This window comes from Agelaius tricolor, unplaced genomic scaffold (genome assembly GCF_023055355.1).
Source record: "Agelaius tricolor isolate 1412-34295 unplaced genomic scaffold, bAgeTri1.0.p SCAF_23, whole genome shotgun sequence".
Classification (NCBI taxonomy): Eukaryota; Metazoa; Chordata; class Aves; order Passeriformes; family Icteridae; genus Agelaius; species Agelaius tricolor.
In genome coordinates this window covers 10,463,034-10,533,600 of record NW_027269283.1, presented here as the reverse complement: position 1 = coordinate 10,533,600, position 70,567 = coordinate 10,463,034, and the positions used below count along the sequence as shown (strand labels likewise).

General features: G+C 45.0%; 2 protein-coding genes and 1 long non-coding RNA gene across 7 annotated transcripts in view; 2 read left to right on the top strand and 1 right to left on the bottom strand.

Annotated features, from left to right (window-relative positions):
* Window positions 1-31,526: 31,526 nt before the first annotated feature.
* Window positions 31,527-41,930, top strand: STX16 (syntaxin 16). 2 transcript variants are annotated; one of them, XM_071447035.1, is made up of 9 exons: window positions 31,527-31,844; window positions 34,168-34,179; window positions 35,162-35,269; window positions 36,183-36,323; window positions 36,863-37,025; window positions 37,886-37,977; window positions 38,127-38,270; window positions 38,774-38,854; window positions 39,829-41,930. In XM_071447035.1, the coding sequence occupies exons 1-9, from the start codon at window positions 31,764-31,766 to the stop codon at window positions 39,931-39,933; spliced, it is 927 nt and encodes a 308-aa protein (XP_071303136.1). In that variant the 5' UTR covers window positions 31,527-31,763; the 3' UTR covers window positions 39,934-41,930. The 2 variants fall into 2 exon arrangements, with proteins under 2 accessions (XP_071303136.1, XP_071303137.1); XM_071447036.1 differs by lacking the exon at window positions 34,168-34,179 and having other exon boundaries at window positions 31,528-31,844.
* Window positions 41,931-44,193: 2,263 nt separating this feature from the next.
* NPEPL1 (aminopeptidase like 1) lies at window positions 44,194-57,042 on the top strand. The gene is made up of 12 exons (XM_071447034.1): window positions 44,194-44,393; window positions 45,257-45,442; window positions 46,576-46,746; window positions 49,328-49,417; window positions 50,081-50,162; window positions 50,339-50,481; window positions 51,027-51,104; window positions 53,560-53,660; window positions 54,280-54,403; window positions 54,754-54,930; window positions 55,191-55,301; window positions 56,155-57,042. Exons 1-12 carry the CDS (start codon window positions 44,244-44,246, stop codon window positions 56,311-56,313), a joined length of 1,572 nt encoding a protein of 523 aa, XP_071303135.1. The 5' UTR covers window positions 44,194-44,243; the 3' UTR covers window positions 56,314-57,042.
* Window positions 57,043-62,968: 5,926 nt separating this feature from the next.
* LOC139599497 (uncharacterized) overlaps window positions 62,969-70,567 on the bottom strand; it is a 10,831-nt gene continuing 3,232 nt past the window's right edge. For all 4 annotated transcript variants that reach the window (XR_011682248.1, XR_011682247.1, XR_011682249.1 and 1 more), the window contains one exon: window positions 62,969-63,271. This is a non-coding gene — a long non-coding RNA (uncharacterized lncRNA). The remainder of the gene's footprint in view (window positions 63,272-70,567) is intronic.

The following is a 70,567-nucleotide window of genomic DNA, read 5'->3' as shown; positions in this document are numbered from 1 at the left end:
AACATTTTAGTTAGAAACTGTAGAAGTTACAAGGCAACGATTTATGTGCTGTGGGGCAAATAAATATTCAGTTCCCATTAATGTTAATGGGAGTTAAGTGGCTAATTCCCCACACATTATGCTGAAGATTTACTTCTTTATGTTTTATGGAATAAATGAATTTATAGTCTTCCTGGAGGTTAGACCTGAGGAAAACAAAGAGCTCAGAGTTTACTCCATTTTTATGAGGTCATTTTTTTTAAAGCAGGTTTATTCCCTGAACAGAAGGAAAGGTTAGAAGAGCACCAAGTTAAAGCAATCCCCTCCACGGGATGCCAGGGAGATTTGTGGCAGGCATTTAGTCCAAACTCACAGACGGAGAGACACGCAAGGATCCATATAAAATGTCTTAATAACAGAAGCCGGAAATTTGTAACAATAATAAAGGCTGACATTTATACAGAGCCTTTCATCCACACATCTCCAGCCTGGATTTTGCATTCAAAGGCACTCACAAAATTCTGCTGCAAACCACATGTGATTTCACACTAAGAGGGCAAAACTCATCAAACAGGCTGACTTTGACACTGGTGACACAGGCGACATTGGGGTGGCTGTTTAATGCCCCAGGAAGGTACTTCAGCATGTTTCCATTTTGAAGCTTAGAGTATTCTCATTAAATTAAATTGATTTTTTCATGTGGTATAGACAGAAATGAGCACTCGTACCTTGATGAACTCATACCTACACCAGCACTGTACAGTCACCCCCTGCATCTCCTTGAAAAAATCCCACAGCATTTGTTCTCTTTGTCTAATGCTCCAGTCTCTATGACCCCATACATTTTCATTTCTGGCTAAAACCCATTTAAAGGCAGTGTTGTGAGCAAGTTAAAAGTCACAAGGATCCATTGCCCAAGATGTGAACAGTATGTCACAGAGTCTGTGCTCAGAGACAACCAAACATTCATTCCAAACAAGCACATTTTTCTCTTCCTCTGTTAAGGGCTGCTACACATTTGTGCCGAAACTGAGATTAGAGATTATGTATGAGACAATTACACATTTGTTTCCCTTTTGCCTGATCTGAAAAAGAACAGCTTCAGAAAGAGGGAGAGAAAAATTCAGGGCAGTGTTTTCAATAGGGCACAGTAATCTGCCACAGATAAGCAGCAGTCTTTTTTCCTTATTCAAATGTTAAGCTTTCCCAGGAAAATAATATTTTCCCCTGACTGGTCATTCACTCATCTATAACTCCATGCAAACAATTTCTTTTCATTAGCAGGGTCACTCTCACAGCTTCATTTGGGTCAGACATTGATTTTTTATTGTGTATACTGGTTTGGGTTTTTCCCTTTTGGCAGCCTCTCTCAAGACCTTTGACAGTGAGTTCACACACTCAGCTTTCATTAGGACCAAGCTCTCTCAGATCACTTGGTGTTTGTCAGGCCAAGGGCTGAGGAGGTAGAGCAGGATCACAGGGGCTGGGCACCAACTCCAGGCTCTCTGTCCCATTTTCTGTGAGAGCACAGAGGACAGCAGCAGCACGAGGGACTGGATGCTCCCTGCCCTACCCAGGACACTGCTGCTCCTTGGGTGCTTTTCAGGGCTCAGTGGCTGATGAGGCTGATGGGAAACCCAAGTCAGCCTCTCTCTTCCCATCTCCTCTGAAAGCCTAAATTCCATCTCATGTGGAAAGGACTTCCCACAGCAAGAACAGATCCTGGAGGGAAAGAAGGGCAGCAGAGACAAAGCAGGGCTGGAATGTGATTTCCTTGCATATTTGAAATGTTATTTACTATCTAGTAAAGCTGTTTTATAGCACCCTGCATTTTATTTTCAAACACTTCTATCGGCACTCACTGTATATCAGTCACTATCTGATTAGAGAAGTTTTCACAATGGTTTCCGGGCAGCTTTAAAAAGCTGCCAAAGAATTCAGTGCAGCAGAGGTTTGAACTTAATTTCTGTTTTCCACCAAAAAAAAAAGGCTGAAGAACAAACAATAAAGATGGAAAAAATGGACTTCAGTGACCTTTGTGAATGCAGTAATGCCCAAACCATGAAAAAAAATGACATTTTCAGGGTTGTAGAGTTCAGACAACCTGCTCACAATTCTCTGCCAGGGAATCATGAGAGCTATAGTCCCTCTGGCTTCTTTATTAATTCTTGATGAAGAGCAATAAATAAATGTCCTGTCATTACCAAAAAAGCACGTATGAGGCACAGAACAAATATTAATTGTACTCAGAGTAGTCCAGTCAGATGGTACATGTGCATCCTAGAGAGATGATGGACAAGTAAAGAACAAAATATCTTCATTTAAAGGAGACAACTGACTCAGCCCATTTGTTTTTGCTGGCCACACGAGAATAGCATTGTGCCTGTACAGATTACTTTTACATTCTCTGCTTCTCCTCAGGGACAATACCTTGTCTTTTTAAGCCATTTAGTTGTGTTGATAATTTTTATTCTTTACACTAGGCTGTTAGCCAAGGCAAATGTTTATGTTGTTTTAAAAACTTGAAGTGTATCACTGTGGGAAACTTAAAATATACAGATAACTTCAGAAAGCATTTTTGAAAAAAATTGTGATAATATCCCATGTTATTTCACTTTCCTTCTGTTAGCTTTACTTGTAGCAGTGTTCAGTGCCTTCACTGCCTGTTTTTCTGTCCTACTCCCTTCCCATTCCAAATATATGAAAATACTGATATGGTGATAATTGAACCAAACCATCAACATTTCTGTAGTGACAAAAGTCACAGAAAAAATCAAAACCATGAAACCAAATGTTATTTTTGTCTTTGAAAGAATGTGTGAGATATGCAGCTGAAATAAATAAAACATTAGAAATGCGTGTTTATCCAACGTTAGGGCCAAACAGTGCTCAAAACAGTAATGGAAGGGCAGGAAAAACTGAATTGTAAAGGACAAAATTAAATAAGACACAGACTCTGAGTTCACATAGAGAACATTGGTCTTAGTCAAATGCTACCAGTGCTCTGCTGGGGCTGCTGAGCACACAGGGGCTGAAATTGGAAAGATTACAATTTTGTCCTGTGAAGGCTGCTCAGACTGAATAAAACAAAATTAGATGGACGAAAAGACTCAAGGACTGCTCAGCACCCACTGAGAAACCTGGGGGAAGAAGCAGAGTGAGGAGGATGGTGTCAGGGATGAAAGCAGAGGAGGATCTTCTACCCTGGGGTAATTCTTGCTGCCTGCTCTGTCCTGGAAGCGGATCCTGGAAGGACCCTCCAGCCAGCAGGACACAGCTCACTGTGGAGGCAGATGTTGATTAAGGGTGAACCTGACTGCAGGGCCTGGGGGCAGATCTGAACCAGCCTCACCCTGAGCTCCAGCATGAGGAGCCACTCAGGCACCCCCTGCCAGACCTGGAGGACTGCACCAGAGCATGTGGCCCCAGGCTGAGCAAAGGCAGGTTTAGATGAGTTATTAGGAAAAATATCTGCACTGGAAGGGAGGTCAGGCACTGGGACCAGCTGCCCAGGGCAGTGGTACACTCACCATCCCTGGAAATGTTGGATGTGGCACTTGGGACTGTGGTTTAGTGGTGAACACGATGCTGCTGGCTTAGCAGTTGGACTCAGTGCTCCTAGAGGTGTTTTCCAAGCTATTGATTCTCTGACTATGCTTCTGCCTCAGTTTTCATGCTGAGGGCATTGTTGTGTGTTTAGACAAGCCAGGGGCTGTCCTGTCACACGAAAGAACTACTCAGTGTGTGTTAATCAGGTGGTGATCAAGCCCCCAGGGTCCTCGAGCTAATGGTGGTCCTGTGTGGACCCAAATCTCCCCACCAGCTTGTCCTCACAAGTCACCATAACCTCAGCCCTAGCTCCCTTTTCCAAGACACACACGGAGGCACAAGTCCCCACAGGTTTGTTGTTTTAGGGATGGATGACATTGAAGTGGGATGGAGTTGAGTAATGCAGCTTTACTAAGCATGTGCTTTCTATTTGTCACTGCTTAAGCTGTGCTTTCATACACCCAGCCCAGGAGTCCTGCTGAAATCTGCAAAACATTTCCAGCAGTGCAGATGAAGGTCCCGAACCCTCTGCAGTCCAGGAGAGCATCTGGCTGGGGAGGCTGTGCTGGGAAGAAGTCATTTTGATGGAATTAAAGGAAATAGTAATCAGGGTTGTAGTGAGAGCTCTCTTCCTCCTGTGAATGTATTTGGTGGAACAAAGCACAGGAAGCTCGAACAGAAAGCTCCTCTGTGCTCCAGAGGCTCACGGCGCCCGGCGTCCCTCGGCTTAGCACAAATCCCCTTTGATTGGGGGCAAAGCAGAGATCCTCCCTCAGCAGCACACAATCCTGGCCATGCCCCATCCCATCCCCCTTTGCCCACTCCAGGGATGCTTTTCCTCTTCCGTACACCTCCTTGAACAGATGATCTGTTGGTGGAATAAAAAGAGAAATGTCAGCTTTACCTCCTTTTCAGTGAATTCCATTGCTCCAGCTCTCCTGCTGTCTCTAAGGGTGCTTGGAGTGTCTGTTTTTCAGCAAGAAGCATTCCCTAGCCAAGGTCACACACAGTCTAAGTGCCAGCAACCAGAAACTTTAAATTTCTTGCTGAACTAACTGTAAAAATATCTTTTTTACAATCATCTGCTTGTTGTCTTTCATGTGTTTGCTAATGAGCTTTACCTCCTGTGGAAACTCAATGGGCTCTAGCTGCACAATTTTCCAGGATTTGAAAAATGTATCAGTTTTGCTGGAAGGGGAGCTGGTGTTTGTTTTTCTGTGGTGAATTTTGTTTTTATTGCTCTAACTGCAGCTTCACAAAATGAAATGTCTGTCAAAACAAATCAAGAGTAGGAATGCTCCAGACTTACATTTTTGGCACCGTACTGCAACATCAAGTGTTCATTGTCTCAACTCTTAAATGCTGAACATGGTTAAAATGAACTTCAAGACTGAGTAGATGTCCCATTAATTATATTTCAATGTGCAGCAAGCTTCCAAAGTGGAACCCGGGGCCATACGGAGCCTTTCTGATGCCAAAGCCTGAGGGCTTCTCCAGCTCTGCTCTTGCTGCTTTACTCACTCTCCACACATTCCATCTCCACAGCTCCCTAAGAGCAGAGGGGGCTGGAGGAATCCCAGTTTTGCAAACATGTGCCACATTAATCATATTCTCAGTGCCAGTGCTCACAGCACTTACACTGGGAAGGAAAGCACTCATTACCATGGGGGTTTAGGTGCGCAGTGCGAGCGTGAGGAACATTTGCAGGTCCCAACAAATGCTCTCAAAGCACCACAGTGCAGTGAACTGAAGTATCTTGGATTATGAGCTGATAATAAAAGCAGGGAAGTGAAAACAGAAAGTGTTTTGTCTTTGAAAATGAAGTTATGTCAACTTTTAATTGAGCACAGGCAATTGGTGTGCATAGGAGTTGGTCTGGTACACGTGTCCTTGAATGCATCCTCCTCAGCCCAGCTCGTGATTTGGGGCTAGAGCCTGCATTGGACATGCTCTCTGTGGTAATGCCAAATATTCTGAGTGTAGAAAGTCTTCAGGTAATTAGTAAAGAAATGCTGAAATGAGTGAAAGCTTTAAGATGAATAGCATTGGCATGATATTGGGCTTCAATGCAGATAATGCTGAAAGCTGGTCATATTTATGATGTTACTTATTAATAATTAATTTCCTAGTGAATAATAATAATGATGATGATGATGATGATGATGATGATGATGATGATGATGATATCAAATATCAACCATGAGCTACTAGTTGTGCAAAGCCATGTGTGTCTAGTCTTGTGTGCCTCAGGACAGCCCATACAAATTTTAATGTGCAATTTCTGTGGCCACAGCTGAACAGGTGCCTTCAGAGGAATGTTGGTAAATACTTTCCTAAACAAAAAATAAATAAAAGAAAGCACAGGTGGGCTGCCTTGTTTAATGTCTTCCACATGCAGTATCCCAAAGTGCAGAGATTAATAAGGGGAAAATTATTCTATGTCAACACTACTGCAAATTTTAAAAGCCAAAATCTTCTTGAGTCTGAGCACAGCAATGAGAATATTCCCTCCATGGAGAGCCACAGTTCCCTGGTAATGAAATAATAGGGAGGATGGTGCCCAGGGCTGCATGGGGAGTGGAAAATGAGGACAGTGGTTGCATCTACAGAAAAACAAACTCCAGGCTGGGCTCCAGGCCAGCTCTGCTACTCACCTGCATCTGCAAGCAAGCACAAGCATTTTCTAAGAAACATTTTATTGCAGCATGAAGAATTGAAATGTGAAGATTCCAGAATATCTCTTTTTTTTGTAATTTTAATTCATTCCCCCCTGTGCACCCACATCTGATGCACTTTTATCAGTACATCTTGCTTTTTCTCCATGCATTCCACATGTCAATGTGGTGGTAGCTTATCCTTTTTACCCTGGTGCATTGCTGGCTGACACTGTGAGCCATCTCTGGGAGGAGCCCCCCAGCAGCTCCAGGGGCACACTTTGAACCACAGCTGCAGTGAATTTGGGGCCATGCTGGGATTTAGGGGATATCCCAGACCACACAGGTAAATTCTGAGGTGGCCACAGGCACCACTCCTGACTAGATCTGTAGGATGGCTCGTGGTGGCTGCTCTGGCCAGCTCCTGCCCTCCAGCAGCACCAGGAACAATCTGTTAACACAAAGGTTTGCACATCACCATTCCCAAGCACCACCCAGGCAGCTTGGCTGGGACACGTGGAAGGAAAAGGGCGGCCAAGAGAGGCTCTGCTGGCCATGCTTCACCTCTGGCCACCATCCCTGAGAGTGCTCAGTCCCACAAACAGTCATCCTGAAAAATCAAGAGTAGCTATTTACTGCTCCCTCCCCTCTCTGCACTGTGCTGAGCAAGTGTTTGGGCTGAGAGAATATGCTTAACCTTAGGAAGAGAAATATCTTTATTAGTTTGTGGCAACATTTTTCTTTCAACTTGCATTCACCAGATTTTGTGTGCCTTTAGATGGTGTTTTATTATGATTTTTAGATGTTAATATAAATCCTGTTGATTAGCATTATAGCTTCACTGATCTTATTTCATTAATTCTTATCTTTGCTCCTGTGGATTTTATTAATTTCTATCAGTATATAATTAGATTTTTAAGAGCCATCATAAAATTTCTAGCATTTGAAATAGTCCTCAGAGAGTTGCCCTGTAAATGTGACTGTCTTCAAGCACTTTTTCCCCTTAATAAGGAGTGCTGTAAGATCTTTTGTTTTATTCATGAAATGTCACATTGTCTAATATCACAGCACTACATCACATAACACATCCAGCTCTGTAGTAGTAAATCCCTTTATGTTTCTACATTGGATTGCAATTTGCAATATTAATGCTGCAAGTAATGTATAGTGACAACTGAAACTTTCAAAAGAACATACAATTTCCATTCCAGACACCCACTATCATTCCCAGTAATGGGAATCCAGTCTGAATGTATGTCTCCAGCAGATTTAACAGCACGACTGTCAAAGCACCAGTGGTACTTGTGAAACCACAGCTATGCAGGTAATCTGTGAATAGTGAAACATTTCCAGGAACTTTGACTTTTCCATTCCAAATCTTAATTTCTTGTTATTCTTCCAAAGTACACAATAATAACAACAATCATGATTATAGTAACAGTAATGGTCAGTGGCAGAGTAACTGTGAAGTGTCTTGCAGTAATGCAGCAGTGCCCAACTACATTTCTGTGCGTGGCACAGCAACTCCTCCTGTCTAAAATTACCAAAGATTTGATGACTAAACCATGGATGACATCAAAAAGCAATTTTGATTTTAGCTCTTGAATGTCCCAGAGGTTTTCCCACTTCTTTCTGTGTTACCATTTGCTGCCTTCCCACCAAGTAACCCATCCACTGTACCCTTGATAGAAATCCCTGCCTTCAAGGTTTCAAATCAGGTTTAGCTCAGGCATCTGCATATAAGCTGCCTCAGCAGAGAAACAAACCTACTACCTGGCCCAAAGTCCAAGGATTTAGCCCATAAATCTCAAGGCTTTGATTAATTCCTTTCCTTTGATTCTTTTTTTCCTTTGCAGATGTTAACATTTTCCAAGCAGTTACATGTTACCTTGGTGAAGTGCTAAGAAAATAGAAACCATGTCTGCAATGACACAAAGGATAAAGTAGAATAGCAGACATTGGTTTAATGCAGCAGTCAAGATTAGATAAGGAGCATATGCCCAAGGCTGGATCTGAGAAATTAGCAGGAATGCAAAAGACATCTTTAGCACGTGTTTCTGATATAAAGTCACTTTCACTCAGAGGGGAAATCTGTTGTGCGCTAATACCGATATTTTCTCCTCTGATCCATCAGGTGAAAACATATTGGAAGAGGCAGGATAATGGCATTTCACCAGCAGCACAGTTCTCTTCTTGCTAGAAATAGATTTATTGTGCCTTCTCAGTCAAAACTGATAGCACCCAGCATCCTCCCATTTACCTCTCGCTGCTCCTGTCATCTGGCATTTTTCTATAAACAGACAATGATTTAAGATTTCAGCAGAAATTAAATCATTTTGCCTGGTAGAGATGGTAAGCTCTGAGGCTGTGCAATCTTGATTATACAGATTTAACATGAAAATACACATTTGTTTCCTTATTCTCCCAAGATTTAGCAATTCAGGAACACAATTGTTTTCATCATCCATTATCACAATAATGGTGATCAGGAAAAGACATATTAGCCATGCTTAAATCATTTATTTGGAAAAGTACGTTTTCATATGGAAGTCCTATAATCAAATTTGGGAAGACATAAATAAAGGTTTTCATGTTACACTCTGTAGCTGATGTGTGGCAATACAGATGGACCCACCAGTTCAGAGAAATCTGGGATTTTTATTGAGACCAGCAATCCCAGTCCCAGCTGCACTCAAATAAACAGTTTCCACTGGGAGTCTTATGGCTTTGCCAGTGGAAATGAGATAAGGTTTATTTCCATTTTTGAGGGCTGTACAGAAGGGATGGGGGTTGTTCAGAACACGCTGTGGGTGCTGTGGATCCAACAGGCAGGCACTGCTCTGTCCTCCTGACTCAGCCTGTGCAGGAGCCCCAGCCTCCCTCCGTGGGAGTCTGGCAAGATGAGCTGTCTATTTTAGGGACCCAAATTAAAGCTAAACAGGAGAGAATACTCCTACAGACACAGAAATCTCTTGCAAAAGAGCGGCTGAACAACTGGACCATTTCTGCAATTATTTCTGTGTATTTTTCAGACAGATCTTGTAGAGCCTCAGTGGTTTTACAGTGTGGTTAAACAAATACACGAGGCATCCATCCCACCTGAGCACTGCTCTCAGACCACTCCTATCTCTAAATTCCCAGGTCTATGTCTATATTATTCTTTTATGCAAGAATCAAATTCCATAGCACACTGATTTCCACAAGGCAGTCATTAACCCCAAATATCTGCTGCTCACCTGATGCTGCTTCCAACATTATCAAAATCCCAGGGCTGGAATTCTCCCCTCTCCATTCTCCCTTCCCACTAAAGGGCATCACAATCCATTTTTTATAAGTTTGTACACTCCCACACAGCCAGGGCAAACGTGCTGCTGCTGTGGTGTGTGTGTATCTCATAAAAGAAATTCTTTTGCCAAAGAAGCCCCACAAATTATAGCCTGAGGCATAAAAAAGAGAGATCTAGATCCCAACTCAGATTTAGATGTGAACACACTGTGATCAAAGATCTTGGAACTAAAGATAATTACAGCCTACTGCAAACATCATTGCTGCTTTAAAAATAAATCAGGCTGGTTAGAATCTTTTCACTGAAAGCATTTCCAAAACCAAAGTGGGAGTTGGATCCAATTCAATTTTGGGAAAATGCTGGGTTTCTAATATTGAAAAAAGATATTAGAAATCTGCAGATTTTTGTATTAATTGCATTTTAACTTGAAGCAGAGATAATGATGACATTTGGTTACCTTTAGAAATCACCCACCCAACATTTCAAGTGAAAAAAATGTAAGCAGAAATGGTTCAGTTAAAAATTTTAGAAGGAAAAGAACACAGCCTAAAAAAAAAAAAAAAAGGAAAAAAGGAGCATGATTGGAGAAAAATAAGCTTCTAAATCAATAATTATAGGATCACCTTTTATTTATAAAGCACAGGTTTTAAATAGGCATCAGCTTTTAAATGTGGGAGCCCATCATGTTGTCACCTGTGCCACTGTAGCTCCATCACTGGTGACACTGTCTGGTGACACACTGGGGTTCTCAAGTGGGAATGTCTCACGGCACCAGTTAAGGAAATTATTCCTGTCATGCACAATACCTGCATTTTATAAATTACATGGATGAAAATTGAAAATCCTGATTGCTCTAAGCACAAAATTACTGGGATAAATTTAGCAGCTCTTCAGATTTTCAGGGTTCCTACGCCATCAATCCCTCTCTTTCCTCCAGTTATTACCACATTACCACATTAAGTTAATAAGACCATAGCCAGGAGAACTATCACAAACAGAGTCAGCTGGTAACTAATACAAATAATTTATTTCAGTTCTGAGAATAATCAATATATGACCTAATTTTTTCTAGCTGTATTTTCCTCTATGTGCAGAAACTGCAGAGAATCTCAATGGCCACTTCAAAATCCTATTTAAAAATTGAACACTAGAGATCATATTTTCCAAACCTGCCCAGTCTGTCTCTCCTAATTAATGATGTGGTGCACAAAAATAGAGTATTCTGTGTATTCTGCAGAGTGTTGCTTGAAGTTTGACTTGTATGAGTGCCATTGGCTTTCACAGCTGTTGCCATGAAAACCCCAAATCGTTGTAAAAAAAACCAAAAAACAGATGCCTGTGCAGCAGAATAAAGGCAGAAGTAGCACACTGAGAAATGAATCTGCCTAAGCAAGTGTGCCATCACTGCTGTGCACCAAAGGCTGCTCCTCCAAACTGGGCTCCAGCCAACAGGAGAAGTGACAGTGATGAGGTTGCTGTGCCATTGAATCCTCAGCCCTGAGCCCAGCAGCAGAGTTAGCACCAGCACCTTTCAAATCAATTCAGCAGAAGGACAGTGATGAGTCATTTTGCAGAGAAGTCAAAAACCGATCCTCTGGGAACACTTGTGATCACAGCCCCCTCTACAGCCACCTCAGTGTCCCCACAAGGAGGCCAGTGGCCCACAGGATCTGGCAGCTTCCCCAAGAGCAACTTGTGACCATCGATTCTTTTTCTGGTGGATCTTTTCATAACTGAGTTCTGTTTAAAACCATCCAGCTGCAGAATCTTGGCAAGGGGGCTGCTCCAGAGCACAGGCACTAACTCAGCTGTCACTCTGGACCCAGGGCTTTTGCACAGTGTGACATTTGCACTGATGGATGATGCACCCAAACACTGTGAACATGTAATAAATGCATATGAATGAGTAAGCACATTTCATTCCCAAACAAAAATCATGCCTAGGAGGAGGAGAAATCAACAAGAGCATTGGGGGAGAGAGGTCAGGGGAGGGAGCTTTTCTCATTAACCCTTTAACTCCTGAGAAGCTGAAAAGAGCAGTCCATTAGTCAATGCACAGAGAACTAAAGATCTGCATTGCCTCTTTCCCTCCCATCCATACCAGCACCTAACAATGCTGATCCTGCAAAACGTGTTGTGACTTGGTGTAGGCAAGAATCACTGCACTTGTGCCCACAGATTCTGGCATATTCTGGCCTGTTGGTCACAGTTTTGGCTCCTGCCCCTGAGCCATACTATGCCACAGAGCTGTGGCAGCATTGCACCTCTATCAGTCCATGTGTGATTTCATTCAGCTGATGCCTTGAGTAATGGTGAAACCTTGCCCACACATGACACAGTCAGCAGATCCTCCAGATCCCTTGGGGTTTGTTCCACCAACACAGTTCATCCACCTGTGTGCCACAGCTTAGTCACTACTATTCCATTTCAATGGCTTTTTAGGGAGAGGAAAATTCTCACCCTTCTCTCCATCAGCACATTGTCTTCCTCTTCCCCATCCCACTGGCTGAGGCAAGAAGGGAGCAAGAGCCAAGTGAGCCCTGAGGCATGTCTGGCACGGCAGCAGCCCTTTCTGCTGTGTGCTGTGCCCAGAAAGCTCTCTCTGGCCATCGGGTGGTCCAGGATCCATAACTTGAGAACCACTGACAGGGAGAAACAGGCTTTCTCTGTTCTACTCCAACACCATTTGGTGTTTTCTCATACAGGCTGTTCTCTCCACCTCACTGCACAGAGAAAACACCCCAGAGTATCCTGTTCAGAGCCACTTCCTCGCCCTACATCCCAGTGGATGCAGCTTCTGAAAGGAAGCGGAGTCGGCAAGGATGGAGTACTTTTGGGAATCATTCCCAGCATATGGAGACTGCATTCTGCAGCAAGCAAAGGCAGTTCCCTCAGCAAGTGGAAAATGGGCTTCACCTCCCTGTGGTCTCCCTGTGGTTTGCTTCCCTTGCGATATTATTTTTGAACAGCAGGCAGGAGCTCTGTGCTTCTTGTTCTGTTTAGTAAATCCAATAACCAAACCTGGCCCACTTCTGGGTGGTCCTCCCAAAATACCCAAAATCCACGCCAAGGCCATGTGATATAATAATCATAAGAAATACAGGGATTGCTTTGACAGACACCTCAAAATCAATTTTTCAGGAAATGGGATGTTTCAACCAATGTGTCCATTCCATATGGATTTTTTCCCCCCCTATTTCTTTTACTTATTCAGTACCTTCATTCCAGTCCTTCATTCCAGTAAAGCCAGAATTATAAGCCTGGAAAATGAAGATCGCTGCTGCATGATGCTTGACTTGGTCTTAGGCTGGTAGACGTTAGACTGCACAAAATGCCTCCCAGGTTAAGGAATTCAGATCTGGATTGCTGGGCAGCCCGACTGCTTTCATGACCAAGAAAAAGAAAGAGAGATGTAAAAAACCATCCATAAAAAGCCAGCCATGAAAACCCAAACGTAAGCATGGTTTCCTTTTATTTTCCTGAATACTTTGCGGGTACAGTCAGCGCTGATGGGCTGCCCGGGGCAGGCGGGGATGCGGAGCTCTGCCCGCAGCCGGGGCTGTGCCAGGGCTCGCTGGCAGCCGCGCTCCGTCCCCCCGCGGGGCCCCTGCGCTCCGTTCCCCGCCGAGCTCCAGCCCCGTCCCGCTGCTGCCCGGCCCCGCTCAGCCCCCTCTGCCCAGCCCCGTCCCTCTCCTGCCCGGCCCCGCTCCTGCCCGGCCCCGCTCAGCCCCCTCTGCCCTGCCCGGCCCCGCTCAGCCCCCTCTGCCCAGCCCCGTCCCGCTCCTGCCCGGCCCCGCTCAGCCCCCTCTGCCCAGCCCCAGCAGCGTCGCTGCCCTCCTGCCCTGCAGCGCCTGCTGGAACCGATCATCCTCTGCGTGGTGTGAGATGAGTGAAGGGAAAGCAAAATAATCCCAGTGCCTCCTGAGCTGAGCGGTGGGACCAGGAGCAGGGGCTGCTCACAGGCTCTGTGTGCTGCCTGGTCCCTTGCAGAGCAGGGTCAGATCACCAGCCAGCTCATCTCCCTGCACATTGGGGATGTCCCTAAAAGTGCTTAACTCTGAGGGAAAATAAACATTAAATTGCATCACTTACAAACTCCTTCCCAGCTACCAACTATTAGTGATGTTGTAACAGTTTTTCATTCACAGCTTTTTGTTAGTGTGTTGTATATACTCAGTCTTTTCTGGGAGGACAGGAACCCAAGCCTCTTGAGATAGAGAGGACAAGCTGGCCACAGACACTGTAGTAAATTCCTGTTCTGATAGCAATTGAATGAATAATTATTTGGAGCAGAAAGTCTATTCCTTCTTCAGGGCCTGATCCAAATCACATTACATCAGAAAAATGTCTTTATTTTCTCCATAGGCCTGTGCAACAGCCCCTAATTGGATGTCTATGCTCTTATTTGTCACTGCCCTGATTTAATTAATTGCCATAGAATTAAAAATACTGGTTTAATTCATGCTCACATAAATATCAATCATTCTTGTCTCTTTTCATAAACACAGGCCCTAATTCAAGTACCATAATTTTACACTGCAAACATAGCCAAAAAGGTGATAAAGGAGAATTTCACGATCTGTATGTTGGCTGCTACAGAAACAGCAGAGCACAGGATCAAAGCAGAGCAGTGTGATTGATTTACTCCCAGCTGCTGCAATTTTTGTGAAATGTGTCTCGAGACATGGGATCCCATGAAGGGAGCAATTGGTGCCAGGAAGAAACAGTCAGCATTGCAGTAGCTGTGTCCTTCCATTGCTCCTGGCATAGATATCCCTGTGGACAGACAATCACTGGATGCCCTGTCACCTCCTCCTGACCTGGGAACCCAGCTGTCAAACGGTGCTTACTGAGGAGCTCGGGGTTCAACAGGCACACCCCGACCCCACAGAACCTTCCTCCCACTGCGGCACTTCACAGTCCTGCTGCCCATTCTTTGCCACATTACATCCTCACAGAGCTGCCCCTGCTCTGCCAGCACGTAAATAATGTAAAAGAGGCTGTTCTTGTACTCAGTTACTGAGGGAAATGGTTTATGGTTAATGGACCAGGTGGGACTCAGGAGATGGGACTTCAGTTCCCAGCGCTGGCACACACTTCCTGCACAACCTCGGCTTCTCACACAGCCTCGTCACATTCCCCAAGCCCAAAGGAGAGGATCACAGCATGATTTCAAGGCCAGGGTGCCAAAGCCCCTGGCACAGGGGACACCAACATGCCACTGCCCAGTGCCAGCAGCGGGGTCACAGCCTGAGCGGAGACACCGCGGTGCTCCCTGTGCCCAGCAAGGACCCTGCTCCCAGAGCTCCTGCAGTGCCCCCACGGTCCCTCCCTGTGCCCAGCAAGGACCCTGCTCCCAGAGCTCCTGCAGTGCCCCCACTGTCCCTCCCTGTCCCCAGCAAGGACCCTGCTCCCAGAGCTCCTGCAGTGCCACCGCGGTCCCTTCGTGTCCCCAGCAAGGACCCTGCTCCCAGAGCTCCTGCAGTGCCACCATGGTCCCTCCCTGTGCCCAGCAAGGACCCTGCTCCCAGAGCTCCTGCAGTGCCCCCACGGTCCCTCCCTGTGCCCAGCAAGGACCCTGCTCCCAGAGCTCCTGCAGTGCCACCGTGGTCCCTTCGTGTCCCCAGCAAGGACCCTGCTCCCAGAGCTCCTGCAGTGCCACCGCGGTCCCTTCGTGTCCCCAGCAAGGACCCTGCTCCCAGAGCTCCTGCAGTGCCACCGCGGTGCCTCCCTGTCCCCAGCAAGGACCCTGCTCCCAGAGCTCCTGCAGTGCCACCGCGGTCCCTCCCTGTCCCCAGCAAGGACCCTGCTCCCAGAGCTCCTGCAGTGCCCCCACTGTCCCTCCCTGTCCCCAGCAAGGACCCTGCTCCCAGAGCTCCTGCAGTGCCCCCACTGTCCCTCCCTGTCCCCAGCAAGGACCCTGCTCCCAGAGCTCCTGCAGTGCCACCGCGGTCCCTTCGTGTCCCCAGCAAGGACCCTGCTCCCAGAGCTCCTGCAGTGCCACCATGGTCCCTCCCTGTGCCCAGCAAGGACCCTGCTCCCAGAGCTCCTGCAGTGCCCCCACGGTCCCTCCCTGTGCCCAGCAAGGACCCTGCTCCCAGAGCTCCTGCAGTGCCACCGTGGTCCCTTCGTGTCCCCAGCAAGGACCCTGCTCCCAGAGCTCCTGCAGTGCCACCGCGGTCCCTTCGTGTCCCCAGCAAGGACCCTGCTCCCAGAGCTCCTGCAGTGCCACCGCGGTGCCTCCCTGTCCCCAGCAAGGACCCTGCTCCCAGAGCTCCTGCAGTGCCACCGCGGTCCCTCCCTGTCCCCAGCAAGGACCCTGCTCCCAGAGCTCCTGCAGTGCCACCGCGGTGCCTCCCTGTCCCCAGCAAGGACCCTGCTCCCAGAGCTCCTGCAGTGCCACCGCGGTCCCTTCGTGTCCCCAGCAAGGACCCTGCTCCCAGAGCTCCTGCAGTGCCACCGCGGTCCCTCCCTGTCCCCAGCAAGGACCCTGCTCCCAGAGCTGCGGTGATTCGGGGTCTGCTCCCTGCAGCGCCTCGGAGCGAGCCCGCCGGGCCGCGGGGAAGGCAAGGACAGCTGCGATGGAGGGAGCACGGGCATGAGCACAGAGAGGAGCTTGTGCAACTGCACAGGCTAAAGGTCAGAACCTTTATTAAAAAAACCTGTAAACAATTAAAGTAGCCACTACTACAGGAGGTATGAGTACAGCATTAATATTAGGGGAGTGGAGGAAGAAAGACAGAGAGATGAAAGCTGAACACCTTTTTGAACCTCAGCCAAAGCTTTATCAACCATATAAATAAGAGAACATATCCTGCTTAGTGAGACACGTATTCACCCTGTTTCATTACATTCTGTTCTGTCCTCAGTCATGATGGATCCTGCTGAGACTCGTGTTTAACAGTTCCTTCCTGGAGTGGCTCGAGCAACAACAAGAAAAAAAATATTGTGAAAGTCACACCCCATTGAAATTGCATCCTAAAGGGACCTGGTGAGCACGGTAATTACCAGGATGACTGTGAGCACCAGGGCCACGCTTGGCTCAGCAGCTGCTGTACGTGTTAAAATTAAAAAGGACTTAAAGCAGATGCAAGGAAAGTGGAAATTAGGGACCAAAGTGTAGGCTCAAGAGCGATTCATCATCCCTGATAAGGAGCCATTAGGCTGGACTGTGATGGGAGCAGAACCTGGGGAAGCTGGCAATTTTAAGCTTACAAATGTAGAGTAATCCCCCTCTTTTCAGATAATGGAAAACTGCATTAACCTTGTGATGTTTCCCTGGTGGTTCCAGCACATTCCCCCTCTTACCTCTCTGCTACTTTTTTTTTTGCACCCTCTGATTTGTACAGGTTCTGATTTCCACCTTCCATGGCCAATCCCAAAAGGTTTGGTAGGAGAGATCAGAATCCAGCCCCGTGTTATTTCAGCCGGAACAAGATTTCTGGCTTGTTTTAGCCATCAGGATAGCCTTGACATGCTTTGACTTGCTTGCACCAAAAATGTAAACAGCAGCCCTAAGCAGAACAATTAACATTGTGTCTCTGCAGATGTTTGTTTCCCTTGAAGGAGCTTGGAATTTGAGTGGGGAAAAGCAGGGTAGGCAGCGAACAGAGGCTAATGCAGTCTGGGGCAAACTTCCCAACTGGAGTTTTATAAACAGCTCAAGCTGCTTCCCTTTCTATCAGTGATGTCACTGCTAACCTTAGTTTGGGCTGCAGCCTTGCTATCCATCATCTGCCAGCTGCTATTCCTTCCCCACTCTATAGCAGCAGGAATATGTGAGGGCGACCAGAGACCTGAAGAGTTTCAGTTTCATGTGAATGGAAGCCAATAAGCTCCAGATTCCCTGGATTTTTCATACAAATTATCTCACCCAAGTCTGCAGATAATGCTGTCTAACAGTTGTAGGTTATAATTTCCAAACAGGGAGATAACCTTCATCATGAAGCAAAAGCAAAAATGCCATTAGCAGATAGAGAGGTGATTTAACTCAACCTAGCCATTTGCTCACAAGTCTGAATTTATGTCACCAGTTGTGATGAAATGAGTGTTTTCTTAGATAGATACGGACGACTAACACAGTGCAGAACTCAGCAATCTTCAAAGGACTCTGAGTTTTAAATTCCCTGGCTAAAGTCAAACATTTGTCTTTCTTATCACTTTCACTCAAAGGATGTGTTTTTGCAATATTACATCAGGTTCGTTTGCCAACAGAAGAGGCCAAAAGGTGATGTCCAGGAGATGAATGCTGCCTTCACTTACATGACAGTAACCCATCAGCTGCACTGGAGTTACTCTGGGATTCCAGTGAAGGACTTGACAGTAGGACCATAACACCCTGCAAGAACATTTCTTATATCACATTGCAAGAGCTCCATAAATCCAGCACTTTCCAGCTGAGGCATTTCAGAGGAGAGCTCAAAGTTGAGGTGATCAAACAGCCAGCAAAGAGGTGACCGAACAATGAACAGCAGTAGGACACTTGCCTTCCTTCCCCTGCCAAAAAAACCTGTTAGGTCAGAGTAATGCTAAATGTTATTGTGTTTCTAAACCCATTCTGTCTGCAATTATACCCCTTTGCAGCATGAGACCTGGAGGCTTTGTGAGTAGGACATATTCTTTAAGAGGTCATTTGCATCTTCTCTTTCTCATCTCAAATGCCAGCACCTGGGCTGCTCTTGTACCCTCCTTTAAACTGCTTCTGAGCCAATCCTGTATGCTTCCTTGCAGTGCTGCTCTCATCCCTCGACAGGCCATGAAAATCAAAGCAGATTTCATTTGCTTTGGGAGCAGATGTCTTGTGAAAAAGCTTCTGTCTGTTTAGCAGCATGGCAGATTCATTCCTCCAACAGTCAAAAGGCTTTAATTTAGTGAGGTCACACAGCCAGAAATTGGCCAATTGAGCACTCACCAGAGAACCTCTGCTTCAGCCTGATGTGATTCTACAGGACAGAGAAGTACCTGCAGCATCAGGTAGAATACTAGAGCATCTCTCATTACTCAGACACAGTGAGGTGGTCTCACTGCTGAGCACTGTTATTACTACAAACAGCAAATGCTGCTGCATCAGTTTGACTTTCCTGCAGCCTCCCGTGGGGCTCACAGCAAAGGCAAATGAAGGGAGCAAAGAGGGATCGTGGGTCCGGACTGCCTCAGGCACAGGAAGGGCTGAAGGTGAGTGACTGCCTAATGCAACACAGGACTGCAAATCCTGCTCTGGTCGTTTGCCACTTTCCTACCAAGATAAACAAAACATGTCCCTACTCAGTTTGTGCCCTGAACTCTGCAGGTGACAGCCTGGGCGAGGGAACAGAGACAGCTCTGCACAGGCGCTGATGGGATTGCAATACACGATTGTGACAGGTGGGGATAGGTTTCAAAAACTGTCTCTGTACCAGAGGATTTGAAATGTTTCTTACCTGAGGCTACCTGCCAATAACTACTGCTATTCTTTGCAGCTGCAAACACCTTCAAAATAAAGGCAAAGTTCCAGCTGAGTGTGATGTTCAGACTCCAGCTCCAGCGTTAAGGTATGTGAAGAATTCATTCAACCTACTCCTGCATCTTGTTGAACAAAGATGAGTTGTTTTCACACCCATAGTTTCTGGACAAACCTTTGGCTATACTTAACCAAAGACCTGCCTAAACCCAGATGCATCACTGTGTTAAGTCATGCCACAGTGACATTAAAAAAGGCATCACAAGGAGCCAGCTTTATGGCTTGAGACAGATGGATTAACTGGGAATACCTAGGCAAGGGTGACCAGAAGGCTTCTGCACAGAAAAAGCTAAAGGAAGGCACTCTAACACAGTGAATTTAGCCATCACTAACACTTATCAAGTGCATCACTAGGAAAAAAAACCCCAAAGGTAGCTGTAATTCCAGTCTCTGCACTCCCTGTTTTCAAAGAGCTTCCAAAGGCAGCTTGAATTCTTCACCCTGATGCTGGCATGCTCGGAGTGACATTGGAAGCCACTGCTGGCAGTCGCTGCTATCACAGCCCCAGCTCCCCACGCTGGCAGCAGCAGGAACGGCTGTAACTGGATCCGTCCCAGCCCGGAGAGCCCGGGCAGCCCCAGTCCCAGCCCCACTGCACAGCGGATATCTGCCCTGCACACTAACTATAGACTTGATGAAACATTATCATACATGAAGGACTAATTAGGTGTGCTGGGCCATTAGCCATCTCTGAACATTGACTGATGAAAAACGTAATTAATGGCAGCTTTCATAAACAGACTGCAGAATGGAGAATTGAATTAAAAGGAAAACAGCTGTTGCTAATGGAAATAAAGGCCATTTCTTGATTAAAATATCTGCCTGTCTTTCCGTGGGAGTTTTTCCAGAGTGGTGGGATGGAAGAGTGTAACGAGATCTGGAAGCAGAGAATCTGCAAAGCTTCCTGCTGAAGAAAGTACAACTTCTCTGGCTGGTGAGTCACAATGTTTTCCTTTTGCAGATTGGAGCAGGGGAAAGAACCATACAATTGCTTTGTTCATCTTGCTGCCAGTCTGAACAGCTTTATAAACCTTGGGGATCAAGCCTGACATGTAGGAATCCAGCTCAGCTTTAACATAATGTGATATTTCATTTCACATGAACCCACAGATATAGGAGGGTCTAGAATTCAAAAGCTACTTGCTCAAGCCCTACACAGTAGCACTGAGCTCTGAATCCAGGAGGCATCTCCACAAATCCCACTTAAGCACATCTATTGATTCTGACACCAAAGTGCAGCAGGAATCCACAGCTGAGAACATCTATCAAAGAGAGACTTCCACCCAGAGACAGCCACTAGGGACTCAGTAAGAGCTTGGTGACATGAGTGAAAGGGTCTGAATGATGAAAAATGTCAGAATCAAGACTTTTTTCAGGTCATGAGGCCTTTCCTTCATGCTGTGCTGACTCTGATTCCCACTGACAAGAAACACTGCAGGATAAACCTACAGTATGGAAGAATTAACATCCAGATTTTCATAGGGACTGAGCAGCACAGCTTCATCTGCCTCCTGTGGCAGAAATCACACAGCAGTGGGGTGAAAGGCGCTTTCAGAGATTCTGAAGCTATTTACTTCTACATTTACTTCATTTAGCATAAAAATTTTCATGGTGCTTCCAAGTGCTACTGGGACCTGCGTGTCAGTGGATGTGGCTTTCTCAGTTTTACCCCATGTGTTTGTGTGTGTCCCCTCCAAGGCTCAAGGATTCTTTAGTGTCTCTTCATATAAAGTCTTGAATGACAGGGTTAATTCCCTGGGAGGGCACGTGCTGCAGATGAATTTTGGTGCTTCACTGTTGAGCTGCTCTCTGTGGATCTGCACCCCACTGTGCACCTGGGGCAGGAGAGCTCTGCTCTGCTGCTCTGACTCCATCAGTCTTCTCTGCCTTGTTGAAAATGATAGATCTTTCCCATCAGTGATGCCTGAGAGCTAAGCCCTGCAAACCCCAAGCCCCACAGAGCCTGCTGACAAGGAAATCCACGCTCCATCCCAGCCGTGCCCTGAGGAACGGAGGCGCATGAAAGGCTGCGCTCAGCCGCATTATCAGATCCAAAGTGGAAACCAAAGAGAGAGGAAGGTCTGAAAGATGAGCCAGATGGGAATGCCTGTTGCTTTCACCTTTGATCCACATGGAGCTTTGATGTGGTATTTCAGTCCTTCAGACGAGGCAACTTATCCCAGTCTGCAGCTCATGGCACCTCTGATGGATATAAATGAGGCAGCAAGCCGAGCTCCTGGGCTCTCACTGAGGCACTGCCACTCAGAGGCATAACTCAGGCCCAGCTCCCTTCCAATGCCCATTTTTTTTCTCTGCCTGCAGTCTAAAAGGAAATTCCCTCAAATAAATACAAAGGCACTTGATGTTCATCTAATGGCATTTCAGGGAAAGGAAGCATGAAACCACACAAGTTATTCATCTCCATAAAATGGTTTTATCGGGACCCAGAACACAATTCCTTAGCCTGAGGTGGTCTGATCTTCTTTGTGAGATGTAAATGCATGACATTATGTGCAGAATGGGTGCTGCTTAAGAACCCAGATAGATACAGAGCAGGCATGTGGGAATGATCAGCATAAAATATTTCCTTTTAATGATGTGCACACTTCTGTTCCTTTGAGGGAGAACAGTATGTGCGGTGAATACTTCAGCACATTTTTCTAGTGATATGGAGGTCTTGATCTGCTGGTGAGGGCTCAGACTCAAGTGTCATTTGTGTCACTCTCAGCCAAAGGTTTGCTTCTCCATTGCTCTGTGCCATGGAAAACCTGTTAGCAGGTTTGCCAACACCAAAATAGAAATAAAGTCCATATCCATGTGCTCACCATTTGGGTAATGACCCAAACTGGCAAAACAGGCTCCAAACATCCTGGGGTTAGCTCCTCTCTGCAGTCAACACCAGAAATCTCCAAATAATAGAAAGAGAGGTAATAGTTTAAACAAGAACTCCTCAATGTGCACATGAAACAAATCCCGGGAAGGGAGCAAAGCTGGAGCTGTTCTTACTTGCTACCTCCTGTACAGGCTTTAATTGCACATTATTCATTAATCCTTTGCTCTTCTGAGCAAACAGATCTGTTTCAAGACACTTGTATTACATTAAAAGCCAGAAACCCTTCTGGATGAGTGTGTGTGTACACATTCACCCAAAGGAGCACTGCTGGTCCTCATTTCCCTGTGCAAGTGCTGTGCTAGAGCTGACAGAAATTAGCATCAGTTGTGTGGCTTTGTTGGGCTGGTTTTGACATTGGTTTTACAAAATCCACATGGGAACCCCAAGATAATTGCCTGGAACACTCTCAGGAGTGGCACTTGGAGGGAGATGGATCTGCAGGACTGCTTGGAGCTACAGGAGCCATCTCACTGAGGAGATCCCTCCTGTCATCCTCCAGCATTTTGTGCCTGCTGTCATCCCCCTATGCTTGCTCTGCTGTCAGACCTCATGAAGATTAGATATTCAATTCTGATTCTACAACTGCACTGACCACAGTTTTGATACTGTTTTGTGATACGGTTTCATGATCATTAATGGACAGCATCATTCTATCCCTGGGCCATGGAAACAGGAAGAGACTAACAACTGTGCTGCAGGAGAGGGCAAATTCTCCTTGTCCAGGGGTTTGATCTCTGTAACACAGCTGCCATCATGCTTAAAATGGGAGAAAAATTATCCAGAAACAGAAACGAGGAAGAGACAAATGCAGGGAGCACAGAAATGTTCACAGGTCCTTGTCACTCTCAGACTGCTCAGGAGAATCAAACCCAACTGTTGCTCTGTTGTTCTTCAGCAGCTCTATTGTTTTCAATTCAATAGGAATGAATCCTGGTCCCACAGGGAGGAGAACAGGGTAGATGGTGCAGCTGGGAGACCTTTTGAGCTGGATCTGGAGCCAGACTAACAACTGGCCAAAGTCATCTGTGATAGAACAGTGCCAAGACCAGCTCAGCATTCTTCAGCTCCCCTGAGCTTCGGCAGGGACAAACCTGGCTGGGCTGGGCTGTGCTGTGCTCAGCCTGGCTACCCCAGCTGTGGCAGGGCCCAAGCCCAGCAAACCCATCAGCCTGGTGGGCACTTGCCAGCCTGACACGTCTGAGTTCGTGAACTGCAGCTGGTGCTGGCCCCGGGTCCCGTTTTCCCTCGACATCCCGAGCAAATCCAGTCAAGCCTCACCACAGAGCCTGGGAGACCGTGGGTAGGAAGGGATCAAATTTTCCAGTTTTGCCTCAAGTGTGTCACCACATCAGCACACAACTGCTTCGCCTCATGCCAGTGTGTTGTGTCACACCTCATATTTCACAGGATAAAACCCAGCCCAGTGATGTGAGTCCCTTCTCTTGCAGGGCTGCTGGTATTTATGGAGATAGCCATTAGCAGGAAGGCAGGGTTTAGGGCATGCAAGGGCTGGTGGTGGCACAGAGCCCTTGCTACTGGTGGGTGGGATTGCTTTACCTCTCCCTGAACTCCAGCCAGGCCACTCAGCACATCTCCAGCCACAAGAAGTTTCCAGCTGTTTTGGTTTGAAGCACCAGAGGAGGGGGAGAAGCGGGGGAGGCTCTATCAGCTCTTCCCGGGGAATGTGGTTCAGTTCCTCGCACCTCATCTTTGGTCAGGAAACTGAGATGGGGATAGGCAAAGCTGCTGAGCCTACTTAGACAGAATACCTCAAGAAAATATGCAGAGCCAAATTATGTCTTGCTAACTTCTCCCAGCCCAACACCTTCCACAGCTCTGCTGCAGGGAAGTGAGGGCAGCGCTGGGACCTTTTCCTTGGCCCCTGCTATGGAACAGCTCCTGGGTTCTCACATGCTCTCAGTGGTGGGGAAAGCCACTGCTGAGAGCTGGGACACTGAAGCACCAAGAACAGCAGATTCAGGCAGATCCCAGATTCCATGGTCCTTGTGCCCAGTGTTTCCTGCTGCTGAGTGATTCTGGCAGCCTCTTCTATGGATTTTAAGAGGGACACAGTGGAAAGAAGCCAGGGTGAACATTTCCATGAAAATGAGGTGGCTGTGTCAGAGTAACTGGCACAGACTGGCTCCAGCCCTCCCTTGGGAGCAACAATTCAGCCACGGGGTCTGCTTTTTTCCTGCAGCTCAGCTCAGGGTTTCAAGAACCCTGAGCCCTCTGTGGGCAATGGTGGATGTACTCCAAGCATGGGAAGATGTGGCCACCTCTGAAAAGCACAGCCAGCATGGCCTGGACTACCTTTCCCAGCAGGGATACAGCAAGGGCAGCACAGCACAGAGATGGGGGCACACACCCTGCAGAGCACAGAGCCTCCCAGATCAGCCTCCACACAGCAGCAAGGAGCTGTGGGGTCAAAATAACCCTCTGCCCACCCTGCCCACCACTGACATCACCCACATCCTGACATCATTCACATCCTGCTCCTCTCCCATGGCTGGGGAGCTCAGGGCAGGGTCATTGAAGGAGGCATTCACTGGCACTGCAGAGCAGCTGGAGCCACAGACAGCAGCTGAGGGGTCCTGGCCCAAAGCCAGGCATGGGGACATCAGTGGGAGGTGAGCAGAGGAGTCTGGGCTGAGTGAGCCATCCAAGATCAGGCACCCATGACTCCAGAGAGATTAAACGAGGGTAGCTTGGAGAAAAACCAATTGTTGTGTTTCAATCCAGCAGGCAGCAAAGCACCACCCAGCCCACACTCAATCCCCCATGGTGGGATGGGGAAGATGATTGGAAAAAAGGCAGACTCATGGGTTGAGACAAAGACAGTTTACTAGGACAGAAAAGGAAGGAAAATAGTAATGATAAAAGAATACACAAAACAAGTGATGCACAGAGCAATTGCTTACCACTCACTGAGCAATGTCCAGTGAGGTCCATGAGCCCCCTAGCAGCACTCATCACCCCCTGGCTAACTCTCCCCATATTTTTTGTCCAGCATGCTGCCACATGCTCTGGAATATCCCTTAGGTCTGTGGGATCAGCTGTCCTGTCTGTGTCCCCTCCCAGTTTCTTGTGCCCCCTCCAGCCTCCTTGCTGGCAGGGCAGCATGAGAGGATGAAAAGTCCTTGGCCCCTGCTCAGCAACAACTAAAACATCAACATTAGTCTCATCCCAAATCCAAAACACAGCACTGTAGCAGCTACTAGGCAGGAAAAAAACAACCTTCCTCCAGCTGAAACCAGGACATTGTCAAATCAGCATCACAATCCCTTGCCTCAGTTTCTTCAAACTAGAGACAATAGGATGTGTTCTCCTGAGGCTCTGGGGAGTGGAAGTTCTCAGATAGTGGAGACACTGTCATTCTTTTATCTGGGCAACAGGAAGAAAAGAGAAAGGAATAAAACTAGTTCATTTCTTGGAGCTGCTGTTCTGATGTTCCTCACAATCTCTCTGTTTTGATTTCAGATGTATGTTCTGCTCTGAGTTTTTGGTCTTTTTCCCCACTGTGATGCTATTTATGGCAGAAAGGGGATTTCATCATCTCCCCATGGCCATTCTCAGCAGCTGCTCTTGCCCCCCTCCCTGCCCTGCTCCCCTTGGTCTAATAAACTTTTTTTGCTTGGTCCAGTTTCCTTCCTTGCACATCATCTCTTACATCACCTCTGTACTTATCTCAGGTTCTATCATTTCCTATTTCCAAACACCCCTGAGAACAGCAATGAACACCATGAACAGCAGAGTCTTGGCATGACACAGCGGCTGCAGGCAATGGCTCTCAGTGACAGAAAACCAGCCTGGAAATCGAACATTTCTTCACCACAGGACACCCACTTGGTAATAACTGGGCACCAGTTCATTAAGAAATTCTGTATGTACAGTTCCTCACCCTACAGGAAGATCTAGGCCAAAAAAGTGAAGATTTGTTAAGCAGGACCCCACTCTTACGTGCCCTCTGCTGCTCCCAACTGGCATTGAAATTCTCTCTTTTCAGAATGATTTATGGCTAAATGCTATCATTATAAAGCAGAACCAGACTACTTCTGTGCAAGATAACACTCATTAGGCAGACTTTCTGACTCGATTTTTTTCGCTGTTTCATTGATTATTTTTACATTGTAATGTGCAAAAACCTATTCATGTCTTTATTAGCCTGACTTGTTTCCTACGTTTATGGAAAAGATCTTTCTTTGATAAGAGTTGTTATTGCTGGAATGAATGTCAGACCATGATCTGCTGTAATACATCTCTCTGAATTGCCTTCTCTAATTTTATTAGTTGAAAAAAAAACCTAGCTAATTTAAAGAGATAAAACCTTCTGGAAGTGGAACATTGCCACTAATTAGGATAACAAGAACATAGGTATGAGTTGCTGGGGATACTGCAGCCTAAGCTTCTTTTTCTAACACAAGAGGCATATTTTTCTGGAACAGTCTTTCTTCTCCTACTGAAATTCTGCTGCTTTGAGGGAAATTATTGACATTAATCTCTTTATCCATGATTCCCTTAGGAAAAATGCTGACCAGGATTCAGCAGCTCCAGATTCAGGTTCTGGATTTGCTACAAATACCCGGTACGACCTTGAGCAAGCCACTGCTGTCCGTGCCTTAGTTTTTCCATCTGTAAAATGGCAGTAACGATGAATCCTGTGTTTTATTGCCAGCTCCTGCATTACACATATCTGCAGAGAACTGCTCACTGAATCTCCTCATGCCTTGGCGCCTCATCCCTAAAAGGGGAATAATAATATTTCTCTTGTCTACTTATTTTGACTACATTTTGTTCATGTTTGGATGTACTGGAAGTACTGAGGGAGTCTGCCCCAGGATGCAAGCAGCACATTTCTCTTCTCTTACTGCAGGCAGGGAACTGTTTGACCCTTGAGTGTCTGCTGTGCTGTCTGTGGAGGTTTGACCTGTCAGGGAAAGCTGCTCTGTCAGTGACTGAACTGACTGACTTGCACTGGAGGCCGAGGGAGGCACTCACAGAGTGCCCTGTGGTAGATACATTGCAGGGTAACATCCTCACTATGGGCAGCAGCAGACATTTAGGGGACAGAACATCTTGAATTCACACTACGTCTGCACATCAATGTCTAATCACTGCCACACCTCCAGCCCCACAACTTTTACTCAGCTAAAAACCACATCTATGGTGCTAGGAGTCCCACCTGGATCTAAAATTATATACACCTTACAAGGAAGAGTCCACTAACACATTTTGTATTTGATAGCTCAATTTAAAACCAGAATATCCTCACATGACTGCTGGAGAGAGAATTAGGGTAAGGAGAGATATAAATGTCTACAATGAGCAACCTTTTATCTTTGCTGCAGAGGTGACCTACACCACGGTGACACAGAAGATTTAATATAGTGCCCAGCTGAGGGAAGGAATTTTGCACAATATTAGATGACAGAGTTGTTCCATTGTTTAAGTACCACAGGCATTATTAGTCTGTCACGAGACTGGGGTACAAACTCACAGACTGTGCCTCTCACATCTGCCTTTGAACAAGGTTGCCTGTGTAATTATGTATGTGAAGTATGTCTGCCTGTAAACACCAAATTCATGCAGCTGAATTTTGATTAAAAAATTCCTCCCAACCCTCCAAGCAGACACATCAGTCTTCACTGCCTACCCAGCTTAAAGTAAGACCTGACTCCACCTGGATTGATTGCATTTCAGTAGCAAGGGAGGAGTACAGACACAGTTGCAGGATCCATTCTACCATTTTTCAGTGCGCAGAAGAGCAGCTGAACTCAAGGCAACACTTGACATTGAGCAAAAAAGGACAGAGCCCCTTTAGAGATGTGAATTTCTTTCTCTTTATTAAACATCCATTATTTAGTGTCTCTGCATGACCAAGTTGTTATTCTTTTTCAGATGTTTTTCTGGAATTCCCTAGATTCCACAATCTGCTGTTAAAATGCTGGTACATTTAGATCAATATGAAAAGCCAGTTTGTTCAACAGCAGTTTTCCAGGCAGAGTTACAGAATGTCAGCAGTTTGAACCCAGAGAAAATAACAGCTCTCCTCTGTTTATGTTTCCAATGGGTGCATTTAGATTATAGCTCATCAGAATGAAGATATTATGGGTAACTATGTCTCATTTTCTTGTAAGGAAGCTGGAATACCAAGAGCTGGTTGAGAAACCAAGGGACTGAATTTTAAAAGCAGCACAGGCAGTTCTCGTTCCCATCTCCCTGCCCTGCAGCACCATCTACAGAGATGCTGTCAGAATCACACCCACTGCAAACCTCGGGAAGCTCCAGTTCCCTGCACAAACAGACCTGGCTCAGTGATTAACCTGCTCAGGGAACTGAGAGTTTGACAGCCCTAAAACCTGAAATCCTTCTGCAGCAAGATAAAGGCAAGAACATGATCAATTTCCGCAGGATCAATTCCCATGCAGAGAATGCACCTCCAGCAATGACAGAGGTAACCCAGACACTGCTGGGTTTTTCTCCAGAAACTTTTCTGCAGAAGAAGTTCTCTGGCAGAGAAGTGTTCCATCTGCAAAAGGATGGTGGGATTTTTCAGGGCAAAATGCACTTCACGGTCCATGAATCCTGAATTTGGCACAAGCTGATTGCTCAGGCTTCAAAAGAGTGCAATATTTCACCTCCTCCATGCATCTACTCAATTACACAAGATAAAACATGGTGGTGATTGACCTTCATCTGATCACTGGAGCATGAGGTCTGCTCGCCCTTCACATGGCCTGGGCACCCAAACAGTGATACAAGGACAGGACCACAGTGAAGGAGTTTTTAAGCACAAGCAACGGAGTTTGCAGTTTAAAGCTGGAGTTTGAAATATGTCTCTGATTAACTTGCCATTAAAAAAAAAAAAAAAAGGATGCTTATCTATTCACCTCGAAATAGAATGTTCTTCTGAATATGGAGTGGTTTTTTCCACCAGCAGCCAGATCCAAATGCCACAGTAGTAACTGGAAAGTTCCCCACCAGGCCCTGGCTGTGGGAGGAGGTGGGTGCAGGAATGTGCCAGTGCAGGCAGCATTGCTGTCTCCTGCCTCACTGGGAGCAGCAGCAGGGAACAGGCATTAAAAAAGAGATAAAAGGGCAAAGGAAGACACAGGCTCCAAACCTAGAGCTGTGGGCTTAGGCACAGGCATGCAACAGCCCTGAACATTGCCAGGACACACTGAGGAGATGTATCTAGGGATGTGTGCTGTCTTAGAGGGGAAATTATGACCTGGGTTTTTTATGATCAGATCAAGTCCAACATTCTGATGTGGTTGTTTGACCTTGCCATGCCTGTAGGGAGGACACACCAGGACCCAATTCCTCTGATGGTTCAACATATTCTCTCATTGCCAGGCAGAACAGAACTACCAGCTCTTATCTGCTATGAAAACCTTCCAAAGTCATCAGGTTAGTCCAGCACTGTCCACCTTCAGTAAATAAATCTATGTTGCCTTTTAGGCCAGTTCTCTCTGCCATCATGTCTGCTATTATTCTTTCTTGCTAAATTTATCCCAAAGTCTTGTATTTTATTTGGATCAGACTTCAATCATTTTCCCTCTTTTTAAAAGCTGGAAGAATTTTTCCTGTTCTCAGATTGTGTTGTGTTGCTCATGCAGGGATGCTGTTCCACAGCCAGATAGAAAGTGCTCTTGGATGTCTGAGTCAGAAATTAGAATATTCCAGCTGAAAGGTGCCTGTAACGATCATTTAGCCCAAATCATTGTCACATTATGATCTTGATGATTTGTTCCACTTGCATGAGGTAATTTCTGTCTCCATGCATTCATTTCCTCTGTGTACATTTCCACTACATATTATACATTCATTTGTGTCCTGCCTCCCTCCCTTTCAGCACCTCTCCCCCTCCTCTCCTTCCTCCCCTGCTATGTATGCCTGAAGAACATTTTGCTATTTGTTTTAATTTCCTTTGCTAGATCTACCTTAGCTTTCCTTCTGGCACTTTTCCCTTTATGCCCACACTTCCTAAGTCGTAGTTTTCTTTGATTAATCCTTTTTTCCATTCCTTCCACTCCCTTTGCTTATTCTTAATATCCACTTTGAAGTGGTTATTCACCAAGTCTGGACCCATTCCTTGCAGAGTTTTATCCCTCTGTGTACAAGTCCCAAATACTTTTATAGCCCCTGCATAAATTCCAAGCCTGCCCAACATCCAAAACTTTTTTTAAGTTGGCAAAAATCAGAAAGCAAAATATGTTAATTGCTGCTGTGTACCAACTTCCAGCACATTGGGGTTCCTACTGGGTTCATGTTCTCCATCATAATGAGATATTCCAAAAGTTTTTTCTAAAAGATCATGGCGAGACCACTGAAGGCAGGAGAAATTTCTCCTGACCTCCAGCCACAGCAGCAGTGCCAAGAGAAGGCAGGAAGGTCATTAGCTGTTCTCATAGTATAAAAATTGTTACAGAAGATTAAAAATTAGCATGAAGAAATGAAGCACACACATATATTTTAAAGGCTCTGTCAGGCAGCCAAAGTGAAAGCAGATTTCAGCAGACCACGAAGAATGAGCTGCGTGCGTTAGGCCTTGCGTGGCTGGAGCTTATTTCCTTGCTAAATTCCAAGTTTCAGGTCTCTCCTGCTGAGGCAGAAGGGCTGCTCAAGAAAACTCCCCAAATATCTTAAATTAGCAGAGGGAATTTCCCCCCATTTTTCACGGTCCAAGTTTGCCCAGGCAGTTCAATAAATGAGATAACATTTCCAGAAAATGTGGTTGTGATTACAGTCCCCGTTCCACCACGGTGTAACTACTGCCTGCTCTGGGAGGGTTTGAGCCAGGGAGTCTCCTGCTTATCCGTGGGCAGCAGCTGCCCTGGCTGTGCTGGGCACTGGCCATTGCTGTTCCCATGGGGATTTGTCAGCTGTCCCCTGGAATAAAGGCATGGGATGCACTGGAGGGAGCCCAAGCCTTGTGTCACATCTGCCCCACATGGGACTGACAGAGCAGCTGGGAAAAGTCATTTTAGTCACCAGGTTGAAAAGTCTCTTCTGAAAAGTCAAACACCATATTGTTGTTTTAAATTGCTTGTTCGCTTTCAGGGAACATCCTGGATTGTTGGGAATTGGGGGGAAAAAAAGCTACTTGTCATTGCTTGCAAAACAGAAAATTGACTGGAAGCAAAGGGAATGGCAAGGAAGGGGTGAGAGGGACTCAGAAGGAAAAAACCAAATGGGATGGGACATGGACATGGGGATGGACGTGAAGATGGACATGGGAATGAGCATGGGGCTGATGTGGGGCTGGACATGGAGATGGACGTGGGGATGGACATGGAGATGAACATGGGGCTGGACAGGGGATGGATGTGGGGATGTACTGGAGAAGAATGTGAAGATGGACGTGGGGATGGAGATGGACATGGCCATGAACACGGACACGGAGATGGACACAGACACGGACACGCACACGGGGATGGACACGGACACGGGGATGGACACGGACAGAGGGATGGACACGGACATGGACACGGGGATGGACATGGACTGAGGGATGGACACGGACAGGGGGATGGACACGGACAGAGGGATGGACACGGACAGAGGGATGGACACGGGTGCTGCTGCCCCGGCCCCCGGAGCACCGGAACTGTGTTGTCGCGGCCGCGGTCCCGGGCGGAGCGGCGCGGGCGGGCGGCCGGAAGGCGGCGGGCGCTGCACAACGCGGAAGTGCCGGTGCGGGCCGGGGCGATGGCGGCGCCCGGCGGCCGCGGGGACCCGGGCTGGGGGGTCCCGGTCCCGCCCAGGGCCGTCCCGGCCCCGGCCCTCTGAGCGCTCCTGCTCACGGCCCTCTGACGGGTCTCCGCCCCGACCCTGTGAGGGGCAGCCGCCGCGTCTGCCGCGGGCCCCGGGCCGGGCTCGGGCCCGGTGGGGCGGGGGGCCATGGCCACCCGGCGTCTCACGGACGCGTTCTTGTTGTTGCGGAACAACGCGGTGCAGAGCCGGCAGCTGCTGGCCGAGCAAGTGAGTAGTTTCGGCTCCTCCAGCCCTCTGAATTCACGTAGCATGGCTGCTGCGGTGAGTCTCCTCCCTTCATCCTTCTGTACTCGCCGCGCCCCGGGTGCCGGGCCGGGCCCTGCCCCTGTTCCCCTTCCTCCGAACCCTCTCCTCAAACCCACCCCTCCCTCCCCGACCTTCCTCCCTCTGCCCGGCCCTCCCCACCCTGGTGGTTCCTGTTTTCCCGCTCCTTCACGTTAAAGGAATAGAAGAGATCTGTGTGTGCTGCTCGCTCCGTGCGTAATAAATCAGTTCCTGCTCTGGCAGCTTCGTGGTGGCATTGGCAGGAGGGGTTTGAGGTCTCCTTACCTCCAAAAAGAAATAAATTCATACAGCAGAACTCTTCTATTCACCTCACTGTGGGCACTGTTAAATACACTGGTGTAGTTTAGTCCCATTGCTTAAATTTCTCCATAAGTTGCTCTGATGTTCATTGCCCTTTTTATTTATCCCTAAATACAAATAGTACTCAATCACATCTGGGACAAAGGGGATTCTAGGTTCTAGTGTAACTCCTCTTTACAGAAACTACCAAAAGTGACTGGTTCAGAGGAGTTTCTGTAACTTTTTCTAGGTTTGGAGCCAGTCAGGCTGTGATGGGCTGCTTGGCAGCTCAGCTCAGGTTTTCACACTTTCTGTTTAAACTCATCATTTATTTGTCATAGCTACCAGTAAATATCTGCTGGCAGTCTCATCACTCTAAATAGCTGTACATAATGATTTTTGTTGGGAAAAGCAGTGCTTCCTGTAGCTGGCAATGGTCTTTGTTCATTGCTAATTGTATTACATCTATGTCTAAGAAGCTGTGTATTAAATTGCATTTGCAGAACAGGCAATGTCAACAGTAATTTGTATTTTTCATGTTTACTTTGGCTCTGCATTTAGTCCTCGTCCATTTTTTAATGTCACTTCTGTAGATCCTTGGGTTTTTTTAAATATCACCTAGAAAAAGTGATTATTTTTTCAAAGTTTTATATTTTTAAAATATCACCTACAAAAATATTCCAAAATATTTTGAACTCACTTCTCCTGAGCAATGAAACTGCAATTTACTCAGCAGGCAGTGCAATAACATTGAGCACCTGCATCAAATATTTATTTGCAGTGTTTGTTAACATTAATTGAAGGTTTTTGCTGGGCTGCTCACTCAAGTGCAGTAGAGGCTCTCAGTGACTGGGAGCTGTCCATGTGTGCAGGGGGTGGAAGGAGTCATTTCTGGCCCTGTGGGCATTTCAGAGTCCCACAGGTGATCTCTTTCAGCCAGAGGTGTGGAGGTGTCTGTGGGCTGGTTGTCTCTCATGGTTTGGTGCTGCTGCTGTGTTTCCCTGGGGTGCTGTCCCCAGGCCAGGGGGGGGAAATTCCAGCCCACAGCACTTCAGCTTCCCTGAGTTCATCTCCAGCTTTCCCCTTGAGAAATCCTTTGCTGTGAGAATTCTGTCAAGAATTTCATTTCTAAACTCAGAGAATCAAAGCAGCATCTTTAACAGTGGAGTCCTGTTCCTAAAGCTTGGGCAATCTCCTAAGAGATCATCAGCTGCTGCTGCTTTGTTAAACCACAAGGATTCTGTCCAGTTTTAGGTCTGACTTTGTTAGTCTTGGAGTGAAATATCCTTTTGGTCCCACATCCCCTCCCCAGTGCAAGAACAGAAGGTGCAGATTCGTGTCCTGGTGTATTTTTTCAGATCCCTGCAGGGTTAATGTTCCCTGAAAGCAGAGCACAGCTCAAGTGTGTACAGAAGTGACTGAACATTTCCTTCTGCATTTTGTCCTTTGCTGTCTTTGATCCTGTGAGAACTGGGGTGCTTGTCAATAAATGTCAATAAATGTACAAAAGCTTCTCTGTGTCCCCTCAATCATAACCAAAGCCAGTGGATGCTGAGTGCTGCAGTCAGACTGCCCTTGCTGTCATTCTTCACTGGATTCTATTGCAGCTTTTCTGCCTGACATTTCAGCATTTAGAAACTTCACTGTGCAATTACTTTGTAAAACAAACCAAGCTCTGCACTTGATCTCTTATGTTCTTGCTGTTTACCAAGGAACTGAAATGTTTTTTAAAAAGTTGGTGTATTAAGCAAAATGCTGACTTAAAATGCAATATCATGATGTATTTATTGATTAACCATGTCTTAAAAGCCAGTTTGTTTGTTCTTGGTAAACCATCATGCTTTAAAAATAAATCAGTATTTTCTCAACTGACCATGCCCTATATCTGTCCTATGTCTCTTTTTTCCCTTTTATCTTTTGCTGTCTCTAACTGGATGGGGCTGATGGGATCCACAAATCACTTCAGGAGCTGGATGAGGTATTGTTTTTCACATTTTATTCTGCCATGGTGCATCAAGCCTACATCACATTCTGTTAGTTTATAGAATTTCATTGTATAGGATGAAGTGTCTTTGCACAGTAGAAGGACAGGCTGCATAGAGAAATCAAGCATTTTGTGATGTTATGTTATAAATAGATAAATGTATGAACCAATCTGACTTATTGTGGGCATGTGGGGTAGAGTGACTTTGCACAGTGAAGCCATTAACTATTCTTCATGCTGTGCATAAATTATGCAGACTTTATTGATCAGGGATAAAGAAATGGCTTTCAAGAAAGAGTTGCTCAGAAAGGAAGGGGGATTATTTTTTACAAAGGGATGGGGTAGGGAACCACAAAACTTTCCAGACCTGATAAAGAAAAATTACAAACTTGGGAGAAAATAGGGAAATGTTTGTACGAAAGCCTTCCCAAGTAATTAGTTAAGGTAAGAGGTATCATTGATGATCATCTGCAGTACTGCCTTGGCTATTTGTGTTCAGCACAATTTAATTATCCCTAAGTAACCATTTGAGATGCATGTCAGTTTGCAAGAGTGTTTGTTCTCCAGAATAACATTGTTTGAGAACAAGCAGTTATAATAAATGTTTTTTCTAAGATTTTCCCAAATGCAGTTTTCAAACTAGCCAAGCCCAATATGAACTGTGCTGCAGCATTGGCTGTGAATTGTTGTCTGATAGAAATGCACCAACATGAGAATTACTCGAATTTTCACTGCAACACTACCTTTCCTCCTGGGAAATTTGCTAAGAATTTATTCTAGGAGTAACTCTAAGCTTTCAGATGCTGCACAAGGGGGAGGGTGTGGGTCATTAGCAGAGAGAGCCAAACCAGGAGACGAGATGTTTGACCCCATCTCTGAGGTTCATTTCTGTGGGAAGGCATAGCTGCCCTTCTCTGGTGCTCAGGGGTTGGGGTGTAATTAGCACAGCTAATTGGCTGTCTCTTTTCCTCTGCAGCTGGCTGATGACCGCATGGCCCTGGTGTCAGGGATCAGCCTGGACCCCGAGGCCGCCATCGGCGTCACCAAGCGCCTGCCCCCCAAGTGGGTGGATGGGGCAGACGAGGTGGGTGCTGTGCCCTGGCACATCCAGCTGACTTCCCACTGAGAGATTTCTTACAGCTGGCATTCACATTCTGTCAGTTTCCTAGCAGAAGTAGTATTGGAAGAAAGATTCAATTCAAATAAGAATTTTACTTTGAATTTTTGTTTGAGGCTGGTGAGGGGTCCAGTTGAATAGACCCTAAAATGGTGGAGATGAGCAGGTCAGTGATTGAAAACAGGAAATGTTAAGTGTTTTCTAGCAGGAGAATTTTTCTGCCTCTTCAATCTATATGCCTTGCAAGTTTTGGAAATATTTGGACAAATGCAAGGGAATGATTCTGGAAGCATCTAATTAAAAACCTTTTCCAGTATTTGGAATGTGAAGCTATTCTTGACTTTCAGAAAATCCTTTTTTTCTAAATGCACACTCAGAACACATGTTGGCTCATCAGTTTGTGTGGACAGAACCCATTGTGCAGAAAGATGCTTAGTCTTCTTTTACAGCATAATCATCCTTACAGATTTATTTTTAATTACTTGGTTGAAAGCATGGCATTTAACTTCTGCTGTTGAGTTGAGGCTATTCAATTTCTGACAGAGGTGTGACCTGAATTTCCATTTATTTTTTTGGAAGTTGGCTAAATCTTCTAGCTGTGATGCTGTATAATTATAAAAATATTATTCTAACCTAATGAAGTACATTTGAAAGCAGCAGTCTTGTCTAAGATTAATGAGTAGGCTTAAAAGAGTAGCAAACTCAAAGTCTATTAAGAGTATCAGTTTCTTAGTCAGCTTTTTATGTGGCTTTTAATAATATTTGGTTTGCCTTTTATGTTACAGATTTCTCTCAACGATTTTTGTCTAACATTTGTCAGAACCTTTTCCCCTGAAGCATGAATTAATTCCCTTTCTTCCTGTTGGGCTTTCTGTTGTAGATTCAGTATGATATTGCCAGGGTTAAACAGAAAATGAAAGAATTAGCCAGTCTTCATGATAAACATCTAAACAGACCCACACTGGATGACAGCAGTGAAGAGGAACGGGCAATAGAAATCACAACCCAGGAGATCACACAGGTACAGAGTGCTTTGGGTCTTGAACCTCCATTTTGGCACATCTTTAATGCCTTAGAATGAGGCAGTGGTTTGCTCTGAGCAAAGGATTTATTTTGTGATCAGTGTTGGAGCGAGCCAGAAGTCCTGGACTCTGCTCTGAACTTCCCAACAAGTCACTTAAACCTCCCTGTTCTTTCCCTTACCTGTTTGATTTTCAACTTGGGACAGGATTGGGAGATTATCAAATAAATTTACAATTATCTCAGAGAAATCTGTATCTGCAGATGTCTATTCTGAGGCTTGCAGTCCAGCTAATTATAATGAAGCAAATGTCTTTGGTCAGAGGGAGTTGTGTTACTCTGCTGCCTTGTTAGCTCAAAGTTGTTTGTTCATTTATGTTCTTTTTCCATATCTTTTTAAACATTGCATGGGGCAAATTAAAAAATTACTTGAAAAAATGTAGAAATCAAAATATTAGTCTTCCATGTGGCATTTTTGCAAAGTGCTGTTTAGAGTGTGTGCTGCTGTATGATTTTGCACTGATGGGATTGTTCTCTCAGTTATTCCACAGGTGTCAGAGAGCAGTGCAGGTGCTGCAGAGCAGGTCACGAACTTGCACAGAGCAGGAAGCACGTGTTCTCAGGAATGTGGTGTCTTCCTTAGCACAGGCCCTGCAGGACCTCTCCACCAACTTTAGGCATGCACAGTCTGACTATCTCAAACGTAAGCATAAGAGGGGAGCAGCAATGCATGGGCCCCTTCTGTGGGAAGCACTCACTGAGCTCTGCTTCTCGTCTTGGGTTGGGACACTGAAGCACAGAAGGGTTAAATGATGCACACAGGACTAGCTAGAGTTGGGATTGCAGAGTTTGTGGGTCACAGCCCATGTTCAAACTGCTTTGTTCTACTTTTTCTTGTTGCTAAAGAAGAAATGTTATAGCTGAGCATATCAACAAAACCATATTTCATCCATCCACAATTTTAATGCATTTTGCTCCTCAAATTGTGGTTTGCAGATGGCAGGCTGTGATAGATAAAGCTTAAGAGCTAGTCTGTGATAAATTAAAATTCTGCATCCATAAACAGACTGGAAGTGGAATAATTTCTGTTTAGAAGTAAAATCTTGTTCTGTTCTGTTTTAAGCTGAGATAGATTTTTTAAATCTTGAAAGAAACCCACAAAAACTGTATTTTTAAATTTAACATTGATATTTCTTCCTCCTGTGGTATAAATGGCACAGGTGGAACTGAAGATCACAGTTCAGACAAGGATTGTTCCCAAGAGAATTTGTTACAAAATAGCCTGGAGTGATCCCGCTTTAAGGCTCTTAACCTTCCTAATTTTTTTAACTCCATGGAACATAACAACTTAAAAATCACTGATTTAATCAGTCTTACAAGTCTGGTTGAATTTGTTATGCTTTTGTTAAATAGTAAGCCTGACAGTTTAAATTTAAATATTGTGATTTATGTAAGTTACTACCCAGATATTCTTTTTTTGTGCTTTTCTGTCTGGTGCTTCAGACCTTACCCTGATTATAGTGTGCTTAAATATCTTGCTCAAACATAGTTTGTTTTTTACAGGTATGAAGAATAGAGAAGAAAGGTCCAAACACTTCTTTGACACCTCAGTCCCACTGATGGATGATGGGGAGGATGATACACTTTATGATAGAGTAAGTTAAGATATTATTACACAGATTCAATATTAATTGCATTTTCTCTTCTCAGATTATAAATATCTGAGTTATGAAATCTTTTTATGTTTTTAATTATTTTCTTGTCATTAATATTAGTTCAGCATGTAAATCTTCTGTTTCAACAGGGTTTTACAGATGACCAGCTGGCATTGGTGGAGCAAAACACCCTGATGGTGGAAGAGAGGGAGCGAGAAATCCGTCAGATTGTGCAGTCAATCTCTGATCTCAACGAGATATTTAGGGACCTGGGAGCAATGATAGTAGAACAGGTACATGGACAGCACAGTGGTAGTGAGAAATGGGACATTCCATGCAGTGTGAAGGCTTCCAGACTCACTTTTCCTAATTTGCTTCTTCATGCTCAGGTTTCCTCTGCTTGAAATCTGCCACAAGTTGAGTTAATGAAAATAAATGAATAGAAATTCAACTCGTAATGTGGGTTAGACTTAAAAACCACAGAACATAGAAAGCCACAGTTCACTTGGTTATTTTTCCCAGAGATCAGTTTATGTTGAATTTGTCAGCCAAAGCAGCTGGTCTGGAATTATGATTGTAAGGGATGTGATGTGAGATGGTGACAGAGCTGCTATTAGGAACTGAGCAAGGAATTTGCTTAATGAAGTCCCAACTAGTTGTGTAAAAGTTCATTGTTTACATAGCTCATGAGCTGTTTGCTGGGAGTGTTGTTAATTACTCTGCTGCTTATGATAACATTTGCTTTATGAAGCTCATGTAGGTTCAATTTGGTGCTTGTTTTCTCCATTTTATTTAGGGAACAGTTCTAGATAGAATTGACTATAATATTGAACAGTCATGTATGAAAACTGAAGAGGGTCTAAAACAACTGCATAAGGTAAGCTGAAGGAATACTTAAGCCATTCTGCACATCTAACAAGCTTTTCTAATTACAGCTGTCCTGTAAGAGGAGCTTCCCAAGTAACTTCTGTTAATGTCATGCTTGATGCCTCGAGTTGATTTCTTAAAAGACTTTCTGGGCATCCAACCAATGTGCTTTGATATTTATATTGCTGACCTGGTGGGACCTGTCTGCAATTCCTTCTCTCTTTGAAAAGCCAGGCACTTGGGAATAGGGCTGGTTATTGGCTACCTCACTGCAGATTTTAGTTTGAAAACATTATCTCGATCATGTGAGCAGAAAGAATAATTATTAATGTTTTGTCTTACCATCTGACACTTGTTAGATCCAACCTCTTGCTTTAATGTGAAGTTTTGCTATGAACACCTGAAAAGTTTTAAAAACATTGATCTCAGCAGATCAGAGTTTTGTGGTCATTTTGTTTTGGTTTTATTTTGAAGGCTTATTAATTAAAAACAAAATACAAGCTTTGTTTGGTTTAGCTTCTATTAATAGACTTTAATTTGGCTTTTGGAGAATTTCGTCTATGTTGTATCCTATTAATTCCCCTGCAAAAAGGAGGAGAGGGATGAGAAAATATGGTTAGAAGAAAGAAGGAATGAAGCAGAAAACTTGAGAACCAACTCAAAAATAAAGCTTTCAGTTCTAATTGAAATTAAATGAAAATGCACAGCTGACCAGGTACAACAAATGTGCCTGTTAAAAAAGAAATTTTGTTGTGGATTTTAATGTCCTTCAAACATGAAGGAAGGAATCTTATCTCAGCAAACTGAGTCTTTAACACGGTGGATGTGACTTCAGTGTGCATTTACCTTCCCTGGAGCTTCTGGTGCAGAGCAGAGTTACTGTGTGGAAATTGCCTGCAATGTACATTACACTTACACTAAACAAGAGTCTGTAGCTCAGCCTGCAGAAATCTAATTATTAACTCTTTCCTCTCTGTTTTACAGGCAGAGCAATATCAAAAGAAGAATCGGAAGATGCTCGTTATTTTAATTTTGTTTGTTATAGTAATTGTCCTTATTGTTGTTCTTATTGGTGTAAAGTCACACTAGGTTTCGCTTCATTTTCTCATTTTTGGAGTTTCTGTGAACTTTTTTCCCAATGTGAATGGATGGACCTGCACTCCAGAAAGCTGCCTTTGAATGTACGAGCCCTTGTGGTGCAACGTCTGTGCAATGTTTCTGTAGAATTCTTCAAAGTACAAGTTTGGTGGTCTGTGAGGTGTTTGTAAGGATTATATGGAAAATGTCAGGAAATTTGATGCTCCCACACAAAAAAATTCGGTGCTCCATGCAGAGGTATTTTGAAACACAGTACTTAAAAATAATTAAAAATTGAAGTTTACCAGTGACTACAGTAATTAGTGTGTTACTGTGAACAAAAATGTGTTGTCTTCTATATTCTTATGTCATAATTGTTACAGACTTCAAATTTAAACCATGTTACTGATTCCATGGGACTGGATGTCAAAAATTGATCTTAATGTAAAATTGGTTGAGACACGAAATTGTTTGATTGAATGCCCATTCTTCCAGACTCAAAAACTCCAAAGAACTGGATAGGCAGCTAAAAAGGAAAGCTTTTAGCAATCAGAACATAATCCAACCCCTGTGATCTTAATTTAGATACTGCACCATTACTAAGAATCAGTGGTACTTGATCTTGTAAATAACAAGATGTAATCACTGGCATAATTTAACATGTTTAGTTAATTAAAAAATTTTCTGAGCTTGAGTAATCATGGGAATGATTTTCTTTCATTGGGATGATCATATATTTTTTTTTTCATGCATTATTTTTTTAGTTAAAGTAGAGATATTACATTAAAGCAGGGAAGTTAAGCTGAAAAAATGGAGTAGAAACCCAAAAAGAAAATCTCTCTGGCCTGCTGCAGTGGGTCTTGGATGTTTCAAACTGTAGCTGCTGTACAAATTGTTTATTTTACAATGCATTTGTCCATATGGGTTATGTTTTTTGTATAAAGAGTGGCTTCACTACAGTAGATATTACATCCATTTTCCCTGACAGAAAATTCTCTTTCAGATGTCTTCCTGGGAGAGGACATGTTTGTGGTCCTTTACTGACCATGAGAGGTGTCATGCAGTGGCATGTTACAAGGCCTTCAGTGGAGAATTTGGGGTTTTCACTGCTTTTTTCAGTGGAGAACTTTGCTGCAGGCCGTACAACAGAAGCTAAGGCACCATATAAGTAATAGAATACTCTTAATTTAATTCAGGCCTGAAGTGATGTGCAATTGTAGAGGCCTTGTCTTAATATTTTTAATATTGCTTTTTATATGTTTGGTTGTTTTTTTTTATTTCCCCCAAGGGACTGTAACTTCCTTCATTTTCTGACTGATACAAGTGCTCCCCACAGACCTGCTGAGCTGCTCTGCTCCAAGCCCCAGAAGTGCAGCTTCACAACACTATGTGACACTGAAGCTGCATCTCTTGCCTGCCCTGAGTTTCTTTACTCTGTGCTAAAGAGGACTTGAGACATGGCTTTAAACTGACCATTTTCAGGGATGGACCTGAAAGCAAGGACTGCAAAAATATGAAAGCCTTGGCTTTTTGTGGGGCTAATGAAAAGCTTTGTACCACTCTTGTTACCTCTAGAGAAAGGGGATGTTGAACCACCAAAGCTGCCAGTTCAAACTCTTCATGGATTTCATGAAGTAAATTGGTGAAAGGAAGAATGAGGCTTGTGTTGGGTGTGCAGCTCCCCTGTTCTGGTGATAGATCTTGCAATGATTGTGAGTAAAACTACTGTCTCCCTCGTGCTGGCTGCATCACTTGGTGTGAAGCAGCAAATGGCTATAATTTAATATACTGTATTTGCAACTTTCTCTCTAACATGAGATCGTGTTATTTATTTCTGTCTTGACCGGTGCTTTTGACATTTTATCATGGCAGATGGTTTCAAAGAAGTAATAAAACACTTCCAACCTAATTGGGCAATTATTCTTTTTTTTATTTAAATTATAAACTGAAACATACTTTTGTGATGTTAACATGTTTCTGTTCTTCATAATAAATGAAAGTGGCAGTGATGTGAAATATCTTTTTTTTTTAAAAAAGTAACTTTCTGTAGCACAATGTCATTTGCATTGTCAAGAGTTATTTCCCATGAGTTATGCCCACTGTCTACCTATTTTCTACCCAAATTCTGTATGAGGAAATGCATTTTTAATGAAGTTAAACTCGGATATCAAGTGTCCTGTGTAACTTGAGCTGGAATTTATTGAAACTTGATTCTATTGAGGAAGAAAACTCGGGTCAGGCTGGATTCTAAATAATTGCTGGTGTGTGGCTTATCCTGAGTCAGTCTGAAGAAGTGTCAGCAGTTCAGCCAAACCTGATGCTGTGCTCTGTGCGAGTATCCCCACCAAAGGGGATCTGGCTGTGCCTTTTGGCAGTGAAAGCCCAGAAAAGCCTCAGCAGCTGCTGCCTCCTCAGGTGTTCCAGGAGCTGCCTGAGCCTCCTGCCTTCGCTTCTGCCTGGCCCTGGAAATCTCTATGTGCTGCTGCAGCCAAAGCTGGGACCCTCTCTCAGCCTGGGGCTTCTTCACAGGTGCTGGATTCTTCTCAGCCTGTATGGAAGCTCAGGTTCCTTACAAAGGAACAGAACAGCATTGCTAAATCAACTCCCAAGGATTTGTGTCTCCTCACCTGGTGGGAATGGCCTGTGAAGCTGTTGCTAGTACACAGTTTCTACATTAAAATGCTTGTGAGGGTGCAAAAAATGAGTTGCAACTCGTTAACAGAAATTAAATACATGCCAAAAGGACAGTATTAAAAGCACTGTAATAGCAAATTTATTTTTCTAGAACTGAAAAGTAATGTGGAAGAATTGGTTTTTCTCTTGCTGATTTTTGGAATGTGCTAAAGATTGGATATCTATCCTTAAAGCTGTGTTCACTGCCTAAATTGCATCGATTTCAGGTTTGCTTTTATGAACCACAACACAAAGGAGTTTTAACTCTTGCTTAAGTGTTTGGAAACTGCTTTTGGTACAGCCTTGCAAAACTTAAGTTCTTGGATAGGTTACAGAGAAACTGATTTTGTTGGAAAAAAATATGCTTAGTATTTAAAAAACCCAAACCAAACAGCTACCTTAAAACTAATTTAAACAGGGAATTCATTATAATTTTGCATATTAATTACAATGCATCATGTAAGATTCTATTTTACTGGCTTAATTCCATGAATACTTGTAGAGGATCAATAACTGGAGGACAGGTCCTTGCTGCAGCTTCTGCTGAAGCTCAGACAAATAGAAATGTTTGCAGCTGCTGGTGGTGGGACATTCACAGGGAGTTTCTGGAGATTAAATTGATTTCCTCAGTCCATTCCCTTCACGAGGACCCTCCTCTGCTGCCCTTAACTGCAACAAAAGGATCATGGGTTAGGTGAGTGTTTCCCACTGTTTTATTTGCTTTTCAGATGCTGTGGATTCAGGGAATGCGCTGGTTTTGGACTCTCAGAGCAGCGGAAACAGCAGAGTTTGAACTCAATGATTGAGAGCTTACTGCCTGGAGGAATCTTTGGAATGTCTCAATCCTGAAGTAATTGCTGTGTGTCCTCCACTCCCACGCTGATCTTATGTGTTGGCATACCCGTGGACCCTGAGCAATGTATTTTCTGTGGCTCAGGGAAGAGACTCGTTAAAGTTGGAGCCTGTGTATTGAATTACTCTCCCATCCGTGAGGATGTACGACCGACCTCTGCAACAGATGTTCCTACAACTTTTATTTTCAATAAAGTTTCTGTGATGTCCCTTCAAAGACATTACTCTAGAGAAGTTTTTTTTCTGGAATTCAGCCTGGGTTTGGTGGGGGTTTTTTTGTTTTTCTTTTAGGTGTATTTCCATTATATGCATCAGAATTCACTTTTCCCGCGTAGGTGGGAGATTGCACAGACCTTTCCCGGCTTTCCTGGCTGCAGATCAATGAGCATCAGCTTCCCCATGGAACGGTGAGAGCACCAAACCTGTCTGAGCTCCAGGAGCGTTCGGACCACGCTCCCAGGGACAGGCTGGGACTGTCGGGGTGTCTGTGCAGGGAGGGAGTTGGACTCGACGATCTCTGTCCTTCCAAATCAGCAGATTCTGACAATTGTCCGCTGACCAAACATTAATAGGAGGCTCTTGGCAACTACTAAAAGATCCGAATAAACACCTTATTCTACTCCAACGCACCATGTAAGTGCACTGTGAAAAGGCACTCGGAAAGCCCCGCGGGCTCAGCGCAGTGCCCGGAGCCTGCCCGGGCCGTGCCCGGCGCTGCCGCGACACCGGCGCGTCCCCGCCCCGCGGAGCCGGGGCCGGGCCCGGGGCGGGGCGGCGCGGCCGGGCCGGGCAGGAAGATGGCGAACGTGCAGCTGGAGTTCCAGGCCAGCGCGGGCGAGGCGGACCCGCAGAGCCGCCCGCTGCTCGTGCTGGGGCAGCTGCACAACCTGCACCGCCTGCCCTGGGCGCAGCTGCGGGGGAAGCTGCAGCCGCGGGTCACCGAGGAGGTGAGGCCGCGCCGCGGGTCCGCGCCCCCTCAGAGCCCGGCAGCGCCCGCGGGGCTCCCGCGCCGCGTGTCCGCCCGGCCCAGCGGCCTCGCGGGGGCTGCGCGGCCCCGGCCCTGGGCCCGGCCCCGAGCGCCGCTGTGCCCCGGGCAGCCCCCGGGCCGGGCCGGGCCGGGCCGGGCCGAGCCTGTTGCTGCGGCGGGGCCGCCCGGGCAGCCGCTCCCGCAGCCCTTGTGCCCACCCCGGCCGGGGAAAGGCGTTTTGCCCTCTCTGAGGGATCAGGGGGCGGCTGCAGTGAGCGCTGGGAGCCCCCTCCCCGCCCGCCGCCACTGCGGTGGGAGCTGCGGACCTGTTTGTTTAGTGGCGGTGATGGCTTGTGGTAGAATGATAAACGTTTTGCATTGCGGCTTTTAGGTCGCTAGATGTTTGGCAGGGGTTTTTATACAGGGCTCCCCAGTGTCTTAAGACAATATTTACCCTTCTTGGTTTTATTTGTTTTTAATTAAATTGCTATGTGAAATAATAATCCGGAGCTAGTAAATCATTCCTCGTATTTATCGCTAGGAAAACTGTCTCAAGTTAAGAAAGCTCTGAACCAGCCTGTGCACTAAACAGTGTGGTTTTAGATTGTAATTCATACGGCTTAAAGCAGATGCTTGTAATGGAAAGTACGTTTCCATTTCCTGGTTAATGAACAGGTTTGTCAAATTTCCTGTTTCTCTTCACTCCAGAGCTTGTTGTGCACAATTTCTTTGTTTCCAACACCTAAACCCCTGTCATTAAAAAGTGCCTAAATCCAGCAGGAGTGAGGTGGGAAGGAAAGCCTGGCACAGCTCTTTGTCTTTAAACGCTTCTTTTCTCCCCAGATCTGGCAGTCAGCTCTGAGCACGCTGAACCCCAACCCCACGGACAGCTGCCCCCTGTACCTGAACTATGCCACGGTGGCCGCGCTGCCGTCCAGGGTCAGCCGGCACAACAGCCCGTCCGCGGCGCAGTTCGTCACCCGCCTGGTCAGGAACTGCCTGCCCGGGGGGGTCCACAGATGCATTGTTGTAAGTGCCTCTGGAAATGCTGCTGGTGAAACGTCTGGCGAGTGTTTTCTCGACTTTTCCGGGTTGTAGCTGTCTCCAAGGAGACTGGAGGTGGACAAGTTTGACTGATATAATTGCACTGACATGAGTGGGTTTGCACTGGCATGTAGGCAAGACATGACGGTAATGCCTTGTGCATGCTCAAGCACATTAGGAGGAGGAAATTAAGGCTGGATTCAGATGGAACATCTTCAACCAGGAATGCCCATGCAAAATGAGCTATTAGTGGCTTTTTTCGAACTAGGATTTGGGATGTCAGCACATGCTTCAGGAGGCTGATGTGGCCTGAGTGGAGGGTGTTATGTCTGTATCACAGAACCCATGAGAGGTGCCTTGCTTGTGTTGTTCAGTGAGTTTTAAAAGTCTTGATACAGATAATGCTCCAGTGTGAGTCCTTTGCAGCACTAGCTCTTGGACTTCTTTGGTCATCTTCTATACAAGCCTGATGAATTTATTTGTTTCTGTGGGTTCTCCAGTTAATATCAGATTTGTGGGTTGTTGGAGAAGACTCATACAGTCAGTGTCAGTTACAAAAATTAGTAGTCTTCACTTGGAAAACTTATTTGCAAGAGTAATAACTCTACTTAATTTTTACCCTTTGAAAATGTTTAACTGAAGCCGCTTTCAATTGGTAATTTCTATAGTGAACTTCTGAAAAATAATCTACCGGTTAATGAACTTCTGGGTTAATCCTAGCCACATTCTCATACAATTTCTGCCTTCACAGTCTCATAGAATTTCTGTCATTTTCACTTTTGTTTTGAGCACGTTTTGGTGATTCCTGTGCCTTTTTTGGTCCTGATCTGTAGGCTAACCTGTGTTAATTGCACTGGTATAATTACAGCAGTCCAGCTCCCTTAGAAGGATGAACTAATTGCAGCAGTGTAACTCATTCCAAACGGGAAACGAACTGGACCAGTTCACTGGGGCACTTCCACACTGCCTCTCTGTCCATGCAGAACACCATGAATGAGCTTCTCTTGGGCAATGTTATTTCCCACCCAGCTCCTTTTCCCCTCTGCCCCAGTGGCAGCCCAGATCCTTTAAGTGCAGCCTGCACGGGGTGCAGTGTGACGTGTTTGCTGCTGTTGCAGATGGTGTGCGAGCGCTCCGAGGTCTTCGCCTCCGCCTGTGCCCTGGCCAGGGCCTTCCCCCTGTTCACACATCGCTCCAGCGCCTCCAGACGCACAGAGAAGAAAACTGTGACTGTGGAATTCTTCCTGGTTGGCCAAAACAACGGACCAATGGAAGTGGCAACCCTCAAAGTAAGATTTTGGGGGCTTTCTGTCACCTTTTCCTTCAGTTTGTTGCATGTGCAAATGCATCTGTCTCCAGCTGCCTCTGGAATAGGTGTTGTGTAATTATCTTAGCTCAGGGTTCCTTGGAGCTGATCAGTTCAGAGCATCTGTGAGTGGAAATACTGAACAGATGATTGCAGCAGATGCTGAGGATGTTACTCAGAATTTACATTTCAGGGGTGGAAAACACCAAACAAAGATTTTCTTTCACAAAGAAAATATCTCCTCTCTCATGTGTATCACAGATGCAGACTCTGATTTTACCCTTTAATATAACACTGCTTTTGGTGTGTGGGCTCTCACTTTTTTCTACCCAGGCAAAAGCTGTGTGTGCCTGGGCAGATGAATATCACAGTGACATCACTAAAAGTCACTTAACAGGGATCACACATGGCCTCTGCTATTTCTGCCTGATGTACCTCTTTGGCTGAGTTTTTCTGGCAGAACTGTGGCCAAAAACAAGACCCTAAGAAACAAAACATCTTGGAGATGAGCTGTACATGACAGTGAAATATGTCCAAATCATCTTTCAATGGCAGCAAATCAAAGACTGTTTCCCGTGTTTGACTGTTGCAGAGAGGAAATTCCACATCAGGTAAATGTTGGCATGCCAGGTCATTCCTCTTCGAGATCCATAAGCTTAAAAGCTCTTCCAAGATTTGCAGTTAATCTATTAGGGAGCTCCCTGTTCAGTGCTCCAGGTTCTGTGCTTTAGTACAGATGGATATTTCCTCAGCTGATCAGTCAGTGAGGTTACAGAAATCCCTTAAAAGTTTTGGCAATGGATTTGATAAAGGGTATGGTGTTGCTGCATTTGAAATTCACAGAATTACAGCTTTAGGGTTTTGGTTTTTAGGGTTTTGGTTTTTAGGGTTTTGGTTTTTTTCAGTGTCTTTTCCTCTGTGCTTGGTCTTTACTCTGTGAACTGATTTAGCCCCAGAAAATGGTGCCAGCCCAGTTTTCAGCAAGGTGGCAAAGACAGGTGTGCTGAGAGTACAACTCTTGATCACTCCATTTTTCCATGCCCCAAATCAGAAAAAGCATAGGTGGTGTCAAAAATAGTTCCTTCAGATAGGTAGATTCCAAACCACTTGGGTTATTTTTAACTTCAAAACAAAGCTGCAATTATTTCTACCTCCCGTTTTTCCCCTTGATGTCAATGCCAAAAATATTACTGGCTTCCTCTTAGCTGAGTTTGCACCCCTTAAATTCAGCCAGCACCAGACAGCTAATGCAGAGCATGGAAGGGGCATGTGGTAAGACATTTTTATCTAAACCTCTCCCTTGGCATGTTGTATTTTACACCTAGTGCATTGTACAGGGTATTTTATGGTGAGGACTAGCAGGGATTGTCAGAGCTTTGCAAGATTAAAGGCTGCCATTATCCAGGTTCTCTGGAGCACTCTGGAAACACAAACACAGGCACAGCTTATTTCTGGAAGTCATGCTGCTCCCCTGGGGCTTGGCCTTGGGGTTAGAGCACCTCCTTTTACCTGCATGGCCCTAACAGGGAATCACTCCAGACAGAGCTTGGCTCCTGAGGAGGTCCTTGCCCCTTCAGGGACAGTAAAGCAATCAGAAGTAATTGCAGGGAATTGGGCACCTTTCCAAAGCAAGCCAAGGTTTAGGAGTGTGCTGGGATACAAATGTATGGAGTCCTTGGGCTGGTCTGGCCAAGCCAAACTTCAGATACCTCAGCATGAGTGAGTGAGTGTCCAACACCTCAGATTCCTGTGGAACCCATCTTGACTCACCCTTGTGCTGTGTGTGGTCCTCAGTGTGGTGTGGCTACTGGAAAGCTTGCACAAAGTTTCCTTCCCCCAGGTCTTAGAGCTTCAAGTTGTTAGTTCATGGGAGTTAAAAGTTGAAGCTTGGTGTCTGGTGTCTTCATTTTGCCAGGGGGATCCTTCTGTAAGGAAACAGCCTTGGCTGCTTGACCATTTTGATTCTGTCCACTCTTGCTTAGATAAGTTTTTGCTCGGTCCAGGTGAGGGTCAGTCCATATTGCCTCAGAAATCAGAGAACAGTGCATGTTTTACACAAACATGGAATATTCCAGTTTCCCTAGGAGCCTGCCACATAGAATTCTCACAGCAGTAATCTTTATTTCCCTCAGCCACTCTGCTGCCCTGTACAAACTCTGCAGTTTCCCATGTTGCAGATTACACAATCTCTGCAAGTTTCCAACCCCAGCAGCCCATAAGCTCATTGTGACTTCCTGAATTAGCTGCCTCTTATCTTTCTTTCCTCCATTTCACATTGCCTTCTTGGTCTCCCTTTGGTAATGGAGAAAGATACTAATTTTGCAACACCAGTTTGCTCAGCAAAAGAATACAGTTGCTTAGAAATTAAAGCACGTAGTAAAATAAGCTGGACACGTACAAAAATAATGGTGAGCTTGGCTGACATTGTTTAACTGTGCCTGTGGTGGTGGCAGTTAAGCATTAACATGCTCCAGAGGAACCACAGGTGTGGTGTTGGCTGCAGGGGGATAAATGCAAAGCTGTGGCAAGGCCCAGCCCCTCTCAGTGTCCTGCTTGTGTTTCAGTGCCTGGCCAGTGCCACCGAGGGGGTCCGGCTGGCCGCGCGCATCGTGGACACCCCGTGCAGTGAGATGAACACTGACGCCTTCCTGGAGGTTGGTCATGCCCCTGATGAGTGGTAATTGCTAATTGGAGCTCTAGACTGCTGTAACCAAGCCCTGGTGTTGCTGTCTCTCAGTGCAAGCTGTGTGTCAGCAGGGGGAAGAAAATCCAGCTGGGGTGCTCAGGCTCTGCCTTTGGCCTTTCATGTTTCACAGAACCGTGCAGAGTTGGAAGGGGGCAGAGTTTACAGCTTGGAGTAGGGCACTGGGAAGCTGAAAAAATGAGTTCCTCATTTGGTCACAGCCCTGGATTCTTGTCTTAAACCTGATGGTGACCAGAGTTACTGAAATCATGGGACAGCTGACATATTTCCAAACGAGTTTTATCATAAAGATCTGGAAAGCTGTTGAGAATGAAATTATTCCTGTCCTATTACATCATGATCCAATAGAGTGAACAGTTGTCCTTTACCTCAGAAGATTTCTTTTACTGGCAGAGTCTAAAGGTCAAATTTATATTTCATGCCATAGTAAGTCAAGGATGTGTCAGTGGAGTTGGGCCATTGGAAAAGCAGCACCACTCCCAAAATTGTGAATGTTTGTATATGTATGCATGCAAAATCACAAAAACCCCTTAACTGGGTACCCATTTGTGTGGAAAGGCACAAAGGTGTCCTGATGATTGACTGACAATGTCCTTTTTTCTGAATTATTAAGGAAATCAAAAAAGTTGGCAAGGATCTTGGGATTACTCCTACCATTATCCGAGATGAGGAGCTGAAGGAAAGAGGCTTTGGAGGTACATCTTGTTGAGCATTACACTTTTTTCTTAGCAGATGACTGGAATGTTTTGCCATTGTGATGTTTCATTTGCACATTTTTGAAACTGTTTTATTGCCTGTAGTAATCTAAAAAAATACCCACAGGGGCTCCCTGCAGTCTTTCTTCCCCACAGGTTTAATTCTGTGTTTTCAGGTATCTATGGAGTTGGAAAGGCAGCTCTGCATCCTCCAGCCCTGGCAGTTCTGAGCCACACTCCAGATGGTGCCACACAGACCATTGCCTGGGTGGGCAAAGGGATTGTGTATGACACTGGAGGACTCAGCATCAAGGGAAAGGTACAGAGCCCTTGTTCTGCTGCTGCCTTTGCTCACACTGCTGCTTTCTGATGGAAGCAGTTCAGATAATGTCTGTAGGAAACAAAAGTACCTTTTTATTGAGTTGAATGCTTGCACTCTTGTCCTCCATATGGACACAAACTATCAGGGGAGGAGACCAAATGGGATTCAAGGACCACTGCAGAACAATTCAATAGCAACATGATATTTTGCCCTTTAAATATTGCCTGCTGAAAGGCAGAAAGTAGGAACAAAGATGTTTAATTTCTGCTTTCAAAGATAGAAACCAAACCCATTGGAGTTGGCCTTACAAGTGTGAAACTTGTAAACAACATTTTCTTTAACAGTTTAGCAGCCCAGGTTTAGTATTTTTCACTTCCAAGACCACCAATAAGCAGAGGCACATGTTCCTTATTTGTGTTGATGACAGCTGAGCACTGTCAAAACCAGTCTCAGAAGCATCAGAAACACTGGTTCTAGCAGGCATTACTGTGAAATTCTCTTTCAAAGACAAAAAAAAAAATTCTGTGGTTCTGTTTAAACAGACTACTATGCCTGGAATGAAGCGAGACTGTGGTGGAGCAGCTGCTATTTTGGGTGCCTTCAAAGCCACTGTAAAGCAAGTAAGTAAAATGTGTTAATTGATATCATGTATCCCAGCACTGCCAAGGAGCTTGGATATATTCCCAGAGACAGAGGCCTGTCTAATCCTGAAGTTCTGACCTACCACTGCTCTTAGTGAGCTTGAGCCACTCTGCTCTTTCTGCTATTTCAGGAAAATATTTCACATCTTTACTGGGATCTTGAGAATTGTGAGAAATTCCTTGAGTGCTGATTTTTTTTTTTTAAAGGTCTTCCTTGAATTTCAGAGTTTGTTCTGTGGACTGAGTGGTTTCTGGTTCCTTGAATCAGGTCTATACTTGAGTTATCTGGTGCTGATTTTGTTTAAGCTGTGGGATTTGGGGCAGCTGTTGTCACCTTAGCAAAGAAGGGGATGAGTGACTCTGGGATATGAAGTCTTCCTATATTCCAAGTCCTGTGCCAGGTCTAATATTAACCTAGTGGGTAAATAGCAGCTCTAGTGTCATCAGGAGCTGCTTGTTGGTTTGCTTCTGTGGTCAGAAAGTAGTGGGGGAGCTGAGAGGAAGCCAGGTATTGAAATATGAAGAATTACAAATATTCCTTTTTCACTTTAACAATGCAAGCTGGGGAAAAGTGGCTGCTGCCAATAAAACTCTGCCCTCTCCACAAATCCAGTGATTGAGTCTTGCTGACAGAGCAGCTATTGCCTCCAAGGAGTATCCAAAGTTCAAGAAATATTTACTGCTGCAGATTAATGCATAGATCTGATGGATGATTTGTCCAGGGGCTGATCAGTGCCAAATTCCCATTTCTCAATAGTCTAGCTCTGTGCCTTGGCCCTAACAGCATGTTTGATGTGGAAAGATTGTAAACTTCACAGTTATCTGCTGAGAATTAAAATTGAAAACAGATTTGTGAGCTGCATCTCAGGCAGAATAACTACCTTGCATAACTAAATCCTTCAGAAAGTTCTGTTAGAGGTGTGCAAGGGACAAGAGCTGGAATGCAGAGCTTTGGGATAGCCATGGGTGGGGGAGATCCTTTCAGTCCTTATTTCCAGAGCAGTTTTGTGTGTGATTGCCTGCACTGAGAGAAGTTCCATCCACAGTCACAGTAGATGTGAGCACCAGTGATCTGTCAGTTCATACACAATCACTGCAGCAGGGAATAAACTGCCAGAGATGTGTTTGGACTGACTGAGCCTGCAGAAATCTTTATATGTAAAAACAAAAGAGTGAACTCACTGCCTCATTTTACAGTCTTGTGTGAGAAGACCTGTAAATGACATCCCTGCAGAAAATATGTTCAGAGAGGGAAGAATTTGTTGTTTCTATTTCAAGCTTTTTTTTTATGCTTTTAAGAATAAAAGAAAGGGGGAAGAGGCTCCACTGAGCTCTGCTTTGTCACAGAGACTGAAGTGGGAAATGTGTGTTGGATAGAAAGCTCAGTGGGAAGAGGGGCAGAGGTTATTTTCCATCTTCGTAAAATATCTGCCTGCATGCTGTTCAGCAGTTACACAACATGATTTTAAAAGGCTTTGGATGGCAAAATTAAACAAGTGATTTTTCCTAGAAAGATGCATTTCCTCTATTGTGAGCTTTCCAACACAAGGGAGAAGAGAAAAAAGATTGACTTAAATTTTTGATTTCTGTATTGTTAGCACAATCCTACACGTTAGCATAGTGAATCCTGCTTTTGAGGAGCTGCAGGCAGAATGAGCTTCAGGAAAAGGCAGCTGATACTGGAAATAGATTTTCACTTTTTGACACTAGATTAACAACATGTCTCTCTTGGAGGAGAAAAATGCATTGCAGTGCAGTGAGGCTGTGAATAGTTGGGTCATGGGGGGAAGGTCCATCTCCAGCAATGCTGTTTGCCCACCAGCTGGGCTAGAAACTGGGATTACTTTCTGGCTTGTAAATGCTGCCTGTTATTTTGAAAGGTTTTGATTGATGCCTTTGCCCTTTAGACTTCAGAACATGAGCTGATTCAGCAAGCCCAGATTTCTTCAGCCACAGACTTTTATCAAGAGATTAAGAGCCAGGTTTTCCCCCAGAATTTGATATTGTTAAGGAGGAACAATGTTTTCATTTGTTAAATGCTGCTGACTCCCTGTCTGTTCCTAGAATCCCTCCACACAATACAACTGCTGTATAAATAACAGAATCGTCATCCATTTTAAAATACCATCCATAACCACATAAGCTCTTGACTTTAAACCAAAATTAAAACATTATGAGATAAAGTAGAAGAGAGGAGGCTAAGGAAAAAAAAAAACCCACAACAAAACAGGTTAAAAATGCTCTGTGCCTCCCAGCAAGAATGGCACATTTAAAAAAACCCAACTAACACCCACCCACCTGTCCAAAAACCACACCAGATTTCCTTTGAAAATTGTAGCATTGCTGTCAATGAGTCTTAATCCCTCACTGATTTCAGTGCCAATAAATCAGCTTGATGTGAATCAAAGCCCTTTCTCCCCTCTGGTTGTTACAGGGGTTTAAGGACAATCTTCATGCTGTTTTTTGTCTGGCTGAGAACGCAGTGGGACCACGTGCAACGAGACCTGATGACATTCATGTTCTTTACTCTGGAAAGTAAGATTGTGTCTATCCCTTTCTCATAAACAGAACAAACATCATTTTTATGTTAATCTGAGAGCCATGCAGATTGTGAAGCTGTCTATAAATCAGCTTCCCTAAATATTGATAATTGCATTTCAGGCATCCATAGTAGTGAGTTTTAAGTGTGCTTAGATTTTTCCTGTGGGGTATGTAAATATACATCAAAATACATGGATATCATGAGCTGCACTTCCCTTAAAGCACTCAGAATTTAGGTGGTTTTTGTAGTAGAACCAGTTTTCTGTGTCCATCTGCAGCTGCACTGTGTGGCAAAGCAGCAATGACAGCCCACCAATGGATCAGAACCTGTTTTAAGAACAGATGTTACTTCTTTGGCAGTGATTTGTAGAATCCCAGCATCACACAGGCCCAACAAGTAGAACCTGCCACGAGGGCAGCACTGTCATTTCCCTTTTCCTTGTGTGCTCTGGATGCTTGGAGCTGGGGAGTAGCAGCCCTACAGACTTGCAGAGTCAAATAAGAGCAGCACATGAGGTCTGAGGCTGCTGTCTGAAGTGTTCTAGTCCAGCCAGGTGAGTCCTGACTTGCAGCCTGAAGCAGCCCAGTGTGACATGGCCTGTTTTCCTCCCAGAACTGTGGAAATCAATAACACTGATGCAGAAGGGCGCCTGATCCTGGCTGATGGAGTCGCCTACGCCTGCAAAGACCTTGGGGCTGACATCATTCTGGATATGGCCACTCTCACTGGAGCTCAGGTACAGCACTGCACATTCATTACTCAGCTTCTCTTCTCTTCTTTATGCAACTTTTTTGCTTTTGCATTCTTAAATTTAAAGTGGTGTTCTGATGACATCAGCAGCTGATGTAAGCAGGCCAGTACTTCATGTTTGCTGTTCAATTTATAATTACCAGAACTGATTTGTTAATAGTGATCAGGATTTTCTTGTCCATGAAATGGCTTCCATTTCATGTCATACACAGAGTGGTACAAGGCACAAATTTAACACTATTATTTTCTAGCACCTGTTCATGTTTCATACAAGGTTATATTGATGAGCAGTGGTGGAAGGTGACTTCTTCCTGATTTTGTCCTTTACCTCATCAGGGAATTGCTACAGGAAAATACCATGCTGCTGTCCTTACCAATAATGAAGAGTGGGAAAAGGCTTGTGTTAAAGCTGGCAGGAACTGTGGAGACTTGGTCCATCCTCTGGTGTACTGCCCTGAGCTCCACTTCAGTGAATTTACCTCTGCTGTAGCTGATATGAAGAACTCTGTAGCAGTAAGATTTCTTTTTTTTTTTTTTTAATTTCTCTATTACATAAAAATATGTGTTTTGTAGACAGGATAGGAACTGAGCAGGGCCACCCTGCTGCTAGGGACTAAGTCAAGGATTTACAGTAAAGTTGGTTTGTAAGACTGTTCTGGGGCCATTTGTTAAGCTTTATATGAAATTTGTGTACCTGTCTTTCCTCTAGGCAGAATGAACCATTTACATTTTCTCTGTTGGTGAGACCAACTCTATTTTTATTGCTCCCACAGGACAGAGACAACACCCCCAGCTCCTGTGCTGGGCTCTTCATTGCCTCCCACATCGGCTTCGACTGGCCGGGGGTGTGGGTGCACATCGACATCGCTGCTCCCGTGCACGCCGTGAGTGTCCTGCCCTGCTGGGCAGCACAGCTGGGCAACAGCTGGGGAAGCAGACCTGGGGAAACACATCTGGGGAACACATCTGGGGAACACAGCTGGGAAACACAGCTGGGCAACACAGCTGGGAAATACACCTAGGAAACACACCTGGGGAAGCACACCTGGGGAAACACAGCTGCTGCTGCTGCCTGTGTTGGGTCCATCCAGTTCAGAGGGACAGAAATAGGTGGAGAAGGGTCCTTTAGAAAAGCACTGGCTCCTCTCTGTTGTGAGTTTCTTGGTTTGGTACAGTTGCATCTGTTCGTATTTTTCGTTTTGGTTTTAAGATATTTTAACAGCCACTTTAATCAGTGACATCTTTATCATTGTGAGCATTGACATCTTGCCTGGTCTCTGTTCATGGCAATAATCCCAGCCTTCCATTTTCAACCATGTTGTTTTAAGATGAATGACCAGAATTGATCATCCTTCCAAAAATATGTTCCCTTTGGTGGAACTTGTGTATATTCTTTTTTTTTTCCCTAAAACCCAAGCCAATTCACTCCACTTGCTTCTTTTTTTTTTTTAAACCCAGTTTATTCAGCTCATATTCCAAATCCAGGCTCAGGCTGGGTGGGAGATCCCCTGCCCTGAACAATGCTGGCCTCTCTCCACCCACAAGTCAGTGGGAGCTCTGTTCCCATGTGTTGGTTTAATCCAGCTGGGACAGATTCCAGTGGCAGTGAGGATCCAGCAGCACAGAGCAGGGGCTGGCAGAGGCTGCTGGCCACCACAGCTCTCGTTGGATCAGTAGCCAAATTAAAACAACCCAGCTCCTCCAAGTGTGAACTGTGTGGTTTTGGTTTTGTTCTAGGGTGAACGAGCTACTGGCTATGGTGTGGCTTTGTTGCTGTCCCTGTTTGGAGGGGCCTCTGAGGACCCTTTGCTGAACCTGGTGTCCCCCCTGGGCTGCAATGGGGACTGTCCCCCTGAGGAGATGGAGAGGGACTCCAAGAGACGGCGCCTGGTTTGACACAGCCCCAGCCCTGCTGGGCCCTGGGCTTACCTCACTTTGCACTGATCTGCTCTCAAGCAATGAAATATCACACGTCAGAAATTCCCTTTTTTTTTATTATCATGATAAGATTTATTACTTGTTTCTGATAAAAACAGCCTGATGTATTGTTTAGTTTGGTTTTTTTTAAATTATTGGTGCACACAGTTGCTGAACAATATCAGTGGTGCAGAGTCCAGGCTCAACTAACTATATCAGGAAGAGGCCAAGTCCTCCTGAGCTCCTCACAAAACCTAACTAAGTGCATTAATGCATGAGAAGCTCTCTCTAGTCTGAAGAAGCAACTGCAGCTATAGCTTACAAAGCCTTCTGAATTAATTATTATATGTGAGGTTTTATCAGACATTTCTGCAGGCAGGCCCCACTACATCTCAGAACACAGGAGGAAGAAAACTCTGTAGAGTTGGCTTATTCAGAGACAGTTTAGCTTAGCAGCAAAGGAGATGTAATGAGAAAAGGCCTATAGGTGCTGTTTCTGCATGTTTTAATGTTCTTCTGACCAGTAAAATCAGCAAGAAGGGTTCAGAACATATGTCTATGTAATTGTTTCCCATACAAATTACAGAATGTATTCATGTTAAATGAGGAAAACAATAGAGGGACTGTGATTGAGTAAAATCAGTTTACAAAGCAGAGTGGCATCTTGCCACTTAATAAATTTATTATTAAAGAAGCTTACATATCCCATGTGGTGTTTTGTGGTGTTATTTACATTTCTGAGAACACTGAGCGCTCCAAACCCTTGTGTACAACATCATCACCCTGCTCACATTCCTTTTCCCAGCACTCAGACAGAGCTGAGGGAGGAACAGCTTGCAGCAAGTGCTTTGGGGCAGTCCTGCAGAGCTTTGTGATTCCCTTCATTTGATTCAGCAGCACTCAGGGTGCTCAGTGTGAGTTTCTGTACAGCCACAGGGACACCCACAGGAAGTGACTGGTCCCAGCTGATGTCATGGCAGTGACAGGGCTGGGAACAGAGAGCCCCAGTCCCTGTCCTGGGCTCCAGAGCAGCCTCTGGAAGCATTTCCTGGCTCCAGCAGCCTCAGTGGTGAGAAATCCCCCCCAGCACCCCCTTGGCTGCTCTCCAGGCAGGGATTGTCCCTTTCCCTGGAGAACTGGGGTTGGTTTTAGCTGGAGTTCCAACACTGAGGGACACCAGGAACTTTTTGATTAAAGACTTCTTGGAAAGCTTCATGCAGAGGGAGAAGGATGTGTTTCATTCTGATTGTGTGGCCCTATTTGATAGACAAAATGTAACTTAAAAAAACTGCAACCCCAGAACTCCCTTACTGCCTGTATTTGTTTCTCCCTTGCTGTTCTGGCTTCCTGCTCCACCTGGGTTTTTAGAAATTTGTGTCTGAATGAGTTCTGCCCTTGGTAATTCTCAACACTTGGTGTAAAGCGCTACCTGGTACCAGAAACTGCTGTGGGAAATGTGTTGATGAAGTTATTTTTATTACAGACTCAGCATTGAAGCAAATAGTAACATGTTCTAATTTCAATGCTCAGATCATCTTCAATCTCCATCTTGTAGAAGTATTCTTCAAATTAATCAATTCTTATTTTGAAATGTAGGGTTTTGCCATATTTTTACATAAAAAGTGGCCTATGGCTTTGAGGCTCAATTCTGATGCTATTCACTGAATGATAACAGAGAAGTTTGATTTTCATGGCTGATTATCATATTCTTCAATTTTGCTGTGTCTCAAGGCATATAATTCTGCTGGATTTAATTTGGAAGGCACTTAATAGAGGCCATTTTTAAAACTAAGTACCTCATATTAAAGAAATCTATTAAGAAAAACTTGAAAAGCAAATTAAATGTTTGGGAAATCAAAACCTGAAAACCAGCTGAACTTTGCTAAAGGACAGTAAAATAAATTAATTCAACACCTAATAATAAAAAAGTCTGATGCTTCCTGTGCATCAGAGATACAAAATAAAAATCAAGGCTCTTTCAAATCTGTAATAAAATCTCTTGCTGTTCCTCATGTACATTATTATTGCCTTCTGTTTTGATAAAAGGTTTATTCTCCAGGGCACAAGCTTTGGGCCTGCACAAGACAGTGATTTGTGAGCTGCATTTGCCAAATAAATTATTCTCTTTCCTCTGTATTTGACAGAGCTTGCCCTGGGATCATTCCCATTAAGCTCACAATGTTTCTTAACCCCTAATGAGTGGAATTTCAGTTCCTTTGGTTTGCTCACCTGGTTCTGGGTGCTGTGCAATTTTAACTCCTGGGTTTGCCCTGAGGCATCCTGGTGTTAGACCTGGAAGCAGTCTTCAACAGGGGAGATCCCAAAACTCTCTTACAAACAGCAAATACATAAAAATTAATCTGTCAGGTCATTACCAAAACAAGAATAAGCCCATGCAGAGCAGCAAAGCTGGAATTTGTCCCTGCAGCCCCTGGGGTGAGCAGGTTCCAGAAGCCCCCCTGACCCTGTGTCCCAACATCTCTGACACAGAAAATTCCCTGGTGGGGAAGAGCAGGAATTATTTACAGGAAACACTTCCAGGCACCAGGGCTTCGACCTCTGGGTTTAGATCTGCACTTGAAGTGTGTTCTGGCACCACTTTAGCAACTTTAAACAGCCACACTCCCACGCTGGGCAGGGAGCACCTGCAGAGCCCTGCAAGCCCTGGGCAGCCCCTCACAGGTACCTCAGAGCCTTGGGGACCCCAAACCCCGGGTTCCCAGGGGTCCTCCCCTCCTCAGCTGCCTCCCGAGCAGGCACAGGCCCACAGAGCCTGGGAGGTGCCTCCTGGTCCTTTGTGGGTCTTAGAGCTTAAACCTCTGCAGCTGGGAGCCCAGCACCTTTAAAAGGAGGATGGTAACCACGAGCTCATGCAGCTCTTCAGATCTCCTCATTTCCTCCTTGGGGCTGTGCTGCTGTTCCCAGGATGGCCCAGTGGGAGCTGACAGGAAGCAGGAGAGTTAAGCATTGTCTCTGCCATGGTCCAGAGCATCCCTGTGGGCAGCAGTTTGCTGTGAAACGCGTGACAGACCTGGGAGCACAAGGCTGGTCTGTTGGTCTGCTTGTTAAAGTGAAGCTGGTGCTCAGTCAGGGCAAACCTGTCTGTGATGTGCTCAGCCTGTAAACCTTGCTGCAGGCAGGGCCTGTGCTGCCTGTGCTGTGTTTTGCCTGAGGAAATTCAGCAAATTATCCCATTTTGGCACTGTGCTCTCTGAACTGGGAACTGGCAACAGACGCATCACAGAGTGTTACCTGCTGCTCCAGAAAGATGCATTTGGGCAAAACAATAGTTGGGAATTAACTTGTGCTGGGCACTTCTGACCCTGGGAAGGTGCAGTAGGGATTTGGGTTCCCTCTGGGTGTGCTGGACCTTACCTGTAGCCTCTGGATTGGAGCTGAGTGTGGAGAGATCAACACCCCTGCTGTCCCTGGGGCCTGTGAGAGAGGGAGCACAGAAATCCCATCCTGTTTGTGTGGACAAACTTCTGCAAAAAGCAGTTTTTTGGAAAATAGTCTTTGGGACATCTAGACAAGCACCTGTGTTCCAAGGTTGTTCAGGTGGGTCAGGGCATGTTTTATTTTGTAGTTACCTGTGCACAAAGCTGCTACTGACCCCATTTGCTCCAGCTGGAGCAGCATCCATACAGGCAAAGGGCCCTCCTGTACTGCACTGCCCTCACCCTGAAGCTGCACAAGGGCACACCAGGCAATTAAATTGATTTTTCTCCATTTGCACGTGTAAGGGTTGGAATTAGTGCATCTTCCTCTTCCATCCCCATTGTGGTTTGTGTCTTGGAAATTCTCTTGCCTTGGTATGTGATGTCTCCTGGGCTCTGGATGGGAAAGCAATAGTTTTCCAAAACTGCTGTGCAGGGATTTTTATTTTTCCCTTTCATGTTTTCTTTCAAACACTTCTCTTACACAAAACCCACAGAGAGAGTTCCAGGCAGCGTCCACCCATATGAAACCAGACATTTTTTTCCACAATCTTTTTATAGATTTGATAATATTTAACTCGGCATGTATTAAAAATGTATGGAGTACATAAAATTCATTATAAATGTCACCAAACAGGCCAATGGCTTTTTAATATCACTGCCACAAGACTGTATTTTAACCTATTTCCTGTCTGGATCCATTCCAGTGGCAATTCCAGGAGGGGAATATATTTAGTCTATATTTACTTAGTCTGTTTAACTTTCAGTTAGTGTCTTTGGCTGATCCCGTGGCCGTGCTATTTTGGGATGATTTATACAATATTTACATTAAATTCTGCTAATATTTCCTTGCCTCTTGAAGTTGGATTACACTATTTACATCTCAAAGGCCCAAGTTGGAGAAATAAGCAGCTGTTCCAGGCACCAGAGAGACTTTAGTGTAGGGGAGGCTGCCAGCAATGAGACCATGAGTCTGAAATACTCGTGGAGGAGTTATTTAGGATTGGACCAGTCCTCCATGAAGGAATCATGGAATGGTTTGGGTTGGAAGGGACTGTAAAGACTGCCTGGATCCAAACCTCCTGCCACGGTCCCAGGCTGCTCCCAGCCCTGTCCAGCCTGGCCTGGGACACTCCAGGGATCCAGGGGCAGCCTCAGCTTCATTGCAAAACCAACTCCAGGTGTGAGGTGCTTCCCTCACAGGGAAGAATTTCTTCCCAATACCTAAACAAATCTGCCCTTTTCCAACTTGAAGCCATTTCCCCTTGTCCCAAGTCCCTTTCCAGTTCTCTTGGGGCTCCTTTAGGCTCTGGAAGGGGCTCTGAGATTTCTCTGGAGCCTTTTCTTCTCCTGGCTGAACAACCCCAGCTCTCTCAGCCTGTCCTCACAGGAGAGGAGCTCCAGCCCTCAGAGCATCTTTAGGGCCTCCTCTGGACTTGCTCCAGCTTATCCACGTCTGGGGATCAGAGGGAATTCCCCTCGTGTCTGCAGAGGTGGAGCAAAGCCCTCAGCTGAAGGCAATGGATGAGGAGTCTCACTCTGGTCCTTGTGTGCTGTGGCAGGAGGAGCAGGACAATGGTCCTGAGCTGTGTGATTGAGCTTTTACAAAGAGAAACCTTCAAATCACAGTTTGGATGCTGAGGTCATATCCCTTAATTTAAAAAAAAAAAATTAAAAATTGGATTTATAACAAAAATTAAGACAAAAATATATTCAGCATCACTTAACTGCAAACATGCATCACAGTTGGAGGGGAAAACATTCCTCCCTGCATAAATGGAAATTTACCTTCAGGATTGACCTGTGCAGTCATGAAGCAGCAACTGGATGAGATCAAAGTGCACAGAGCCAACCTCCCTCAATCCCAACAATATTTGGCAGAACAAATGATTCTCCTGCACTGAAGGCACAATGTAATTTAGTAGCCCAGGGAAAAAATCCAAACTGTGAAAATATTTGACAGCTACTGTTCTCTAGAAACCAAATTAGCTGGAATTTTGGTCTATAATTATTCTCAGAGGAATCTACAGATTTTTAAATATAGGAGATGGTTCCAACAGACATTCTTAATGGCTTGAAACTCTGGAAGCAAATCTTGCTTTGAAAGCCAGTGAAACTTTAGGATGAATAAATATTTTTTTTCTTTTTACTCAATTTAGTTCTCATTTTCAAGTCCATGAATTGTCTGCAGTTCATGAACAAAATGTTTCAAGTCTTCTCTCCTTGCTAATCCACTCTAACATTGGACTGAAGGACATTCATTGTACTTTAAAAATGTCTCATTTGTAAAGTTCCTCACTTCAATACTAAGAAAAACTTCATCAGTAGTAAGAAAAACCTACCTGTGGAGAAATAATCTGTCATCCAGAAGGATTTTGTTGGCCTTGGAACCGATAAAATTACATACAAAAAAAGAATAAAGGGCAGAGCCAAAGCAAGAATTGAAGCAGAAATTCCTGTGATTCAGAATGATCACGAAATAGAAATTCTGCCTGCCTTGGGCACCACAAAGCAAAGCCCAAGGCAGACAAATAAAACACCTCTGACTCCTCCATTTCATCGTCATGAAATATCCTGAGACATGGGGGTGGGAGGAAAAAAAAGAGTTCAAATGAATCATTTCTGTTTTCTAGGAACAAGAGGGTGAGATTGCTAAAGAGCATTTTTAGCTCCGATGAATAAATAAATAAATCAGAGGAGGGGATAATGGAGCTTTTAACCACTGCAGGTGTAGGTGGTAACAGAATATTGACCAAGTCTTTCCTGAAAGCTTTTGCTGACTCAGTCACTGATAATCCCAGTCTGGTGCTGATTTATGGGCACTGAAGGGATGATGTGAGTTAAATCACCTGAATTGCACCCCTTCCCCAACCCCTCTGAATTTCAGGGTGTGTTTGCCCTTACCCCTCACTCAGGGCACCACACTGTTGCCAGATTACCTTGTCAGAAGCTGAATTTTCTGTGAAAGGCCACAGAGAGGATGTACAGTGTGAAAATGAGAGTGGCACAGGGGCAGACACACAGACCCCACTGGAGCAGCCCCTGCCAGGGCAGCAGTGCCCATTGAGGACAATGACATCCCCTCTTCAGTCCACACAAGGGTCACATCCTGTAAAACCTAAAAACTATTAAGTGTTATTATATTTAATTTTTTTTTAGATTTTTTTTCAGTCTGATCACGTGCATACTGTGACAGGTAGTTTGGCTTTTGGGTTTTTATTGCCTGTTCAGAAACAGATCCCAGGGCAGTGACCATAATGAGAACTTCATTGAGTATCCTGCCTGCTGCTTCATTCTGGACTGATGGGGAAGGGATGTGATCTGCCTCTGATGAAAGATTCCTCAGGCTGGGAACAGAGCAGGGAGCAGGTGAGGATCCATCCCTGGCATCTCACCCTTGGTGCTGCCTGTGGCTCCCACCTCTCACCTTTCCTGCTGCTTCAGCTCCACTGAATTCTTCAGCCTGTGGTGCAAATGTGTGGGTTTGAAGATCTCTGAGCCTATCAGAAAAGAAGAATGAATAGACAATGATCATTTTGGGCACAGGTAACAGAAGGTTCTTGCCCAGTGGCAAATATTTCCCCTCTGCTTTCCTGCCCAGGTGCTGCTCTTCATGCTCAGCCCCAAAGAGGGGTAACCACCCGTTCAAATCACTAAAACAATCTAAAAATCAGAGGAGTCCAGAGCTTTGTGGATGGTTTAGAAAGACAAAATCTGAGGGAGCTGTGCCTGTAAATGCTGTGTGAGCTGCTCTCAGTGCATGGTTAGATTTTTAGCACCAGTTAACCATGGCATAATGGAACACAAGTTCATGCTTTTAGTCCCTCTATTAGTGTTTTTAATGTGATGCTCATGTAGTTGGAGGCAGTTATTGAGTTCTAAGTAGGAACATCTGGAAGAAAATAATTTTCCATGCACACTGAAGTGTGCTGGGCAGCAGCAGTGTTTGGGAGGGACAGAGTGGAAAATGTCTGGCTAAAATACACTCAGTGCCTTTGGGTGAGGGCAGCTCTGGGTGCAGCTCCTGGAGGACAGAGAGTTTCATTCCTGCCTGTGGAGACACATCCCCATCCTGCTGGGCTGTTTCCACCTCCCCACTTCATCTTTCCTGCTGGAAATGGCTCCTTGGCTCTTCCCTGCCCTGAGCTGCGGCCCAGCCAGGGCTGCCACCCTCTCCTTTGGCATTTTCTCATTTTCTGCACAGACACAGAGATGCTGCTGCTTCACCTGCATCTTGGAGATGTGGCTTTTCCCCCACTGGGCTCTTGGTTTGCTTCAAATCCTCACATTTCTTCTGTCTTAGTTTGATTAGTTTCATTCAACTAGTGGAAAACAAAGTTAAGGCAATGGCTGCTCTAAATTAGGTGTGCACTTTATCTGAACTCAGTGTCCTCATGACATAAACCTGTAACTGCAGTGATATAGAAGTCACCAGAAAACTCAGATTTGATTCAGAAAGTACTTAAGAAGTGAAAAATGTTAATTTTTTAGGTCTAAACTTTTTTTTCAACTAGTCTCATACTTTAATTTTATTCTATTGTATTTTTTTTTAATTTCCTGTCAGACCAGCCCTAATGAATAAATCCAGATTGCAAATTGGGAAATATTCTTCCTGAAGATGTAAGGTTAAACCAAAGCCAAGGAGACCCTGGCTGTAGGCCTGGTGTTTAAAACACCAGCCATTTGTTTGTTATGGGCATCCACACTCACACACAACTTTATTTTCCATCTGGCTGTCGCATTTTTCTCCTAAGACTGGGTATCCCATCAACATTTTCCTTCCTGAATCATCCTTCACAAGAAATTCCACAGCACTTCACCACTCCTGCCATCTGTCTGAAATCCTTCCCTGATAGCAAAATAGCATTTCCTTTGTCTTCAGCAGACTTGGCAATGGGCAAGCCCACAAACCTAACCCAGAGCCCTTTGTATGAATGTCAGAAGGGATGAGGATGGTTCTTAAGGTGTATTTTGTTGGATTTCACTTTGGCATGTGAGATGTAAATGCTGTGAGAGCAGGAGACTTTAATCCCTTTGGCCAGCAGGAATTGAGCCTTTGCCTTCTAAAACTGCCCCCTCCTAGAACACATGCAAGCTTGCAAGGCAGGAAATAATAGAGAGACAATTATTCATCCGAGTATTAATACTTCTTCTGATATGATTGTTTTTATTTTTGTGGAGCACAGCTTACTTTGGAGCTGGCCAGCCTTTGGAAGCTCTCCATCCCCAGATCTGATCTCCAAAACAGGAAGAGGATTTGACAGGCACATGCAGCACTATGGGCAAACACAAAGCACCACGTAAAGGGCTGGCCCTGGACCAGCTTTGTATGTGATGTTGAAACATTTGGTGTTCTGCTTAAGGTTTCTGCCAGGAAACATCTGTGAGATTCTGCTGCAGATAACACAAAGTGTTTGATCAATCCTACCTAGAGAGGCACTGGGAAAGGTTTCAGAATCAAAGGGTGCCCATGTTGGGATAGCCTGGGTGACCTGAGCCTTGCAGGGCTGTTTGCAGCACCTTGCTGGAGGTCCCCTCACCATTTCCTTCATCCATCTCCTCTCCACTGGCTGTCACAAACATCTAAACAGGAATTTTGTTTTAAAGAATCTTTTACACCCTGTTTATCCCATGCAGGTTGATGGATTATTTAGCTTACTGACTGAAGCAGAAGTCATTGAAATTATTTCTGGCTGACTGGCAAATACATTCCAGCCCTCTTTAACAGAGAAAGCCAAACAAAAATAGAAGGATGAAAGTTAGTGCAAAAGAAAAGCCCCCAAAGCACTCAGTGCAAACCCTGCTCACACTGAAAGCCTTTTCTGCTCCTGGTGAACAGGAGAGAAGCTTGCAGCAGAGCTTGGTGGTGCTTGGCCCTCCTGTGACACTGTTCCAGCAGCCTCTCAGTGATTAAAATAAGGCTCCAACCTCAGGGCAGGGTCAAGCAGCCCTGCTGCTCCTGGAGCCTCACACCAGGCTGGGGATCAGCAGGAGCTCAGTGGTGTAAGGGAAACTGCAGCTCACAAAACCTTTCTTTTTCCTTTTCCCCAACAAAATTCAATAGAGAAGTGACAGTTTTTCCTCCCTCTGGAAATCAGTGCTAATGGGCACTCTTGGTTTGGTTTCCCTGCTTCCCTGGTGCTGAGCCACACAGGACCAAAAGAGCAGAGTGTATTTATTCCAAATGCCACCGTGCTGCCATTGGGGCAGCACAGAAATGTCTCCAGTATTTAACTGCTGCTCCCTTAAGCAGCAGGCCAAGGATTTCCAGAAGAAGATGATGTGTTTGTCCCCTCCTGCAATAAGAAGAAAACAAATCTGTTGGGTGTGATGTTCTCACCACCCTGATTTGACACCTTTTCTATAATTATCCCCCTGTGTGGCTGCAAACACCCCTGGAGCAGGTGACTTATCTTGCTTTAAACATTGTAACTTAGCAACTGAGGTCAAAAATGCAGAGGATTGGTGTCCTGAACAGCAGTTGCTGCTCCTGAGCACATGTAATGTGTTTTCTCCTACCTTCCATGGCATCACTGAACTGGTAAAACCAAAGGAACATTCTGGGCAGCAGCAACTTCTGCTTCAGGAGCCAGGTATGGTCCTGGCACTCCTCAGTGTTGCTCCCAGCTGGGCTGGAAGGTCTGGGAGCAGGAGCCCTCTCCCTCTCTGTGCCATGTGCTGCCCTGTGGCAGCCCAGGCCTGTTCCCAGCCCAGCAGCACAGCAAAGCCCAGCTGAGGGTTTGCAGGAGCACACCTGGAGCGTCCCAGCCGAGCTGGGTTCCTGTGTGCACACATCAAATGCTCACGTTGGCACAACTGGCATTTAGTAAAACTGTCCTAAGGACATTTTAGTTACAGGTTACAGCCTCTGCTTAGCACAATGTCTAACTGTGCTGCTGAAGAGAAGGTCAGAGCAGGAGGAACTTGTGTTGTTTCCTTACTGTGCCCATTCCCTGTCACTTTTTGGAGAGATTCTTGTTTGTCTTGTGTCTCTCAATCACAAGTTGCCTTAGCAACAGTCAGACTGTGAATGCATGGAGGAGCTGCAATTAAACCACTCTTGCACCTTATTTTCCCCACAGAAATTGTAGAGGTACACAAGCAGCACCTTTCCTGGAGTGATGTTGAGAGATTTAGAACATTACAAACTACACAAGTCAAAAAAGGCAGCATGGTTTGGAGAGGATGTCTGTCCCAGTGGCCACAGCTTTTATAGGTGTAAATCAGGGAGTCCAGGTTGCAAAGGCTTTGTGTGGGCATTGCACAGCACACTGTGAGGTCTGAGCACTATCAGAAAATGGAGGTGAAGTCTAATTGCTGCATTTTTCTTCAGTATCAGCAAATGGCTCTTTTCCCCAGCAGTTAATTAAGTCAGCATAGGAAGAAGAAAGTTTCACTTGGCTATAAAGAACCCTCCCCTCCGGATTCCACGTCCTGTGCTGAAGTGCCGAGGACAAACCAAATGACAAGTGTTCCCAACACCAGTGTTCTCCTGTGCAGCCTCCAGCACTGGCCACTCCCTGCTCCAGGCTCTCCCAAAAAAGCCAAATTCTTGGGCTATGATAAACTGGCAGGGCTGGAACAAGCTCCCAGGATTTAATAACCAGAGCTGGACTTTGCGTGTGCCTGCCCTGAGAGGCTGACAGTGAACGCTCCCAACTGCAGGGATCCCCCCAGGGCCTTGGCCAAGTAATTCTGGTTTGTCCCTCACATCATTCCTCACATGTTTCAGGTTGAGGGAGAGTACAATACAGCACCAGAATGAAAACACAGTTTTACTTTGCTCTGAGAGGCTGGCTCACCTGGGCAGGGAGTGAGCAAACATGGAATTCCTCTCTCTGTGCCAGTGCGGGGCAGTCGCTGTGGTTCGAAGCCAAAGCTGATGAGAGCTGATTGTGTGATTGGAGGGAAGAATTCCTCTGGGGAGGTATTTAGCCCTGCAAAGAAACCTGGGACAAGCAGGATGTTCCCTAAGCAGGAAGGAATGGGGAACTACGCAAGGCATGAGCACCTCTGGTCACGAGCCCTCAAATGGGAATCTGAGAGGGAAACAAGGGGCATTGTGTGGGGTGGGGAGCTCTGAAACTGCAGCTGACTCCAGCTGAGAACCACCACGGCCTTACAGGAAACCCCACACTCGTTTGGCAGTGCTGCTGATGGTGGGGATGAGGTGTTTCAGCTCAGAGCCACCTCCCCATCACCCCAGGGCTCTGCTGGGGCTCTGTGGGGCAGCCTTGAGCACGAACTTGGCTCCTCCACGGCTCCGCTTTGGTTGTGACTGCAGCATTTTATCTCGTTATGAAAACTGCTGTAATCAGAGTGTCCTAGACCCTCTCCCTGCAGCTTGAAGGCAAACTGGGAATGTGGATTGTTGGTGCATTTTGAAGGGAAAACGCTCTGATAAGAGGTGAAAGGTTTGGAGGTAGCGAGAGGTTGAGATGAATGCAAATAAAATCTATTAACAAGAAGTTTTGGGTAAACTTTGACTTTTAGATAATGAGAAAGGGGTTGGTTTGTTTTTTGAAGTACAGAGAAGCACATTTTCCTGATTTCTCTTCTACCCCAAATGTAAAACATCTTTTATTGAAATCAGAGTAGTTATTGCATAACCAATGAAAGTAGAATTAATAACCTTTGATGAACAAAATCTCTATTTTAAATTAATCAATAACACATGGAAAAACCCTGAAATTGTTTTTAATTTATTTGAAAAATTGATTCTCAATTTTGTTGAAAATCAACAAAATTGTTGATTTTTATTTCTTCAGACAGAAAATTGACCAAAAGCCAGTTTAAAACAAAATAAAAGAACAACTGGCATGTTTTGTAAGTCAACAATTTTTTATTGCCAATTTATTCCATCAGAGTGTGGGGCTGTAAAATCTGGATTGTTAGTGGGATGGAGAAGCACAGATTTCAGCTACCTCTTCATTGCAGTGGGTATTGCCAAGCTAATAATGCAGTTACAGGGTGCTGCTTTCAATGAGGGGTAAGTTGTGCCAAAAAAAGCAACACTCATAAATTAGGTCATATATTCAAGTTGTCCAATTGTTTCATGTACCAAGTTTACTGAGTATTTTCTTTAAGGGTAAAGAATAACCAAAGGTATGTTGTACAGACTATTCTTCAAAACAAGTTTCCAAAAATAATAAACACAGGAAAGCACGTTCATATCAGTTATTAAAAACTCAGCTAATGGAATTTAAAGTAATTTTTTTTTTTGTAATAGAAGAGGGGAAAAAATTATCCTTCTTTTCCAGGAGAGCTTTCTATGTTAAATTGCACTCATGTATGAGAACTGTAAGAATGCTACAGTTTCAGCAGGATAAATGAAGTTATATACCATAGCCTAAAATTTAGACCATGCATATTTTACGAGTAAGGAGAAACCATTTATGAAAACAGGAATCCAACTGCTGATGAGGATGAGGTGCAAGGAGTGTCCCTGTGCCAACAGCAATTGTTCTCACTGCTTCAGAAAGGGGGCACAAGCTCACAGGGAGCTGCTCCTGTTTCCTTGCCCTTCAGCTCTCAGAGGCAAAGCACAAACTGTGTCCATCGATTGCTTTGCAGGTACATTTACTGTATGCATTTCCAATCATCAAACCAAAGGCTGGGATTTGCTTTCTGTCCAATAATCCTCATTTTCTCTGAAATGGGAACTATTGATCCCTTATGTTTCACTTTAATCCAGACTCTTTATTGCTGAACAAATTCTTTGAAATGTGGCTGTAGGATCATCCTTTCTAAATTAGAGTTTCTCTGCTTGGTTTCTTTCCTGATACAAGCAACTAGCAGAGCAGAAGTGCTCTCCACATTGAAAGCAAACAAACAAACAAACAAACCTGATTTTTTTATTAATACTCAAAAGTCTAGTCATTGAGTTAAGATGAATGCCCACAGTCTCTATGCAATTTATCCTTAAGTGCTTAACAGGCCAAGTGAAGAGACTTGAAAGAACATTCTAAGTAGCAACCCAAGCACCACAGAGGCCTGCATGATCTACCTAAAATAACTCAAACGCTTTTGAGGAATGGCTACAGTGTTAAATATTTCCACCTATTCATCCTGTACCAACCCAGCTCAGAGCAAACCAGGCTGGAGGCTGGGGAGAGCAGAGATACAACAGCACAAGACTTCTGGTTTATGTCCTTAGTAATACTCAAGGCAGGGTTAACTAGCAAGGCAGAACACAATTAGGTTGTTCTAGTAATGTTGGTAATGTTGCCTTACTCAGCAAATCCTCTTTCTGTCATATTAATTATTTGCTGAAGCCATTTGCTACTTAAACTGTGAAAGCTGAAATGCATCTGTGATTTTTCCTTTTAATCTTTGGCTAAGGATTTTGTAGTAGATAATCCAGCAGAGAGTGTATGGTGGGTCTGTGATTTCTTTTGCCAAATGTATCTGTGAATGAACCTTGCAGCTCTGAAAACACAGAGCCCTTTACAATTATTTGCCAAAAAAGCAATTACAAGCTGCTTGGAGGCTGGTACTTGTGTGCAGTCTCCTTCTATGTTATTGTTAGCTTTAAAGGGAATTAATCAGGGGGTGAAGCAGAGCTCCCATCCAGAGCTCAGTCAGGATGCTGGAATATGTTTGCACCCCTCAGCACATGGGTGGAAATGTTCACTTGAAACAATGCAGGTGGTCAGGCCATGCCCTGCCTCACACCAATTCCCAGGGCTTCCCCTGCCCTGGCAGCTGCTGCTGCTCCCACACAGGAAAGGGAATTATTCCAGGGACTGTGCCTTAATTCCAGCCTGGCAAAGGGAGTTTGTGTCTGTGGAGTGTCA

What these genes read in the sequence shown, in the direction of transcription:
- STX16 (XM_071447035.1), top strand. Translation starts at nt 31,764, where the DNA reads ATGGCCACCCGGCGTCTCACGGACGCGTTCTTGTTGTTGCGGAACAAC. An exon ending in GGGTGGATGGGGCAGACGAG is followed by an intron (nt 35,270 to 36,182) that starts GTGGGTGCTGTG and finishes TTTCTGTTGTAG; the next exon opens with ATTCAGTATGATATTGCCAG. An exon ending in CAACCCAGGAGATCACACAG is followed by an intron (nt 36,324 to 36,862) that starts GTACAGAGTGCT and finishes TTGTTCTCTCAG; the next exon opens with TTATTCCACAGGTGTCAGAG.
- NPEPL1 (XM_071447034.1), top strand. Translation starts at nt 44,244, where the DNA reads ATGGCGAACGTGCAGCTGGAGTTCCAGGCCAGCGCGGGCGAGGCGGAC. An exon ending in GGGTCCACAGATGCATTGTT is followed by an intron (nt 45,443 to 46,575) that starts GTAAGTGCCTCT and finishes CTGCTGTTGCAG; the next exon opens with ATGGTGTGCGAGCGCTCCGA. An exon ending in CCACTCTCACTGGAGCTCAG is followed by an intron (nt 54,404 to 54,753) that starts GTACAGCACTGC and finishes TTACCTCATCAG; the next exon opens with GGAATTGCTACAGGAAAATA.